The 54,255-nt window shown below is 40.3% G+C and overlaps 1 protein-coding gene across 1 annotated transcript; it reads right to left on the reverse strand.

Moving 5' to 3' along the window:
• Nucleotides 1-25,335: 25,335 nt before the first annotated feature.
• Nucleotides 25,336-40,941, reverse strand: LOC136333323 (zinc finger protein 699-like). Its single transcript, XM_066272320.1, is given in 9 exon segments — nt 25,336-28,111; nt 28,113-28,212; nt 28,214-29,329; nt 30,520-30,703; nt 31,763-31,897; nt 33,812-33,938; nt 35,498-35,550; nt 40,504-40,596; nt 40,675-40,941. Coding segments are annotated over 7 exon segments (1,836 nt in total). The 5' UTR covers nt 35,546-35,550; nt 40,504-40,596; nt 40,675-40,941; the 3' UTR covers nt 25,336-27,985.
• Nucleotides 40,942-54,255: the final 13,314 nt, after the last annotated feature.

Raw genomic sequence — 54,255 nt, forward strand, 5'->3', positions numbered from 1 at the left:
CTTTCCTCCATAATGGTTGTACTACTTTACAGTCCCACCAACAGTGAATGAGGGTTCCTTTTTCTCCACAGCCTCTCCAACATTTGCTATTACCCGTCTTGTTGATAATAGCTAATCTAACAGGAGTGAGGTGGTATCTCATTGTAGTTTTGATTTGCATTTCTCTAATAACTAATGAAGCTGAGCATCTTTTCATATATCTGTTGGCCATTTGTATCTCTTCCTGGGAGAAGTGTCTGTTCATGTCTTCTTCCCATTTTTTTATTGGATTGTTTGTTTGTTTGTTGTTGAGTTTTATGAGTTCTTTGTAAATTTTGGATATTAGGCCCTTATCTGAGCTGTCGTTTGAAAATATCAGTTCCCATATAGTTGGCTGTCTGTTTATTTTGATATCAGTTTCTCTTGCTGAGCAAAAACTTTTAATTCTGATGTAGTCCCATTCATTTATCTTTGCCTTCACTTCTCTTGCCATTGGAGTCAAGTTCATAAAATGTTCTTTAAAACCCAGGTCCATGATTTTAGTACCTATGTCTTCTTCTATGTACTTTATTGTTTCAGGTCTTATATTTAGGTCTTTGATCCATTTTGAATTAATTTTAGTACACGGGGACAGGCTGTAGTTGAGTTTCATTCTTTTGCATGTGGCTTTCCAGTTTTCCCAACACCATTTGTTGAAGAGGCTTTCTTTTCTCCATTGTGTGTTGTTGGCCCCTTTATCAAAGATTATTTGACCATATATATGTGGTTTTATTTCTGGGCTTTCTATTCTGTTCCATTGGTCTGAGTGTCTATTTTTCTGCCAATACCATGCTGTTTTGATTATCGTGGCCCTATAATATAGTTTAAAGTCAGGTATTGTAATGCCCCCAGCTTCATTCTTTTTCCTTAGGATTGTTTTGGCTATTCGGGGTTTTTTATAGTTCCATATAAATCTGATGATTTTTTGTTCCATTTCTTTAAAAAATCTCATAGGGATTTTGATGGGAATTGCATTAAATTTGTATATTGCTTTGGGTAATATGGCCATTTTGATTATATTTATTCTTCCTATCCAAGAACAAGGAATATTTTTCCATCTCATTGTATCTTTTTCGATTTCCCTTAACAATGCTTTGTAATTTTCATTATATAGGTCCTTTACGTTCTTTGGTATGTTTATTCCTAGGTATTTTATTTTTTTTGTTGTAATCGTGAAGGGGATTATTTTTTTGAGTTCATTTTCTAATATTTCATTGTTGGCATATAGAAAGGCTATGGACTTTTGTATGTTAATTTTGTATCCTGCGACCTTACTGTTTATTGTTTATTGTTTATTGTTTCTAATAATCTTTTTGTGGAGTCCTTCGGGTTTTCGATGTATAGGATCATATCATCAGCAAAAAGTGATAGCTTTACTTCTTCTTTTCCGATATGGATGCCTTTTATTTCTTTGTCTTGTCTGATTGCTCTGGCCAGAACTTCTAGCACCACGTTGAATAAGAGTGGAGAGAGTGGACAACCCTGTCTTGTTCCTGATTTAAGGTAGAAAGTCCTCAGTTTTATGCCGTTTAATAGGATGTTGGCTGATGGTTTATCATATATGGCCTTTATCATGTTGAGATATTTTCCTTCTATACCCATTTTGTTGAGAGTCTTAAACATAAAATTGTGTTGTATTTTATCAAAAGCCTTTTCTGCATCTATTGATAAGATCATGTGGTTTTTGTTCTTTGTTTTGTTGATATGGTGTATTACGTTAACCGTTTTGCGTATGTTGAACCATCCTTGAGATTCTGGGATGAATCCCACTTGATCATGATGTATTATTTTTTTAATATGTTGTTGTATTCGGTTTGCCAGTATTTTGTTTAGTATTTTAGCATCTGTATTCATTAGAGATATTGGTCTGTAGTTTTCTTTCTTTGTGCCATCCTTGCCAGGTTTTGGTATGAGGGTTATGTTGGCCTCATAAAATGTGTTTGGAAGTATTGCTTCTTCTTCAATTTTTTGGAAGACTTTGAGTAGAATAGGAACCAAGTCTTCTTTGAATGTTTGATAGAATTCACTAGTATAACCGTCTGGGCCTGGACTTTTATTTTTGGGGAGATTTTTAATAGTTTTTTCTATTTCCTCCCTGCTGATTGGTCTGTTTAGGCTTTCTGCTTCTTCATGACTCAGTCTAGGAAGGTTGTATTGTTCTAGGAATTTATCCATTTCTTCTAGATTGTTGTATTTGGTGGCATATAATTTTTCATAGTATTCTACAATAATTCTTTGTATTTCTATGATGTCTGTGGTGATCTCTCCTCTTTCATTTTGGATTTTATTTATTTGAGTCCTGTGTCTTTTTTCCTTGGTGGAGAACATATTTATAAATGATACATCTGATAATTTGTTGAGAGTCAAAATTTATAAACAACTCATACTACTCAGCACCAAAAAACTCCCAAACAATTTAATTAAAAATCAGAGGACTTGAATAGGCACATCTCCAAAAAGGACATACAGATGGTCAACAGACACAGGAAAATATTAAAACCAGTAATCAGCAGGAAAATGCAAATTCAAAGCACAGTGAATTATCACCTCACACCTATCAGAACAGCTGTCATCAATAAATCCACAAACAAGAAGTGCTGGCAAGCATGTTGAAAAAGGGACCCTCACACACTTTTGGCTGAAATGCAGATTGGTGCAGCTACTGTGAAAAACTATACAAAAAGTCCTCAAAAAATTAAAAATGAAAGTGTTTTATGACCCAGCAATTCCACATTTGTATATATATCTAAAGAATCCCTAAAGACTACAGAAATTGATAGAGAAAAATAAAGGACAATAAAAAAATAAACAAAATAAACACCTAAAAACTCAAATACCTCATTTTATTTTACAGTATCAACTGATTACCTTAATGGACTACCTTTTACACAATAAGTATATATTACATACACATAAGCACAGACACACACACAATATAATTCTTGCCATGAATATGAAATGGTTGTAACAACAGAAGCACTAACTACAGAATCAATATCCAGAATTCTTCAAAAAAAATATGCATAAATACTAAGTATGAATTAAAGAAAAGTAATACAATCTAAGGACAATATAAACAAAGAATACATTTAGCCTGACCAGGTAGTTGTGCAGTGGGTAGAGACTGGGACATGGAGGACCCAGGTTTGAGACTCCAAGGTCACCAGCTTTAGCACAGGCTCAGCTAATTTGATCACCAGATTGAGCCCAAGGTTGCTGGCTCAAGCAAGGAGTCACTCCATCTGCTAAAGCCACCCAGTCAAGGCACATATGAGAAAGCAATTTATGAACAACTAAGGTGCCACAATGAAGAATTGATGCTTCTCATCTCTCTCCCTTTCAATCTGTCTGTGCATATCTGTTCCTCTCTCTGACTCCCTCTGTCTCTGTCAAAAAAAAAAAGTATATTTAAATACTCAAATATTTTATTTTTATATCTTTAAATTTTGTATTAAATGTATTGGGGTAACATTGGTTAATAAGTTTATATAGGTTTTAGGTGTACATCTCTAATACATTATTTGTATATTGTATTATGTGCTCACCATTCCAAGTCAAGTCTCCTTTCATTGGCAGGGTAAATGGGGATACATAGTCAAATGTTTGAGTTAAAATTTATTAAACATAGCCCAGAATCTAAATCATTACTATAGTACACCTGTGCTGCCACACTGACTTTGTAAAAGGCCTCCCTTGACGACCTGAGGGAGGTTGTCTACAAAGCAGCCTGAGGAATCTTTAAGAACATAGATCTGCTATTTTACTCCACAGCTTAAAATGCTTCAGTCATTCCTCATTACACTTGAAATAATAGCAAACGAGTTACAGTCTATGTGAAAATCTAAATGAATTTGTCAGCTCCTAATTTTCTCCAACAGCATCTTCTTCTCAATTTGTAATATGTTGATTATTCCTCCTCTGTTGTTATTCTTACTATGTTTTATTTATAATATTTTAAGTGATTTGTCTTTCAGTTAACCCATCTCTTTTTTCTCTTTTTTTTCTTTTTTTTTTTTTCTTTTTCTGAAGCTGGAAACGGGGAGAGACAGTCAGACAGACTCCCGCATGCGCCTGACTGGGATCCACCAGGCACGCCCACCAGGGGCGATGCTCTGCTCACCAGGGGGCGATGCTCTGCCCCTCCGGGGCGTCGCTCTGCCGCGATCAGAGTCACTCTAGCGCCTGGGGCAGAGGCCAAGGAGCCATCTCCAGCGCCCGGGCCATCTTTGCTCCAGTGGGGCCTCAGCTGCGGGAGGGGAAGAGAGAGACAGAGAGGAAGGGGGGGGTGGAGAAGCAAATGGGTGCTTCTCCTATGTGCCCTGGCTGGGAATCAAACCCAGGTCCCCCGCATGCCAGGCCGACGCTCCACCGCTGAGCCAACCGGCCAGGGCCTCTTTTTTCTCTTTCTAATGTTCTGTTTGAGATATATTTTATTCAAAAATTTTGTGTTTTATAAAAAAAAATTTGTGTTTTATAAACTTAATTCCTTGTGAAATTATTCATCTCTTGTGTATTTTTATCTATTTCTTTGAACATATTAATGATAACTCTTTTCAAGTCCTTGTTTGATAATTTCAATGTCTAGGTTTCTTCTCAGTCCATTCCTATTACCTTTTAGTAATATATTTCTCTCATATGACATTCCTAGAAATTATTTTATTGAACATTATATGCTATTTTTAATATTTTATGTTTAGATTATCTTTCATCAAGGAAGTTTTACCCTTTCTCTTGCTAGGAAATTCCATTATTCTGAGCTAAATAAAACCTAAGTTAAACTTTCAATAAGGTTTCTTCCTATTTCTGTTTCTCCTTTGTTTCTGCAGTGTAGATAATCACATTCCTTTCTTTCTGTTGATCAAGTTATTATTTTACTAGTATAACTCAATTACTTTTATTTAATAAGCACAGTAGGTTCATGAGGAGAAAGACATTTCAGTATGCTCAATGTATGCCACTAAAATCTTTTTAATGTGTTCTACCCTGTGGGTTTTCTCCCAAGATGTATTAAGATATAATTAATATATAAGATTTTATAACTTTAAGGTATACAACATGATTGGATATGTGTCTATATTGTTAAATAATTACCATAATAAAGTAACTTCATTTATCATTTTATATAGTTAACAATTATTTATGTATGAATAGAATAAAAATCTGCTCTCTTAGCAAATTTAAAGTATATAATACAGTATTGTTAAATTTAGTCATCATATTGTTCATGAGATCCCAAACTTATTTATGCTATAACTAGAAATTTATACCCTTTAACCAACAGCATCCCATTTCTCCCACCTTCTGGCAACCATGTTGTACTCTTTCTTTTTTTCCCTCTTGATTTGAAAGAAAAGGAGAAAGAGAGAGAGAGAAAATGAGGGAAAAGCAAAGAAAGAGATACAGAAACACCAACTTGTTTCACTTTATTGTTTCATTTAGTTGTGTATTCATTGATTTCTTTTGCAATGTGCCCTTATTGAGGTCAAACTCACTTCTCTGTGCCAGCGCTTTATCTACTGAGCCACTTGGCCAGTGCCTGCCTACTCTTTCTTTTTTTAGACATGAAAATAAATTGTGTCTCTCAATCTATGAATGGATAAGAAAAGTGAGCATATATATGGAATATTATTCAGCCACAAGAAAGCACAATATCCTGCCATTTGTGATAACATGACTGAATTTTAAGGATATCATGCTAAGAGAGACAAGTCAGAGGAAAACAAATACTGTATTTTCTCACTTATATGTGAAATCTAAAGTAAAGTATAAACACACTCTTTGAATGATAAAATCCATATATTCAGTGGGAACTCCTCCTCTTGTGATTTTAAAACTATGTAGAATCTCTGGTTTGACCTGTGGTGGGCAGTGTATAAAGCATCAAACTGGAATGCTGAGGTTGCTAGTTCAAAACCCCAGGCTTCCCCAGAGACGGCACATATGGGAGTTGATGCTTCCTGCTTCTTTTCCCTCCTTTCTCTTTTTCTTCTTTTTTGCTTCTCTCTCCCTTTCCCCCTCCCTTCTCAAAAATGAATAAAAAAATAAAGTAAAGTAAACTAGAATCTCTGGGTCCTCAGCAGTAGAAGAATATTTTTTTGCATACATTCTTTTTGGATTTCTTCAGTTTATTCCAATACAACTTTATATTTAATAAATAAATTAAAAATAACATTTTCAATACATTTGAGTTCCTTCAACTCTTTAATATACTATTTACTCTAGTTCTGTCAGACCTGTTGGGATCTCTATTTTTCAACAGTGACCTTTATCTGGTCAAAGCTCAAGTTATTCACTTACAATATTGAGAGTATTGGTAACTTTCTGTAGAGAAAGAAGCTACAGTTCATCAACAAATCTCTGTGTGCTGCTTTTCTCTCCACAATCTTATCCTGTGTGTAATAGATCCATTTTAGGAATGTTAAATGTCTTCAACTGATACATATAAAATGTCCAATAAATGTTGACTTTTACTTTACTATGACTATTGTTACTATAATACTATCAATATGATTGTTCCCTCACTTGTTTAAACCACACTACTTTCCAGAACAGCCAGAAGAGTTAAAAGAGTATGCCAAGCATTATTTTAAATAGCTCACATTTCATATCAAATATATTATTATAAACAACTAAACACCTGACTTTTGGAGATTCACTCTATACTAACTGACATTTAGATAATAGGGTTCCTTATGCTGTAACTATTATGAGTTGTATCTTATAATAAATTAATAATATAATTTTATTTTACTTGTTTGAGTGTCATAAAAAGCTCTTTGCCTACTTCAATTTGATTATAAAAAAGAACACAATGACCTATTTAATGAAAAATTTCTGATCTAAAGAGTGCAGCCTCAGTAATACAATTTGGCTAGTTCTATATGACAATTTTCCAGACACATCACAGCCAATATATCAACATGCAGATTTTTTATGGTTATTATTAAATCCCCTTAACCTGATGCCTCCTGCTGTCCTTTGAATAAAAAGCTTCTTGGTTCTTAAACATTTGCTACACATGTGCAGTAAACCAGAATTACACTTGCAACTTAACAAGTCTGTCTTAATACAGAAAAATACTTTTTCCTCAAGTTCAATACACCTATTTATTATTCATCCTTCTCTCTTCCAGAGCTCAAAACATGCTAGTTTGTAGAAATATAATTTTTATTTTTTTTTTGCTTTTCCATACAAAATTTTAGTCATACTATAAAATATATATTATTTTCATAGAAAATTAATTGGAAGGATACAAACTTTGGGATAACTATAAAAACCTCGGGGTAACTAAACCTCACAACAAAGAAAAATTCTTACCTGTCCCAACTATTAGTTACTGCCCATGAGACACTCTGCTGTGTAAATAAGAAATGAATATAGCATGAGATGGTCTTATTTGTTTTGCTATTGCATTGAAAGGAGGCTGTTTCAAAAGGTTTTGATATCAGGAAAAAGAGAATTTATTTCTCAAGTTGTACTTATCACATCACCTAAACCTCTAAATATATGTTGAACACAATGTCTTAGATATCTAAAATATTGATTATTCATCAGTATATTTAATTGCATTGTTTTATTTTTAGCATTTATTTATGTATCTCAGAGTCATTAATATCTATTACTATAGATCATGGAATATGAAAAAATGACAAAATTAAAATCTAAACTCCAGATCTATCTCCAAATTCTAGCATTAATGGTGTAACATAGATTTATTTAAATTTAACACCTTAGATTCTCAGAGATATGGAAATGTTTATATTAAATTATATAAATAGCATCAGAAAAAGTATATTTTGGCATAAAGTACATAGACTTGGTCATAATTCCACTATCAACAATAGTTTACTTTTCACTGATTTCCACTGAATTGCAATATACAAAATGAATCACTGTTTTATTATAACTCTGGAACTCCACAGATTCTTTTCAATGACTTTTTAAGGACATTTAACAAGTTGACCAATAATAAGAGTGAATATTTTAAGGAAATGAGGTTATACATTTAAAACTAAGAGCAGTTTTTAACCATTACAGATGGTGACCAATAAAAATTGAAATGAGACATTCTCAAAGCTGTGTTCTACGGTATAAAAAGTTATAATGTAAAAAATAATAATTTTATTTGTCACAATACAAAGATGAAAAAAATAAAACATTCCCATTTGTACCAGCCACTCTACCAGGCATTTTCACATTTATTACCTCATTTAAAGACAAATAATATCTAAGCTATTATTATTATTATTTCTACTTGTAAAATGAGAACATGGTAGTTTAGAAAGTTATAGTAATTTGAAGAATAGATATTGTTAATTACATAGAAATGCAACCATCCTATATTTAAATTTGTAGCCAATACATTTTCAGAAAACAAAAGCTTCATTTTTTTAAACATTAAAAAATTATAGATACATATAAAAAGATATACTGTAACAAATTATACTAGATTAGAGCTGCAATCATTTCTCTTTGTTGTTTTATAAGAATACCAAGTACTGACCTGTAGTGGCGCAGTGGATAAAGCGTCGACCTGGAAATGCTGAGGTCGCCGGTTCGAAACCCTGGGCTAGCCTGGTCAAGGCACATATGGGAGTTGATGCTTCCAGCTCCTCCCCCCTTCTTTCTCTCTTGGTCTTTCTCTCCTCTCTCTCTCTCTCTCTCTCTCTCTCTCTGTGTCTCTCTCTCTCCTTTCTAAAATAAATTAAAAAAAAAAACCAAACAAATAAGAATACCAAGTAAACATTAAAATCATCAAAATGCAATAGTCTTAAAAAATTTTATTTTACATTCTGTTTTGTATTATTATTCAGATATAAAAATTGTAGTTTTTAATACTGTTATAAAATGTTGGTTCTTTGTTTAAAGACAGACATGATATATGCATATATGTATTTATGTATCTATGTATTTAAAATAATGGGAGTGTGTATGAGTGTGTGTGTGTATATGCAGAAAGTGATTCAAAAATTTTAGTGCAGTGTTAAATTTTAATTTCACAACAAAAATGTTTCTACTTTACGAAGTGTCATTGGGATATTTTATTATGTAAATTTATTTTAATCTTATTTAGTTTTGTGAATTTTTGTACAGTTAATAGTTATTTTTTACTCAAAACTGTCCATTTTTAATCAGAAACTGTATAAAAATTTACCTTTAAAATCTACATATAAGATAGAGTCTTTCCAGCATTGTTGGTTCCAAATTAACTTTTCAGTTATGAGTAAAAATAAACTTTGATGAAGTAATTAAGGAAATATTTTTGTTTTTAGTTTCTAGGCAAATGGTTTCTCAATACTAAATATACTCCATGGCAAAGGGTAACACCACTGGTGAGTCTCATGTTTATTCTGACTTTCTTCCTTGGGCTACTCTCTGGCCCACAGCTGAGTAGAGTGGAGTGCAAGCAGAATGTAGTGGATGCCTTCAGTTGAAGTGGTAGAGAATGGAGTTAGACACTGCCACTGAAGCAACTGAAGTTTGTTGCGGATATCAGGTAAATGCAAAGGCTGCCACAAGGAGTATGTGTGAATGTGCCAATAGGCATTTGACAGAGTTTCTCATTCACAAGAGTCTCAGCTTAGAAAATACCTGCCACTGAGAAGCTGAGAAGTGAATGGAGACAAACACTGCTGAGGCCAGGAGAATTTATTGATAATCTACCTAGAGAGTTAATTACCTTCTGAATTAATTACTTAAGAATTAAATGTAAATTTCAAAATGGCCACACCTAGTGAGTAAAGACCACCAACTAGAATAAAACCTGAGCTCTAGGACTAAGAAGCTAAGTAAAGCAAGTTAGCCCTAACAATAAGAGAAAGCATGACTTGAGAGTAGTAAACAAGGCAACAGTGATTCTGCACCTGAAACTACCAAAGCTCTACACCCTCCTAAGCCTCCTCCCTTCCCAAATCTTCTGTTTCACTTGCTTGGACTTGAAATATAATTTTTTTCAGTGTAAGATTGACTCCTGAAAGAGCTGGGAGTTGTTTGCTTTCCAATGGGAGGACCCAGCTACAGTGACAAAAATAAAGTACACCTGGACTAAGTTCCTGCAGAGGTTCAAGAACTCTCCCACCATTTTTTGGGAGGCCCTAGCTTGAGATCTTTAGTGGTGTCCTGCACAGACATCGAATGTGTCCTTCTTGAGTATGTGTATGATCTGTTGTTGGGTCACAATGCTCTCCAAGGCTGTGCTCAAGGAATGGATGAGCTTCTACATCATCCAGAGAAGAATGGATACAAGGTCTCAAAGAAGAAGGCCCAGACCTGCCAAAGGAAAGTAAAAGACTGGAGATTCATTCTCCAGCAGGGGGAGAGGAGGCAAGGAGTGGAACAGAAACAGGTTATTCAGAATGTCCAGTCCCCACCATGAGGAAACAAGTTAGAGAGTTCCTGGGTGCAGTTGAGTCTGTCATTTGTGAATCCACAACTTGGCTGTACTGGCCAAACCCCTCTATGAAGTTACAAAAGGGGGAGAAAAAGAGCCCATGGGGTAGGGTCCAGAATAGAACTGTGCTTTTCAGACTCTTAAAAAGTAATTACAACTTGTCCAAGCACTAGCTCTTCCTAACCTAGCAAAACATTTTGTACTGTATGTCTCAGAGAGAAGCAAGACAGCAGTAGGGTTATTAAAGCAAGATTCCAAACAACTAGACAGGTTGCAACAGGCTGGCCACCATTGAGAGCCCTAGCAGCCACAGCTATGCTGGTACAAGAGGCAGACAAATCAATTTTGGGACAAGACTTAAAGGTATGGTTGGCCCCTTGCTCTAATGACTCTAATGAACACCAAAGGACATCACTGGCTACCTAACGCCCACCTCACCAAGTACCAGAGCCTATTATGTAAAAACCCAAGACTAGTAATAGAGGTGTGTACCAGTTTAATGCACCAACCCTGCTCCCAGTAAAGGAGGAAAAGCCACAGTACAGTTGCTTAGAAGTGCTTGATTCAGTATACTCTATTCAGCCTGGACTTACTAGATCATCTAAGTAAGGGATCCTGACTAAGACCTGCAGCTCCATTAACTCAAGGAGAGAAAGACAGGCGAGATATGCTGTAGTGACTTTAACAGAGAGTATAGCAGTGTTAGTCAACCTGGTCCCTACCACCCACTAGTTGACGTTTCAGTTTTCATGGTGGGCAGTAGCGGAACAACCAAAGTATAAATAAAAAGATAGATTTAACTATAGTAAATTGTTTTATAAAGATTTATTCTGCCAAATTTAGTGAAAACCTGACATAAAGTACTTGGTAAGTAATTATTATTATATGACTTTACAGACACACTGTATATAAAATTTCCACTATATTTAATCTTTGGAAAAATGTAGTTTTGACAAGGAATCAACTAAGATGAAAATGTTGAGGTACAGACACACTAGAAATTGCCCATTATTGCAGAAGATTATATAGCAGACAAAATTAAACTAAATTTTTAGACTCTGCTGCTTATATGTTAAACTTTTTACTGTTTTCCACACCTCGGAAAAGTTTAACACAGAAGTTCAGAGGTCTTAACTAAAAGTACAGCTGAGATACATATTTTAACTGATTTTTGGTTTTTAAGAATGAAAACCAACACTAGTAATATGTCTCTTTTAGACTGAGAAGGGCTAAGATTCAGAAATGAAAAAGGAAAAAGACAATTCAAGCAAAATCTAGAAGTGGGGCAAGCAAAAAATCTGCCCTAAATTATAAACTGCTGATTTGTCTATGGTTCACACCATGAACTCAGCTAGCCTTTCTACAGTCAGTGCAGCAGGTGACCTATATCACTGTCCACTGAGGTCGCCTGGGATCCCTCAAATGGAGGAGGACAGTGAACAGGGGGTCTGCCTAGACTGACCTGGCAAGTAAAATGATGAGTTGGAATTTCAGGAAAGAATACTGGCCATGTGTCCTGTGTCTGGAGTCTGGATGCCTAGGTTCCATCTTGAATTCATTCCCACTTTCCCACAAGCCCTAGTTCAAATTATATTTGAATGCTGAGCTCCTGTATTCATGTGTAAAATGAAGAAATGTGAATTTCTTTTTCTTGGGAAGCAATAATGCAGATGAAATGAAACAAGGTGTAGAACACTCAGCTGAGGGCCTGGAACATAGGAGGTACTCGGTGACTGTTCATGACATCAGGATCATTGTCTTCATTTTCTACCTCCTCCTCCTCTTCTTCATCATCATCAGCACCTCTTGATTTTGGACTGTTTAGGAGACCATTTGAAGAGGCCTATTTTTGTTATCATGGGGGTAATTTCTATGGGAGCTAGAACTATTGTGAGAGAAAAGCAGAACTCTGAATGAAAGTTCTTGGACTCCCACCATAACCAAGAATATTAACTTCATAGTGCTTAAAATAGAAACTACAATATATTTGATGCCCTGTCACCTGCCTACCCCAAATGTCCTGCTTGTCCTGACAATAAAAACAATGCTCCCAGTCCTTCCTCCCTCAATGTCTTCCATGGCATTCACAGAACTGGGCTGTGACTTTGCTGGTCCATGACCAAAAAGAGCCAGTCTGCTGCCCGTCTTCTGCCTCCTGAGCATTGACTGCTGAGTCTCTGTCCCTGGTATTGGCAGATAGAGATTCAGGCCAGACCTCCTGACAGAGATGATTTTTGAGAGATGAGGCACAGGTGAGAAGCCAGCTGGACAGGGACCAGCACCCTAAAAGCCTGGAGACACACTGATCATTTATGGTTGTCTGGCCTTGAGCACTCAATGCACAGAGCTCACAATTAGCCAGATTGATCCGTGAACTCCATTCCCTGAAGACTTCACAATCTTATTTATGGGAGGAAAAAGTCAGTGTCCTTGGTCCTGATCAATTATTTCTGAGTCCCACCCCTTCTCAGGTGAAGGTCACTTGGCTGCCTTGAGTCATGTACCAAAACAAAGGCTCTCCTCATAATGATTAATTATTTCCAGTTAAAAATTCACTTAAAATTTGAATTTTCTGAAATGATATTGGTGATGAACTATGCACTATCATAAATTTGGCATCTTTGATTCAAACATTTCTCATGATAGATCATGAAGATATTTTTACATGTAGACATACTTATATCTGCAAGAAGACCTTCATGCTTTTCTTATCTTGGTTTGTTTGGGGTTTTGTTTTGTTTTTTGTCTGTTTGGTTTTTTTTACAGAGACAGAGATTCAGAGAGAGGGGCATATAGAGACAGACATAAAGGAAGGGAGAGAGAGATGAGAAGAATCAATTCTTTGTGCGGCACCTTAGTTGTTAAATGATTCCTCTTATATGTGCCTTCATAAGTGTACTACAGCAGTGCAAGTGACCCCTTGCTCAAGCCAGCAACCTTGGGCTCAAGCCAGTGACTATGGGTTCATGTCTATGATCCCATGCTCAAGCCAGTGACCTTGCACTCAATCTGATGAATATGCACACAAGCCTACAACTTCGGGGTTTTGACCCTGGGTCCTCTGGATCCCAGTTTGATACTCTATCCACTGCACCACCTTTTGTCAGGCCTTTGTGCTTTTCTTTTATTTATTTATTTTTATTTGTGACAGAGATAGAGACAGATAGTGGGACAGATAGGGACAAACAGACAGGAAGGGAGAGAGATCAGAAGCATCAATTTTTTGTTGCAGTACCTTAGTTGTTCATTGATTGCTTTCTCATTTGCGCTTTGACCAGGGAGCTACCACAGAGCAAGTTACCTCTTGCTCAGCCAGATGAGCCAGTGTTCAAGCTGGTGACCTTACAGTTTCAAAGCTGTGTCCTTTGCTTTCAGCCCGGTACTCTATCCACTGTACCACCGACTGGTCAGGCTGTGCTTTTCTTAATATGAGTTCTTCTCATTTTTTGCTACTTTTTTGTTACTAATTTAAGAGACATCATTAGTCTTATTTACTCTGAATTGATTCATATGGGCATATTACAATATAATTAAATTGTATATTTCCATTATCTAGAGCTCTTCTTTAGGTGTTTTTCTTGAGTAGAATATTATTATCTGAAAATTCACTTTTTTTTTTTTTTTTGTATTTTTCGGAAGCTGGAAGTGGGGAGAGACAGACAGACTCCCGCATGCGCCCGACTGGGATCCACCCGGCACGCCCACCAGGGGCGACGCTCTGCCCCTCTGGGGCGTCGCTCTGTTGCGACCAGAGCCACTCTAGTGCCTGGGGCAGAGGCCAAGGAGCCATCCCCAGTGCCCGGGCCATCTTTGCTCCAATGGAGCCTCAGCTGCAGGAGGGGAAGAGAGAGACAGAGAGGAAGGAGAGGGGGAAGGGTGGAGAAGCAAATGGGTGCTTCTCCTGTGTGCCCTGGCCAGGAATCGAACCCAGGACCTCTGCACGCCAGGCCGACGCTCTACCACTGAGCCAGCCGGCCAGGGCCTGAAAATTCACTTTTGTGGTATTTTGTGTGTGTCTGTGTGTCCTAATGCATAGGCTACATCTTCTAGAAACATAATGGTGATAAAATCAACTTCTATATTTGTTCACTATGATGAAAATGACTCCAAGGTCCCAGCATTAAACCTCATAGTAGTTCTAGTTAGTATACACATTTTATTTTTTATATACTTGTTCTGCTTAAATTTTAATCTAGAATGAGCTATAATTTACCAAATGCCTGTTTAACAAAACTAGAATATAGTCTATTCTTTCCCTTTGGCCTGTTATTGTGATAGCCAGAATGTCCGCTTATTGATGCTTTACTGTGTGCCAAACCCTCCTCACAGTAACCCATAAAGAAAATAATGTTATCAATACACCAGGAGCCTGACCAGGTGGTGGCGCAGTGGATAGAGCGTCGAACTGGGATGCGGAAGACCCAGGTTTGAGACCCTGAGGTCGCCAGCTTGAGCCCAAGGTCGCTGGCTCGAGCAACAGGTTACTCGGTCTGCTTAAGGCCCTCGGTCAAGGCACATATGAGAAAGCAATCAATGAACTACTAAGGTGCACAACAAGAAACTGATGATTGATGATTCTCATCTCTCTGCGTTCCTGTCTGTCTGTCCCTATTTATCCCTCTCTGTCTCTAAATAAATAAATAAATAACACCAGGAAAGGGTCAGGAAATCTTTCTGTAAAGGTCGTGGTAGTAAATATTTCAGGCTCTGTAGGCCATGTGGTCTTTCTTATAACTACTCAGCTCTGTCATCATAGCACAAAAGCAGCCATCAACAACACATATGTCAATGAGCAAGGCCATGTTTCAATAAAATTTTATTTATGAAAACTGGTGGCAAGTTAGATTTGGCCCAAAGATTGTAGTTTGTTAGAAGTCAAGTGAAATGCTCAACATCACAGCTTGACCCAGATCATAAAGATAGCAATATCAAATTAATTTTTAATTCTGAAATCTTGTATTAAATAGAAATATATGAAAGTTATAAAAATGGGTACCACATGTGATGTAAACTTGACATATAACTAATCGATTTTATCACATTATGTCTAATCTTCATAACGACCTTGGAGGAATTAACCAATTAAACTATAGAATACCCATTTAAAATAGAATTTTAGTTGAACACTTGAAACCTGTAGTTTGGCAAACCATATCAACCCATTAAATTAAAAGAAATTAATTAAATAAATAAATAATAGAATTTGAGGCTGACAATGAAAATTTGTTTGGTACAAGTGAGTCCCAATGCAGTGTTTGTCTGCAATTTCAATTTGGGCATAGTTTTTACTGCCCAATTTAGGTTGAAGAATGTCAGTATTCAATACTGTGCCAATCCTTCGTTTGAACAATGACATGTGCTGGTTATAAGGGTTGTGGGAAAATGGCCTGAGAATAGAATGTTGCCTTAAACAGATATCATTTGTGCAGACTTAGTAACGCTGGGTCCCTGATATGCTTATATGCAAAAATATCTTCTGTACTGTTTGCCATTTCCTATTTCTCCCGAGTAAGTGCTTAAGAGCAATCATGCCATGATGTACCAGAGGATGATTACCTCATGTACTGAAGCTTTATAATAAGCACATAAAGCAAACAAGTAAATACAATGAGGACTTGCATATCAGGGTTCTCAGTCCTTGAGGCTGGGAGACCCCTGGTCCCATCTTTGCTGCATCTTGTGTCTGTAATTTTCAAGTTTTGTGGCACATTCTACTCAGGATTGTCCTTAGCAGAGTCAGTCTCTGCAAAGGGTGATTTGTTTTAATTTTTTAATGAGACAGAGAGAGTCAAAGACAGGAAGGATGACACATGAGAAGCATAGACTTAAAATTCCAGCACTTTAGTAGTTCATTGATTGCTTCCAATACATGCCTAGATGGGGGGGGCACACCAGCCCAGCCAGTGCCTCTTCAAAAGACAGCTATCTGGTCTCAAGCTAGCATTCATGCGATCATGTCAATAATCCCATGCTCCAAGACAGGACCACATGCTCAAGCCCATGACCTCAGGGTTTTAAACCTGGGTCTCCACTTCTCAGGACAATGCTCTACCCATTACATAACCACTGGTCATCCAAAACTATGAATTCTAAAGCCAGGCAGACTTAACTTCTTACAAGCTATTTGACCCGGGGAAAGCTATTTCTCTGCCTTTTTCTTCATCTGTAAAATGTGGTCCAGACAGCACCTTTTTATTTATTTTTTACAGAGACAGAGAGTGAGTCAGAGAGAGAGATAGACAGGGACAGACAGGAATGGAGAGAGATGAGAAGCATCAATCATTAGTTTTTCATTGAGCGATGCAACACCTTAGTTGTTCATTGATTGCTTTCTCATATGTGCCTTGGCCGCGGGCCTTCAGCAAACCGAGTAACCCCTTGCTGGAGCCAGCGACCTTGGGTTCAAGCTGGTGGGCTCTGCTCAAACCAGATGAGCCCACGCTCAAGCTGGTGACCTTGGGGTCTCGAACCTGGGTCTTCCGCATCCCAGTCCAACACTCTATCCACTGCGCCACCGCCTGGTCAGGCTCAGAGATTTTTAAGAGTCAATTTATTATACTTATAAAGGACTCAAATGGTGCTTGACACAGAATAATCCCTAATAAAATGTAGGTATTTTGGTGAAACTATCAATTTATAAAATAACAATGGGTCTCTCATACTTGTTGACTCAATTATTTCCTTTCTTTTTAACACTCCTTCCATAACACTAGGAGCCATATGATGTGAATAATAGAAAAGATATCTGTTGCTTGTCTAATGGATGCCATTAACTATGAAAAACTTACAGCTATTATACTTAAAGGAGTATTATAGAACACTTTCTCCTAAGATCAGAAGCAAGAAAATGATGTTCATTGTCATCTTTTCCATTCAGTGCTGTAAAGCAATGAGGCAAAAAAGTGAAAGATGAAGTTTGGAATTTCTTTAATTGATACTGACAAGAGTGTATACACAAAATCCAAAATAAGCCATACATATTTGAATAAGTAATTGAATTTATAAAGGCAACTGGAAAAAAAAAACAATATACAAAAAAGATATTACAATTCTATGTACTAGCCTGAAAAATCAAAAAATAATATAAATAACTTTGGTGGTGAATACACAATAAAATATACAGATTATAGAATTGTACATATAGCCTGACCTGTGGTGGCGCAGTGGATAAAGCGTCGACCTGGAAATGCTGAGGTCGCCGGTTCGAAACCCTGGGCTTGCCTGGTCAAGGCACATATGGGAGTTGATGCTTCCAGCTCCTTCCCCCCCTTCTCTCTCTCTCTCTCCTCTCTCTCTCCTCTCTCTCTCTCTCTCCCTCCCTCCCCTCTCTAAAAATGAATAAAAACAAAAACTTAAAACCCTGTTTCCAATGCTTTACTTAAAAAAAAAAAAGAAAGAATTGTACATATAAAACCTATGTAATTTTATTAACCAATGTCAGCACAATAAATTTAATAAAAAGAATTTTTTAAAAATAAAAATATTTACAAAGAAAACACAATATATACTTAGTAATAAATTAAAGGTATTCAATACCTATACAATTGAAACTACAAAACACTGTTAAAAGAAATTTGATAACGTAGGAAAATAGACAATTAAATTGTGTTCAACACCTGGAAGATTTACTATTATAAAGATGTCAATTTCATTCAGGTTATTTTATAAAAATCAATGCAATTCGAGTATCGACTGAAAAGATGGCAGCAGAGTAGGCGGATGCACAGATGCCCAACTCTCACCACCAAACTGGAATACAAATCAATTTAGGAAAAATCAGCATGAAAAACCAACTCTGAACTACAAGAACATCTCTCAAAAACCAAGGAGCAAAGAAGAAGCCACAACAAACCTGGTGAAGAGCGCCTGAATCTCCCTTTCTTACAGGAATGGGGGGGGGGGGTGAGACTGAGAGCCCAGAGGGGATCTCACACAAGGGAAAAGTGCAGAAACTACTGCTCACAGCCACTTGCCTGAAGACCAGGCAGCGAGGTGTGTTGAAAAGACCAGCTTATATCCCAAGTAGAAAGGAAAGAGAGAGGGACAGACTGTGAGGGGCTAAGGAATGAAGGAGATGACCTAAAAAAACTGACTCATCCATGCTGGAGGCGGCCATAGCTGGGGGAGGGACTGAACCTTTCACAAAACAGAGCTGAACTGCTTCTGGATCAGAGATCTCCAGACATCTATCCAGCTCCAATCAGCGCAACAAGACACAGCTGAAAACAAGAAGTGGGGAGGAGGGGCAGTAACTCAGGTCTTCATGGAGATCTGAGATACACCTCCCCCTACTGAAGCTGAGAAAACATCCTGCACCCAGAGAGATTAGTTGGCTAAAGAGGCCTTCAGAGTCTCAGGTTACACCCATTGCAATCCTGGATACAGTTTCAAGGAAGCCCCCTGCTGAGATCAGTAAACAAGACTATCACCTGTTAGGAAAACAAACAAATCAAGACTTCAAAGCTGCCCAAATCCGAAAGTGGATTACAGATAACAACTGATACCAACCCAAGAAGACCTAGAAATAACACAACTGAAAACTGGAGGCAGACAACACCAAGCCTAGACTCAACCAACTCTACAAAGAAAACACTCAAAAACAGACAATGAGAAGACAAAGAAGTGCAATCCAAATGAAATCACAAGAGACACCTTCAAAACATGAACTGAGTGATATGGAAATAATCAAACTTCCAGATGTAGAGTTCAAAATAATGATTGTAAGGATGCTTAGGGATCTTAGAACAATAACGGATGGTCATTATAAACACCTAAATAAAGAAATAGCAAGTATAAAAAAGAATCAGTCGGAGATGACAAATACAATATCAGAAATAAAGACCACAATAGAAGGAATTAAAAACAGAATAGATAGAGCTGAGGATCGAATCAGCGAGTTGGAGGACAACTGGAATGAAGGCATGAAAGCAGAGAAGAAAAGAGAAAAGAGACTCAAAAAGTCAGAGGAATCTCTTAGAGAGCTCTGTGACAACATGAAGAGAAATAACATCCGCATCATAGGGGTTCCTGAAGAAGAAGAAAAAGAACAAGGGATAGAGACATTGTTCAAGCATATCATAGCTGAAAACTTCTCTAAATTAATGCAAGAGAAACTGTCACAAGTCCAAGAAGCACAGAGGACTCCATTAAAGAGAAACCTAAAAAAACCTACACCAAGACACATCATAATTAAAATACCAAAGCTAAGCGATAAAGAGAAAATATTAAAAGCTGTAAGAGAAAAAAAAGTTATCACCTACAAAGGAGCCCCCATAAGAATGACATCCCACTTCTCAACAGAAACACTTGAGGCCAGAAGGGAATGGCAAGAAATATTCAATGTAAGCAGAACAAGAACCTACAACCAAGACTACATTATCTAGCAAGGCTATTGTTTAAAATCAAAGGAGAAATAAAAAGCTTCCCAGACAAAAAACAACTCAAGGAATTCATTACAACCAAATCAATGCTGCAGGAAATGTTAAGGGGCCTGTTATAAACAGATCAAACTGGGAAAAGAATATAGCAAAAAAGGAATACACCTTTAAAGAAGAAAATGGCAATAAACAACTACATATCAATAATAACCTTAAATATAAATGGATTAAATGATCTGATCAAAAGACATAAGGTAGCTGCTTGGATAAGAAAACAGGACCCATACATATGCTGCCTACAAGAGACACACCGTAGAACAAAAGATACACATAGATTGAAGGTAAAAGTATGGAAAAAAAAACATTTCATGCAAATGGAAATGAAAAAAAAGCTGGGGTAGCAATACTTATATCAGACAAATTGGACTTTAAAACAAAGAATATAGAAAGAGATAAAGAAGGCCACTACATAATAATAAAGGGAGTAATCCAATAGGAAGATATAACTATTATAAATATCTATGCACCTAATATAGGAGCACCCAAATATATAAAGCAGACTTTGATGGATTTACAGGGAGAGATCAACAGCAATACTATAATAGTAGGGGATTTCAATATCCCACTAACATCACTAGATAGATCCTCAAGAAAGAAAATTAACAAAGAAACAGCAGACTTATTGGAAATACTAGATCAACTCGATTAATAGATATCTTCAGAACCTTTCACCCTAAAGCAGCAGAATATACATTCTTTTCAAGTGCTCATGGTACATTCTCTAGGATAGACCACATGTTAGGGCACAAAAGTGCTCTCAACAAATTTAAGAAGACTGAAGTCATATCAAGCACTTTCTCCGATCACAACGGCATGAAACTAGAAATCAACCACAACAGAAAAGCTAAAAAATTCTCAAACACATGGAAACTAAATAGCAGGTTGTTAAATAATGAATGGATTAAGAATGAGATCAAAGAAGAAATAAAAAAAAATTCCTAGAAATAAATGAAAATGAGCATAAAACAACTCAAAATTTATGGGACACAGCAAAAGCAGTGCTGAGAGGGAAGTTCATAGCACTACAGGCACACTTTCAGAAGCTAGAAAAAGCTCAAATAACAACTTAACCCTGTATCTAAAAAAATTAGAAAAATAACAGCAAGTAAAGACCAAATGTAGTAGAAGGAAGGAAATAATAACGGTCAGAGCAGAAATAAATGACATGGAGGCTAAAGAAACAATACAGAGGATCAATGAAACTAGGAGCTGGTTCTTTGAAAAGGTAAACAAGATTGATGAATCTTTAAGTAGACTCACCAAGAAAAAGAGAGAGAGGACTCAAATAAATAAAATTAGAAATGAGAGTGGAGAAATAACAACTGACACAACAGAAATACAAAGAATTTTAAGAAAATACTATGAAGAACTGTATGCCAAAAAACTAGACAACCTAGATGAAATGGACAAATTCCTTGAAACATACACTCTTCCAAAAATCAATATGGAAGAATCAGAAAACCTAAACAGACCGGATTACACCAAATGAGATCAAAACAGTTATCAAAAAACTCCCAACAAAGAAAAGTCCGGGGCCCGATGGCTTTACAACGGAATTCTACCAAATATTCAAAGAAGAACTAACTCCTATCCTTCTCAAACTATTTCAAAAAATTCAAGAGGAAGAAAGACTTCCCAGCTCCTTTTATGAGGGGAGCATAATTCTGATTCCAAAACCAGGCAAAGACAATGCAAAGAAAGAAAATTATAGGCCAATATCTCTGATGGATATAGAGATAAAATCCTCAACAAAATATTAACAAACCGGATTCAACAATATATAGAAAAAATCATACACCATGATCAAGTGGGATTTATTCTGGGGAGGCAAGGCTGGTACAATATTTGTAAATCAATCAATGTGATTCATCACATAAACAAAAAGGAGAAAAACCATATGACAATTTCAATAGATGCAGAAAAAGCATTTGATAAAATCCAGCACCCATTCATGATTAAAACTCTCAGCAAAGTGGGAATACAGGGAACATACCTCAACATGATAAAAGCCATCTATGAGAAACCCACAGCCAACATCATACTCAATGGGCAAAAATTAAAAGCAATACCCTTAAGATCAGGAACAAGGCAGGGGTGCCCCCTTTCACCATTCTTATTTAACATAGTCCTGGAAGTCCTAGCCACAGCAATCAGACAAGAAGAAGAAATAAAAGGCATTCAAGTTGGAAAAGAAGAAGTAAAACTATCATTATTTGCAGATGATATGATATTGTATATAGAAAACCCTAAAGTCTCAGTCAGAGAGCTACTGGACCTGATAAATGAATTCAGCAAAGTGGCAGGATATAAAATCAATACTCAGAAATCAGAGGCATTTTTATACACCAACAATGAACAGTCAGAAAGAGAAATTAAGGAAACAATCCCCTTCACAATTACAACCAAAAAAATAAAGTACCTAGGAGTAAACTTAACCAAGTAGACTAAAGACTTGTACTCGGAAAATTACAAAGTATTGATAAAAGAAATCAAGGAAGATACAAACAAGTGGAAGCATATACTATGCTCATGGTTACGAAGAATAAACATCATTAAAATGTCTATATTACCTAAAGCAATCTATAAATTCAATGCAATACCAATTAAAATACCAATGACATACTTCAAAGATATAGACCACATATTCCAAAATTTATATGGAACCAAAAGAGAACATGAATAGCATCAGCAATCTTAAAAAAGAATAATAAAGTGGGAGGTATCACACTTCCTGATATCAAGTTATACTACAAGGCCGTTGTACTCAAAACAGCCTGGTACTGGCATAAGAACAGGCATATAGATCAATGGAACAGAACAGAGAACCCAGAAATAAACCCACAGTTCTATGGGCAACTGATATTTGACAAAGGAGGTAAGGAAATACAATGGAGTAAAGACAGCCTCTTTAACTAATGGTGTTGGCAAAATTGGACAGCTACCTGCAAAAAAAATGAAACTAGATCACCAGCTTACACCACTCACAAAAATAAACTCAAAATGGATAATAGACTTAAATGTAGGCCGTGAAACCATAAGCATCTTAGAAGAAAACATAGGCAGTAAGTTCTCTGACATCTCTCGGAGCAATAAATTTGCTGATTTATCTCCACGGGGAAATGAAATAAAAGACAGGATAAACAAATGGGACTTTATCAAACTAAAAAGCTTTTGCACAGCTAAAGACAACAAGAACAGAATAAAAAGACAAACTACACAATGGAGAACATATTTGACAATATGTCTGATAAGGGGTTAATAACCAAAATTTATAAAGAACTTGTAAATCTCAATACCAGGAAGACAAAGAATCCAATCCAAAAATGGGCAAAAGAGATGAATAGACACTTCTCCAAAGAGGACATACAGATGGCCAATAGGCATATGAAAAAATGCTCAACATCACTAATCATTAGAGAAATGCAAATTAAAACCACATTGAGATATCACCTCACACCAGCCAGAATGGCGCTCATCAACAAAACAACACAGAATAAGTGCTGGTGAGGATGTGGAGAAAAGGGAACCCTCCTGCACTGCTGGTGGGAATGCAGACTGATGAAGCCACTGTGGAAAACAGTATGGAGATTCCTCAAAAAACTGAAAATCGAACTGCCTTTTGACCCAGCTATCCCACTTTTAGGAATATACCCCAAGTACACCACAGAATGGCTCCAAAAGGAGAAATGCGCCCCCATGTTTGTGGCAGCATTGTTCACAATAGCGAAAATCTGAAAACAGCCCAAGTGTCCGTCAGAGGACGAGTGGATTAAAAAGCTTTGGTACATATATACTATGGAATACTACTCAGCCATAAGAAATGATGACATCGGATCATTTACAATAACATGGATGGACCTTGATAACATTATACGGAGAGAAATAAGTAAATCAGAAAAAAACTAAGAACTATATGAATCCATACATAGAAGGGACATGAAAATGAGACTCAGAGACATGAACAAGAATGTGATGGCAACAGGGGTGAGGGTTGGGGGGAGGGGGGATGGCGCGAAGAAGGAGAGAGGGGTTGGGGGAGGGGAGGGGCACAAAGAAAACCAGATAGAAGGTGACAGAAGACAAGTTAACTTTGGGGAAGGCGTATACAGCACAATCAAATGTCAAAATAATCTAGAGATGTTTTCTCTCAACATATGTACCCTGATTTATCAATGTCATTGCATTAAATTTAATAAATAAATTTTAAAAAAATCAATGCAATTCTACGCATACTCCCAGATTTATTTATTATGTTCTTTTTACAGAGACAGAGAGAGAGTCAACAAGAGGTATAAATATGGGCACACATACAGAACGGAAAGAGGTGAGAAGCATCAGTGATTAATTTTTTGATGCAACACTTGTTTATTCATTGCTTTCTCATATGTGCATTGACGTTGGGCTACAGCAGACCAAGGAACCCCTTGCTCAAGCCAGCAATCTTGGGCCCAAGCTGGTGAGGTTTACTCAAATCAGATAAGCCCACGATCAAACTGGCAACCTTGGGGTCTCGAACCTGGATCCTTTGCATCCCAGTCTGACGCTCTATCCACTGCACCACTGTCTGGTCAGGCTGTCCCAGCTTTATTTTTGAAACTGATATGAAGATTCTATAATTAATACCGAAAGAAATGGTGAATAGAGGAGACACATATAGACTCTACTTTGGTTTGTGGATCAGCATGTCAGTACTAAGCAAATCAATCCTACATTCTGTGGATAACAATGGGCAAGTCAGGCAGTTAGATTCAATTGCAATAATCATATTGGTATTGTCTAAAAAGACCATCACTCTATTCTCCTTGAGAATTCAATCAGGAAAAAAAGCAGTGTGGATCTCCTGGAGCCACCACGAAGAGAGACAGCATGCCAAGAATAGCTAATGCAAGATGAACAGCCAAGACATTGAGACAGAATTCATCCAGATAATACATTTTCAGTCTGAGGATCCAGCCATGTCTGATGCCAGTTACACCCAAGGACTTTCCAGTAATCAAACCAATAAATTCCTGTTATAATTAACAAATATGGAAACAGTGACAGACAAGCCAGAGACTGGGAAAAGTTTTCTGCAATATACATATGTATGAAGCACACATTATTACATATATATAAATATATATCTCATACGTGGCATATGGAACTATTGAAATGCTCATACATAAAATAAAGTACAGGTAATAGAAGGAAACTCTTCAAAATGTAATAAAAATAGGTAAAATGCTTAAAAAGGTAACCTCATAAAAGATACTCAAATGGCCAAGAAGCACATAAAAAAAGTATTCACCCTGGTCGGGTTCTCAGTTGGTTAGTGTCATCCTGACATGCCATAACTGTCTGTTCAGTCTCCAGTCAGAGCACATGCAAGAATCAACCAATGAGCCCTGGCTGGTTGGCTCAGCGGTAGAGCGTCGGCCTAGCGTGCGGAGGACCCGGGTTCGATTCCCGGCCAGGGCACATAGGAGAAGCGCCCATTTGCTTCTCCACCCCTCCGCCGCGCTTTCCTCTCTGTCTCTCTCTTCCCCTCCCGCAGCCAAGGCTCCATTGGAGCCAAGATGGCCCGGGCGCTGGGCATGGCTCTGTGGCCTCTGCCTCAGGCGCTAGAGTGGCTCTGGTCGCAATATGGCGACGCCCAGGATGGGCAGAGCATCGCCCCCTGGGGGGCAGAGCACCGCCCCTGGTGGGCGTGCCGGGTGGATCCCGGTCGGGCGCATGCGGGAGTCTGTCTGACTGTCTCTCCCTGTTTCCAGCTTCAGAAAAATGAAAAAAAAAAAAAAAAAAAAAGAATCAACCAATGACTACATAAATAAGTGGGACAGTAAGTCTATGCTTCTCTCTTTCCTACTCTGTCCTCTCTATTCTTTTTTTCTCTAAAATCAGTAAATAAATTTTAAAACATTTAAGTACTCAACATCACTACACATCATGTAAATACAAATTAAAACCAAAGCAATATATTGCCACATTTTCTGAATGGCTAAAATCAGTGTGGGGCCCAAGTATCAGGACCAACTGTAAAGTTCATGCATTGCATTTAGGATTGTAGGTGCAATCGGCCTTTCTGACATAGTGAAATACCTACCGAAACTACACCTGAAACCTACCCTGATCCACTAACCATATTCCCACATACAGAGCATTTACCAAGAGAAATAAGTGTGTGTCTGCCAAAAGGACAATGGAAAGGCGACACACATTAAGTAAAAAAGCCAAACACATAACTGTACATGTTATATTTTAACATTCATATAAAGATCAAAGCTCTGGCCGGGTAGCTCAGTTTTTAGAGCATTATCCTGATACGCCAAATTTGTGAGTTTCATCCCCAGTCAGGGCACCTACAAGACTCAACCAAGAAATGCATAAATAAGTGGAACAAGTCAGTCTCTCCTCTCCTTTCCTTTCTCTCTACAATCAATAAAACAAAATTAAAATAAATCAGGAAGCAAACTAATAAATTATAATTAAAGTCAAAATCATGCTTTACTCTGTGGACCAATTACTGAGAAGACAGATGAATAATCTTTCAGAGTGATGGAAGTGTTCAGTTATCAGGTTGTAAACATTATGTGCAATTCCATCAAGCTGCACACTTAGGACTAGCACACTTCTGTACAGTAGTGTACAAATTAATCAATAAAACAATAGAAAACAATGACAGGAAGTGCTATAGGTATTCAGTGTGGCTCCATGTAATGACTGGGATACATTCTGAGAAAGGCATCATTAGACAATTTTGTCACTGTGCAAACATATTAGAATTCACAGGCAATAAGAATTTCAGCTCATTATACTCTTCCAGGACAACCATCATCCACTGCTAATTTATGTGGTGTATGCAACACAAGACTGTACTTTTAGAGATGAGGGAAAATATAATAGAAAGAAAAAGTGCAGCTAAACGTGCCTGAAGCACAAAGCAATAAAGCATCATCTTAGATAAAAAAAAAAGGTAAAATCTTCTGTTTGAAGATGTCAAATATAAATCTTCCTCCACTAAAATAGATGACACACTCTCTGTTGCTTATCTCAGTTATATCCAATTTTCCTCACTGTCCACAGCTCTTTTTATTTTGAGATCACAGTGAACTGACACAGATGTATCTTTCCACTTGAGTAATGATATCATGGGACTGGACTGTGGAGATGACAATTAAAGCTTTGAATAGTAAAAACTGTTAATTCAAATAGAATAAACAGAGTGAAAAATATTGAATATGCAAATTCCAGTGTCAGCCATACTAGGTCAAAATGAAATGACCAATTACAAAGTACAAAAGAAATTATAAATACTCAAGTGTTCATACAATGATCACTGCACACTTAGCAATGAGTTAATCAGAAAAAAACAAAAATAAAAGGACCATCCCTACCTGGATATGAAGAAACACACTGCCTCACTTAGTGATGGAAACAACATTTACATCTAAACCCAAATTAAAGCACCTCAGAATAGAGTGAAAATGTATTAGAGGGAAATTTATCACCTTAATAATTCATATCAGAAAATACAAACCAGAAACCATTGAGCCAACTTTCCACTTTAAAGGTGAAACACTGATATTTGCTTCTAGAGGAAATTTTCTTATACACTTATTTCTTAGCAATTTTATTTGTGTGTGAGACAGAGACAGAGAGAGGGACAGATAGGAACAAACAGAAAGGGAGAGATGAGAAGCATCAATTCTTTATGGTGGCACCTTAGTTTCCCATTGATGGTTTTCTCATATGTGCCTTAACTGGGAGGCTATAGCAGACTGAGTGACCCCTTGCTCAAGCCAGCGAACTAGTGCTCAAGCTGGTGAACCTTGCTCAAACCATATGAACTTGTGCTCAAGCCAGCAACCTCAGGGTATTGAACCTGAGACCTCCGCATCTCAGTCTGATGATCTATCTACTGCACCACCACATGGTCAAGCTCTTTGGAATTTTGACTTGTAATAAGCAATATTTTTTAAGATGTTACCACATGGTTTATGAATTCTGAATTGTGAGTTCTTAGGAGTCTTCAAAAAAATGAGGGAGAATTAACTACTTTATTAAAGTCACAGGCTGTCTCCACTGTATCAGATCTCACATGTTGCCTAAGATTTAAAAAGATCTGCAAATGTTCCCATACATTTGCATGTTTTCTCTAGGGTTAATTCTCACATGTATTAGAAAGTAGACAAGACAAAGGCTTTCCCACATATTCATAGGGCTTCTCCCCAGTGTGCATCCTCATGTGAATCCTAACAACTGAGGAACAGATAAAAGCCTTTCCCTCATTTCTTACATTCATGAGGTTTCTCTCCAGTGTGAGTCTGTCCATGCACTACAAGGTGGGAGGAACTAATAAAGGCTTTCTCACACTCCTTGCATTCATAGTTTCTCTCCAGTGTGGTTTCTTACATGTCTTCGAAAGGATGAGAGACAACTGAAGGCTTTCCCACACTGTATACAATCAAAAGGCTTCTCTCCAGTGTGTATTCGGGTGTGTACAGTTAGGTCTGAAGAGTGACGAAAAGCTTTCCCACATTCCTTACATTCATAGGGTTTCTCCCCCGTGTGTGTCCTCATGTGAGTCCTAAGAGATGAGGCATAAATAAAGGCTTTCCCACATTTCTTACATTCATAAGGTTTCTCCCCAGTGTGAGTCCGTCCATGCACTGTAAGGTGGGAGGAACTAATAAAGGCTTTCCCACATTCCTTACATTTATAGGGTTTCTCCCCAGTGTGGCTTCTTACATGTCTTCGAAAGGATGAGACACAACTAAAGGCTTTCCCACACTGTAGACAGTCAAAAGGCTTCTCTCCAGTGTGCATCCGGGTGTGCACAGTCAGGTCTGAAGAGTGACGAAAGGCTTTCCCACACTCCTTACATTCATAGGGTTTCTCCCCAGTATGAGACCGGCCATGCACTGTAAGGTGGGAGAAACGAGTAAAGGCTTTCCCACATTCCTTACATTTATAAGGATTCTCTCCACTGTGCAGTCTCAAGTGTGCAGTGAGAGATGAGGGACGACTGAAGGCCTTCCCACATTCCTTGCATTCGTAAGGCTTATCTCCACTGTGAATTCTCTTGTGCTCTGTGAGGGATGAAGAACAGCTGAGGGTTTTGCCACATTGCTCACATTCACAGTTTGTCTGTCCAGAGTGAAGCTTCATATGCACCCTGACGAATGAAGAACAGCTGAAGGCTCTGGTACACTGCTGACATTCGTAGGGTTTGTCTTCCAGGGGGGTTTTCATGTGCTTCCTGAAACAGGAGGGGGAATGAAAAGCCTTCCCACACTCCCTGCACTGGTAGGGTTTGCTTCCTGTGTGCGAACTGACGTAGGTCTTCAGGAAAACATGATCCATGAAGACCTTTTTACATTCACGGCATTCATAGGATTGTACCTCAGCAGTTCTCTGGAGTACATTAAGATTTGAAATTTGGCAGAAGTTTTTTCCACACTGGTTTTCTTGGTTACATTCATAGATGTTCTCATCCACATAATTTCTTTTAAAAAGAAAAAGTACAATATTAGTAATAAATACATTTTTACCATTAACAGTAACTGTGCCTGACCAGGTGGTGGCGCAGTGGAAAGAGCGTCGGACTGGGATGCAGAGGACCCAGGTTTGAGACCCCAAGGTCGCCAGCTTGAGCGCAGGCTCATCTGGTTTGAGTAAAAGCCCACCAGCTTGGACCCAAGGTCGCTGGCTCCAACAAGGGGTTACTCGGTCTGCTGAAGGCCCGCGGTCAAGGCACATATGAGAAAGCAATCAATGAACAATAAGGTGTTGCAACGCGCAATGAAAAACTAATGGTTGATGCTTCTCATCTCTTTCCGTTCCTGTCTGTCTGTCCCTGTCTATCCCTCTCTCTGACTCACTCTCTGTCTCTGTATAAAAATAAATAAATAAATAAAAAACAGTAACTGTACATGTTTTGCACTTTCTGTGGTTCTAAGCTGAAACTCCTCAGAGAGGGGCTATACAATAGCTGGTAGTTATCAGTTTGTTGGGTTTTTTAATTCTTTTGCAAGTAAGAGAATGGGAATAAACAGACTTCTGCATGCGCCCTGACTGGGATCCACCAGGCAACCCCCATCTGTGGCTGGTGCATTGCCAATCAGGAGCCATGTTCACAACTGAGCTACTTATAGAACCTGAGGCAGAGGCTGCAGAGTCACATCACATCCAGGGGTGATGCACTCAAACCAATGGAGCGATAGCTACAGCAGTCTGAGAGAGAGAGAGAGGGAAAGAAAAAGAGGAAGTGATGGGGATGCAGTTTGTTGCTTTTTCTGTGTGCCCTGACTGGGAATTAAACCTGGGACATCCATACATCAGGCCAATGCTCTACCACAACACCAACAGGCCAGGCATTTTTTATTTTTTTTAAAATTAAATCTAATGAGGTGACAACGATCAATAGACACATAGGTTTCACGGAACATTTTTATAGCATTTTAAGTGTTAACTGCATTATGTATCAGTGACTTTTTGACTTAAGGGATTTTTTTCATAACTGCTTACAACTGAAGTATATCAAAGATCACAGTCTCATTTGTAGAAGAAAATATCAGTAAAAATTCTTTATGAAATCCAACTTTTGACAAGTTTTATATATGTGTTCTTTATATTTTGTGACATTTTAAGATGCTCTTCTGGGGCACTTTTTACCTGTATATGAATGGAACTCACCTTAAATGTCTTTCATGGTTTATGTTCTTACAGTCAATACCATGGTTTTCCCACTTTTTATATAAAATAGATGACTGTGCAACATTCCTCTTGAATCTTACTATTTCCTGTTCAATAGATACTGTTTCTTCATAAATATCTTGTGAAGTGACAGATTTATTAGTCTTAGGTTGAGTGTCAAAATCTGAAATGAAAAGTAAAGTCACCTTTGAACAAAGGACTTTCACAGTGTGGCTCACTCAAGACTCTGCTTCAAGACTGACCAGGCGGTGGCGCAGTGGATAGAGCATCAAACTGGGATGCGGAAGACCCAGGTTCGAGACCCCAAGGTTGCCAGCTTGAGCATGGGCTTATCTGGTTTGAGCAAGAACTCACTAACTTGAGCCCAAGGTTGCTGGCTCGAGCAAGGGGTTACTCGGTCTGCTGACGGCCCGCGGAAAAGGCACATATGAGAAAGCAATCAATGAACAACTAAGGTGTTGCAACGCACAACAAAAAACTAATGATTGATGCTTCTCATCTCTCTGTTCCTGTCTGTCTGTCCCTGTCTATCCCTCTCTCTGACTCTGTCTTTGTAAAAAAAAAAAAGACTCTGCTTCTAAACACAAGGGTCAAATGATAATCAACTGAATGAGAAATAATTCCATGAAGATTGATGGATAATAAAAACAACAAGGTATTATTGGAAGAACAACACAAATAGGAACAGGCTCTCGCCAGCTGGCTCAGTGGTAGAGCGTCGGCCCGGAATGTGAAAGTCACAGGTTTGATTCCCAGCCAAGGCACAAAGGATAAGCACCCATCTACTTCTCTACCCTTCCCCTTTCTATCTCTCTCTTCTTCTCCCACAGCCAAGGCTCCATTGGAGCAAGTTGGCCCGGGAGCTGAGGATGACTCCATGGGCTCTGCCTCAGGCGCTAGAATGGCTCCGATTGCATTAAAGTAATGCTCCAGAGGGACTGAGCATAGCTCCCTGGTGGGCATGCCAAGTGGATTCCAGTCAGGGCCATGCGGAAGTCTGTCTGCCTGCCTCCGCGCTGCTTCTCACTTTGGAAAAATACAAAAAACAGGAACACAGTAAAATGTACATGACCAAATACCAACTTACAAAAAGAAACAAGGAAAGTCTTTTCAAAAACAAGAAAGACTGTTAATAAAATGTCAAATAGTGATCAATGGTGTATGGGGAAAATATCTGACAAAACAGCTGTTTGACTTTCACTTGATTTTTCCAAATGAATACCTTCCAACCTAGACAGTTTCTCCCAAGAACTCTTGCCTTCCTGGCACTCCCCTTGGACAGACACTCTCTTTGTCATCTCCAGGTCCTCCTCCTGCTTCCACTGGAAGATCAGCCAGGGTGTATGCAGTGCGTACCCTGTTAAAGGAGAAAGGCATGTCACATGCAGGAAAACAATGAGGAACCACAAATATATCCAGGAGACAAGGCTGAAACTTTGGTCTTCTGATTCTGCAAACTTAGCATCAAGTGTGACTTTAATTGCAACAAAATGTTTAACAGAAATATATTTATGAAAGAGAAGTAGCAATAAAGCCTCTGATGTCTAAAACTGATCTGAACCTTGGCCGGATAGCTCAGTTGGCTAGACCATAGTCCCAAAGCATAGAGGTTGCAAGTTCGATCCCCGGTCAGGGCACATATAGAAAGATATTGATGTTCCTGCCTCTTTCTTTCTCTCTCTATTCCACTCTCGCTAAAGTCAATAAGTAAAAATTAAAAACTGATCTGACATTCATATCTAATGTTTAGCATATAAGACTGGTCTAATTCTTACAGCCAGGACATTTTGTACTCCTGCTGAACATGAGTAATCTCACAGAATACCAATCTTACACAAGGTTACTCTGAGATCATGATAAAGGGGAAAACAAGGGAAAGGTCCACCCACATGGCCAGACAGTCATTCTCTTTAGAATTTATCCGAAGAAGTTGGAAACATGCCCACACAACACCTGCACACACATTTATAGCAGCTTTATTCAAAATTGCCAATACTTGCTGGCAGCAAAGATGTCTTTCTTTAGGTGAATGGATGAATAAAAATCTAGAAGATTGAGTAAAAGGCATGAAAAAACTTTAAATGTGTTACTAACTGAATAAAACCAATGTAAAAATGGTACATACTGTAAAACTTCAAATACATAACTTTCTCAAAAAGAGAAAACAGTTGACACAGTAAAAAGAGCAGTAGTGCCTGACGAGGAGGTGGCGCAGTGGATAGAGTGTTAGTCTGGGATGCGGAAGGACCCAGGTTCAAGACCCCGAGGTTGCCAGCTTGAACGCAGGTTCATTGGTTTAAGCAAAAGCTCACCAGCTTAAACCCAAGGTCGCTGGCTCAAGCAAGGGGTCACTCAGTCTGCTGAAGGCCCACGGTCAAGGCACGTATGAGAAAGCAATCAATAAACAACTAAGGTGTCGCAACAAAAAACTGATGCTTCTCATCTCTCTCCATTCCTGTCTGTCTGTGCCTATCCCTCTGACTCTCTCTCTCTCTCTCTCTCTCTCTCTCTCTCGGTAAAAAATAAAAAACAAAAAAACACCAAAAAACAGCAATAGTTGCCAGGGGATACAAGGGAAGGAGAGATGAGTCAGCCAGACAAAGAGGACTTTTAGGACAGTGAAACTATCTGCATGATATTACAGCAGTGGGTGTACGTCATCGCATATTTGTTCAAACAACAAAGGTACAACACCAAGAGTGAAGCCTAATGGAAGCTATGGACTCTAGGTGATGATCATGTGTCAGTGTAGGCTCATCAACTGTGACAAACGCAGGACTCTGGTGGTGTGTGCTGACAGTGGGGAGGCTGTGCATGGGGTGGTAAGGGGGATATGGTAAATCTCTGTATCTTCCATTCAGTTTGGCTGTGAACCTAAAACTGCTCTGAAAAGAAATAAACATATTTGTTAAAAGTTTTATGTCTACCTAGAATGTCAGAATGTCGCTTAATTTGAAAATAGGGTCATTGCAGATGTAATCAAGTTAAGATGAAGTTACACTCCCTGTGTCCCTCCCTGAAGTCATCTATGCCCACACTTTCAACGTTCAATAAGCCTTGAGGCTTTTAATTACAATAAAAAGGCAATTCAACACACAGATGTTTTTCATGGTCAAGCCACTACACTATATATTTCTTGGGGTTCCTGACTGTGTCTGTCATATTTACCAATGTATCTTATTCCTCAGCCCAAATCCTATAATAAAGAATAAGTTCAATCTGTCAGATTTCTTTTCGAAACAACTGAACCTAGGAATGCTGTCAATCTTACCTAGAGAGGCCAGGTTCTGGAAGGTTTCCAGCATCACATCTCTGTAGAGGCTCCTCTGAGTGATATCCAGCAAAGCCCACTCCTCCTGGCTGAAGTCTACAGCCACATCCTCAAAGACTACTGGGTCCTGAAACATCCCACATATTCTGTTCAGAAAGGTGCCAATCCCTTGTGTTCAGGAGGATGGAGGATGGTGACAATACGGGGCACAGAGAATCCATTCACAGGACATTTGAAGGCTGTGTGGTCTTCTAACATCAACCCTGGGACTCAGCCATCAGATAGATCTCTTTCTCTTTCCCCCACACATCCTCCTGACTAAAAAAGTCCTGTATCACTAGTATTACAACACTTATAAAACATTAAGTTTCTCTCCCTATTGTTTGATGAAAAAAAATTCCGGTCTTACTATGATCCAGAACAATTCAGACCATATAGCTAAAATGAGAGAAATGCTCTCAATAAAATACAGAAGTTCCTCAAATGACTTCCTTTTGTTATAATATTGATGAGATATGTGGGAACCTTATCCTTGTTTATATCAATCAGTCTATAGGGAAACTGGTTTTATTTATTGTTGTTTTCCATAAAAACACAGAAATTATTAACAATGTTAAGTGAGGACTTAGTGTTTGGTGGGGTTTTTTGTGACAGAGACAGAGAGAGGGACAGATAAGGACAGACAGGATGGAAGAGAGATGAGAAGCATCAACTCTTCATTGTGGCACCTTAGTTTTTCATTGATAACTTTGTCATATTTGACTTGACTGGGGTCTAAAGCAGATGGAGCGACCCCTTGCTCAAGCCAGTGACCTTGGGCTCAAGCTGGTGAGCCATGCTCAAACCAGATGAGCATGTGCTCAAGTAGGCAACTTTAAGATTTTGAACCTGGGTCCTCTGGGTCCCAGTTAGAAGCTCTATCTACTGCGCCACCACCTGGTCAGGGAAGTGATGACTTAGTTTTAATTTCAACCATGACACTACAATTCTCTGTTCCACAAACAGTTATCACCAGCTTCCTCCTTTCCCACTATAGTGATCAGTGCAACATGAAACACTGGGTCAAATCTGGATGAGGTTTTAATGAATAAAAACACAATGTGGGATGCACAAGAATGAATTCACAATGGAAGAACATTTAAATATTAGAATCAAAACACTCAAAATCCCAGAAGAAGACAGAGGCACTAAAATCTTAGACATTTCTTTTAGTAGTATTTTTTCTGAAAGATCTTCTTGAGGAAGGAGAAAATTTAAAAACTGGACCACATCAATTAAAAAGTTTTCCCCAGCATAGAAAACTATCAACAAAATAGAAAGGCAACTCACTGAATGGGAGAACATTCTCACAGATATATCTGTTAAGAAATTAATATCCAATATTTAAAGAACTTGTAAAATTCAACACCAAAAAAAAAAAGTACACATACAATCCAGCCCTGGCCAAGTGGCTCAGTGGAAAAAGCATCAATCTGGCATGCTAGAGGTCATAGGTTCAACCACAAGTCTGGGTACATATGGAAAGTAATAAATGAATACACAAGCAAATGGAACAGCTAAGTGACATACAGTACTTTTTATGTGGCCCAACACAGAAACAAGTTGCTGATCCCTGTTCCAAACAATCAACTAGACAAACTAGTGAAATGGAAATATTCTTTCTGGGAATTATTAGCTCTTACCGACCTGTGGCATGCTTTTCTGGAACTCGGCAGTGCTTCTTTCCTCACCCATGTTCCCTTCATGGAGAAGAACAGAATGTTGAGAAGTTACACTGAGGCAGGAGAGTCATGATCCTCTAGGTCTCCCCACAATTCACACAATCATGAGCCAGGATGCTGCAGCACACTATAAGGAACCATACCCCTCAAACTTCCCCACACATACACACACACACATGCAGACACACAATATTCTCATACATATATTCATAGGCCCGAGACACCAAAGCCAATACACACTGATAATGTAAGAAGTGGGTGTAATCTTACTTCATCTAGAACTAGAAAACTATTATTGGGTTCTTTTTTTTTTTTTTTTAATTTTTTTTTATTTATTTATTCATTTTTAGAGAGGAGAGAGAGAGAGAGAGAGAGAGAGAGAGATGGGGGAGGAGCTGGAAGCATCAACTCCCATATGTGCCTTGACCAGGCAAGCCCAGGGTTTTGAACCGGCGACCTCAGCATTTCCAGGTCGACGCTTTATCCACTGCGCCACCACAGGTCAGGCTATAATTGGGTTCTTGTTGAGTTTTTTTTTCTTTACTTTTTTTTATGTTTAAAAGTCTCATTTTGCAAGTAAGTTCACTGCTGCCTAAAAGTTTAGTTGGCAGTTTGCCTATAATAATTAAAAGCATAAAATGTATCAGGCAATACCTTCAAGCTTCAGAATATACTACTAAGAATATACACTGTCTCAAACCCAAGAAAGCACTGACTTAAATACCACTTTTGAGTGCTCCATTCCCAATATTACTCCTGCACCCCTTAGCAGGCTAACACACATTATTGCTCAGTCCCTGATCAAAGGGATCCCCCCATGGACTGCAGGGTCCCTGAAACATGGTTTTAAAAAAGAGCATCAACTGCCTATATTCCACACATGGGGGGAGGGGTAGAGAAGACTGCCATGCTGTAATCCAAACTTTTTACACAGGGGGCCAGTTCACTGTCCCTCAGACCTTTAGAGGGCCAGACTATAAAAAAAATCTATGAACAAATCCCTATAAACACTGCACATATCTTATTTTAAAGTAAAAAAAAAAAAAAAAAAGGGAACAAATACAATATTTAAAATAAAGAACAAGTAAATTTAAATCAACAAACTGACCAGTATTTCATTGGGAACTATGGCCTGCTTCTGGCTAATGAAACGGTCAATGTGCTCCTCTCATTGACCACCAATGAAAGAGGTGCCCCTTCTGGAAGTGTAGCGGGGACAGATAAATGGCCTCAGGGGCCACATGCAGCCCGCGGGCCATAGTTTGGGGACCCCTGGTTTAGTTGTACAGAAGTAGCAGCAGAAAAATACTTAAGTTAGCAGAGTGTAGCTCATCTCATAGCAATATTTACAGTACTGGTGCACAAATTCCAAATAATGAAAACACAACTTTTCCTTCCACTGCAGTGGATCAAGTATGTATTTTAAAGCCAATAAAAACTGTGATATTCTTTACTATATTAATAACATGTTCCATTTGAGCAACCATGATGTGAGAATTACTGTGAAGAGATGCCCATACCTTTGCAAAGAAATTACTTATTTTTCATAGGAACTCTGCAAATTATATTATTACTACTAATTAATACGTACTTCAGGAATCTTACAGTCAATTAACTACACACTCAATGTTACCCAATTAGAGAGCCACTCTGTCAGGTGTGTATGCAGGTCTATTTATCTTCAAAGCTGAAATGACCAGTGAGTATATTTCTGAACATACACTTATCATTTCAAAGTTAGTGAGGACATTATTCCCTAACATTACCAGGGTCTGGCCTAGAACTTTGTTGGGCACATTATGCAGAATAGACAAATGAAGTATTCTATTCAAATGTTTTATCTTTGAATACCTTCTCTTGACTAAACCTATGTCTTGAGCAAGGTAGTTTCCCTTAAGGCCCCTACCTGCTGCTCCTTCATTTCATATTCACTTACGTAGCATTTCCCCTGATCCTACTACATGCAGTCACAGGGGATACAGCACTAAACAAAACAGAAGAACCCTGAAACACATGTACTTTTTTTTTTTCAGGGAGGGCAGTAATTAACAAACTATCAGGTGTTGACAGATGTTATATTAAAATGAAGAACATTATAGGAATAAGGAGATGCACACATATTTCTCTGTGAGTCAGAATGACTCATATGGCAGAACAGAAGCAGAAAATTAAAATAACTGTTTCTTATAACACTGGAAATTCACAGCTGGTGTGGTGTGTATATATTTATAAACTTAGAAATATCCTCAAATCCCAGAGGGAAAAAAAATCAGTATCAATTAGCTAACCACTGAAGGTTGGGAAAAGAACACCATATAAGGTTAGGAAAAAAAGTGAAAACAAGGCCCAATTAATGACACTTTCAAAACAAATAAACAGAATCGGAAAAGCCAGCAATCCATCCTTTGAAAACTATTGAGGTCGAGAAACCCATAGCAATTTTCTTTAGCAACAGAGCCCTGACAAAAGGAGTTATGAATTAGTCATAATTACATTACAAAAAGACAACAATAAAAAAAATGATGGGAATATGGAAATGTACAAGTAATTAATTAATTTTAGTAGAGAGTACAACTTTCCAGCAATGATCTAAAATAAATACAACACTTGACTATATCCAGTCATTATAGAAAAAAACTCAGCAATTTAAAACACACCCACAAAGGAAACAGAAGTTTCAAATCGTTTAATCAGGTGGCTCACCAAATAAATAAAAATTTTAATATTCCATTAAAGGGGTGGAAATACTATTTTCTCAAGTATTTCCAAAAGCAGAAAATTGCAATTAACAAAAATCTCTTACACATTAGTGCAAATAATATAATATCAGTACAGTCAACAAATGAAGAATAAATATATTAATCACAAATGACATTCATTTTGTCCTAAGAATAAAATGTGGGTAAAAATGGAATCATTAGGCCCTGGCCCGTTGGCTCAGTGTAGAAGGTCGGCCCCATGTGTCGACTTCGGTCAGCATACAGGAGAAGCAACCACCTGCTTCTCCACCCCTTGCTCCCACCCCTCTCCTCACCTGCAGCCATGGCTCAATGGTTAGAGCAAGTTGGCCCCCACTGCTGAGGATGGCTTCATGGCCTCACCACAGGCACTAAAATAGCTCGGTTGTCCCATGGAGCTGTGGCCCCAGATGGGCAGAGCATCGCCCCTTACTAGTCTGGGGTTATGCAGGAGTCTGTTGGTCAGCCTCCCTATCTCTCACTTAGTAAAAAAAAAAAGAATTAAAATGTTATGAAAATGGAATCGATTTATATAATTCACCTTATTAACAGAAAAAGGTCACATGACTCATCCCCTTCGGTACAAAGTAGTGACTGTCTAGAATGTTCATTGGTTATAACAATTTAACCCACCAAAAGTAGAAGGGAACACGTTTTACTAGAAAAAGAGTATCTACAAACATACAATAAACATTGTATTTAATGGTGAAATGGTAGAATAATTCCCTCTGGGATCTGGAACAAGGCAAAGATATAAATTCTATGCTATTCAACATGAACTGGATGGAGGTCCTGGCAAGTGCACTAAAGAAATACAAGGTTCAAGGTAAAAAACAGCTAAAACTGGCAGATGATCAGTTTATGTGTGAAAGTCAAAAATGATCTACACACTGCCTGACCAGGCGGTGGCGCAGTGGATAGAGCATCGGACTGGGATGCGGAAGACCCAGGTTCAAGACCCCAACGTCACTGGCTCGAGCAAGGGGTTGCTCGATCTGCTGAAGGCCCACGGTCAAGGCACATATGAGAAAGCAACAATGAACAACTAAGGTGTTGCAACGAAAAACTGATGATTGATGCTTCTCATCTCTCTCCGTTCCTGTCTGTCTGTCCCTATCTATCCCTCTCTCTGACTCTTTCTCTCTGTCCCTGTAAAAAAAAAAAAAAAAAAAAATGATCTACACACTAATTGATTACAATGGATAGCTGCATTCTCTGACAATGGTTACAAATATACTTAATAATTAGTTCACTTGTATGCATCTGGATATGATGTAGCAAACAGGTGTCCACAGGCAGGGTAAAGTAAAGATTAAATTTTTTTTTTTTTTTTTACAGAGACAGAGAGAGATGAGAAGCATCAACCATCAGTTTTTTGTTGCAACACCTTAGTTGTTCATTGATTGCTTTCTCATATGTGCCTTGACAATGGGACTACAGCAGACCGAGTAACCCCTTGCTCCAGCCAGCAACCTTGGGTCCAAGCTGGTGAGCTTTGCTCAAACCAGATGAAACCGCGCTCAAGCTGGCGACCTCCGGGTCTCGAACCTGGGTCCTCTGAATTCAGTCCGATGCTCTAGCCACTGCAACACCGCCTGGTCAGGCAAGATTAAGTAATATCTTATATGGCCAGTAGTCGCCGCCGTCGTGGCCATGCAGGTGCAGGTTCTCATTGGAATCAGGCAGACAATAAAGAAACAGTGGAGCCAAAAATGGTGGGCCACTCCTTTACTCAAGTCACACGCCAGCCAATGAGCAACACACACAGGGAACACACTTTCCTTTCACTCAGGGCTCCCAAAGCCACTGACACATTATCCGGTTCCACCCAGGAGAAGCTTCTTCAGTTCCTCCTAGAATCAAAGGCCACACCAGTCTCTGTGGAGCTCACAAAAGCCCCTCAAGTCTGGTTCCCACCTACACACCTTCATTCTCTCTGTTCTCATTTTGCAAACATGGCTCATTCCTCTTCCTTTCCTTCTTTCTTCAAAACTTTCTGGCGCAAAAACCTCTCCTCCAGCAAACATTAGCAAAACAATGGCCCTTCCCAAGCAGGAAGGTATTCTGCAACATCACAGACCACATATACCTGTCGTTGCCCAGACCCCAATGCAAGCTATAAGCAAGCAAACATAAAATTCATATTTTAGAAACTTATTTGACCAACATATCTTCTGCACCAGAAGGGAAGAGGAGAGGGCGCAGTGGAGCCGATTGCCAGCCCCTTGCTCACCGGACACGCCGAAATCTGCAGATAGGCGCAGAGACGACCAGGTGAGGCTCTCGAGAGTCCCCAGGACGAGAAAAGCAGGGATGCTTTTCTTTTCTGGAAAGAGAGCAGAGGACGCGTCTAGAGGGGGAATTATAAATATAAGGGTTGTTCTCCACTTCCCTTTGCTCTCACCCGACTGGACCCAGCCTAGAGTGCCCGATTCAGGGAGTTGGGGACGAGCAGCAACAGCCACCAGCGGAGCGGGCCAGGGCTCTGAGGTAAAGTGGCGGTAATCCGAGGCCCCGGTGCGGGGGTCCCAGCGGCGGCCAACCTCAGATCTCTGGCTTCCCCAAGGCCGAGCTCTCCGCCGCCGGCACCGGACCTGAGGCAGGGCCGACCCAAGCCGGGAAAATTGCTGGCCCAGCTGAATACTGAGCTCAGACAAAAGTGAGGATGCAAGAAGACAGAGCCCACAGCGCGCGCACGCGCAAAAGCACACTTTTGCTTCCGGTTTTGGGGCGGTGCTTAGAAAAAGGGGCGGGGCTTCGGGAGCTGGGAAATGAAGGTACCAGGGGCGGGAGGGACAGGGAGGCGCGGAGAAACAGGGAGGGGCGGGGGAGTGGGGAAGCAGCCACTTCCAAGGTAGAGTGGAGACCTGTTAGTTTCCTCCCCCGGGTGAGGATTGATTGACCAATCCTATGGGTTACTTACTGAGATAGTCAGAGAGGCAAGGCTAGGTCAAGGGGTGGGCTTGGGGAGATTGGGGCTACAGGCAGGGTTAGATTTAGGGCCTCCTATTCAGGCTCTCAAGAGTCACAGACTTTGGACACAAAACTTAAGCCTGTACGAATCCATGAGATTGCCTTTCCATTCACTCAGTCCTCTCATTAGGCCTTTCATTGCTTTATTGATAACTGATCAGTGGTCCCCAACCCCCCTTTCTTTCTGCAGAGAAAGAATAACTAACTTACATTATTTTCGTTTTATTTATATTTAATTCTGAACGATGTTTTATTTACGCCAATCTCATAATTTTATTTTGTGCATTTATTCGGCCCACCCTGAAGGCCAGTATGTGAAAATATTTTCTGACATTAAACGGGTCCGTAGCCCAGAAAAGGTTGGGGACGACTGATGTAGAGGAAGGCTACTGATAATTATTTACGTAGTTTAGTTTAACAAGAATCCTTGCTGACCTCTAATGTCCATTCCTAAATTTGGACTTTAAATACAAATAAAATATTCTGTACATATTTTTTGTTCTAGTATTTGTTAGATTGAAACGAGGGGTGGCTGGTTCACTGGAGAAGGGGGAAGCCTCCTTTCAGCTTCTCTTGGAAACTGGCAGGTTGGTATAAACCCCCGAATGTGTCAGACCTCTGGACTGTCTTAACCAGTATGAGGTACTGACAGGCTAAACCCCTTCCCGGTTCTGTGGGTGGGCACTGTTGCAGGAAGGGAACCGAATGGAGGATAGACTCTCAGATAACTTTATTAGAGGAAAAGAGAATTTATTAAAAAGCCAGCGGAGCGTGCAGGGCTAGTAACTCCAAAGAGACGTGCTCCCCAAAGTTGATTTTCTTACAAGTTATATACCTTTTACAGAATACAGGTTTTCATGCAAGGGGCTTGTGATCCCTTTGTCTTGAGGTGTAAGGCACTGTCATGACTCCAGGTGGGAAGGGTGAGTTTAGGTGAGGTCAGAGAATAAGCTGTGACTCCAGGAGGGAAGGGTGAGTTTAGTTGAGGTCAGAGAATAAGAGAATTGGAAATTGCAAAGTAAGGTCTTAAAATCTTTTAAGAAAAGGAGAGAGAAAGGGGTTTTCAGATAAATTCTAACTTCCTTTCTCTATGTAGCAAGTTGCCCCTTGCACCTTTTCAGAGAACTATAGAAAGCAGTTAATCCCATGCAGGCTCCCTTCCCCCTGCATTCCTCCTTGCTTCGCCTCCTTCTTTCTCTCTTCAAAACTGTCTGGCTTGAAAACTTCTCCTCCAACAAACATTAGTAAAATAGTGGCCCTTCCCAAACAGGAAGGTAATTTGCAATTTCACTGACCACATTTACCTGACATTTCCCAGCCCCCATTGCAAACTATAAGCGAGCAAACATAAAAATCATATCTTACAAACTTATTTGGCCAATATTCACTCCTTTTGCTCACTTTTCAGTCCACACCACAGGCATTTCTGTGCAGAGAATGAGGTACATAATATAAACAAACTACCCGTAACAGTACAAGTCATACAGTTTCAACAATTACAAAGGTGTCCTTCACAATGTCTCTCTGAGCACTTTGCACAAAATGCAAAATGTCCTTGGAGCTTCTCTCCTACTGGAAGAAAAGCTTTCCGGTGCAGGAGGGCCTTTTCCGGAGAGCTGAACTCAAAACACAAATCTGGTGTATTCCAAAAGAAAAGTGTTGGTCAAATAAGTTTGTAAACATGATATATATGTTTGCTCGCTTGTGACTTATAATGGGTGTGGGGGACAGGCTATAAGCAGGCCAGGTTGTTGTAGCCTGAGGTTTGGTTTTGGGACTAAGCTTTTCCCCACACCCTTGACTGATTGTATGATCTGGGTGGTGCACTCTCATGAGAAATCCAATTATGCCTTGGATAAGTGACTTTGTATCGGAGACTTCCTTGTTTGTATATTGGATTAAGGGATTTTGGTTTTCTACACTATAAAGTGGGACAGACCAGGAGCTCAGACACACAGTTCCTGCTATCACAATTGCAGGGGCTCCCCTGATCCCTTGCCCTTCATGGAAGAGCTGGTTTTCTGCTTTTCCCTTGTCTTCTTTTGTGGTTTGCCTGTCTTGGTGAGACACCAATAAATAGGATGGCCCCCCATCCTCTGACTCCGCCATTTCTTTATCGCCTGCCCGAATCCAATGGGAACCTGCATGTGAATGGTCATGATGACGGCTCCTGGCCTTACAAAAAGTTTATTTTAAAAATGCCTGGATGCAAGTGTACAAGCAAGCTGAGACCAACAGTGTCAGTCCTGTTGGGCAGATAAAATGTATTATGCTCACTTTGTTAAAGATAACATGAGGAGGCCGTCACCCAGGTGATATTAATGTGTGTTGGGGTGGGCTAAAGGCAGGCAGAATCCTTGTAGCCTGGGGCTTGGTTTTGGGATTAAGCCTTTCCTACCCTTTTTGATGTGGGGTGGTACAATCCAATCATGCCTCAGAAAGTGACTTTGTATTAGAGACCTCCCTATTTTGTATATTGGATTAAGGGTTTGGATTTCTACACTATAATATGAGGATGGAGTGGGAGCTTGCTCTTGGTTCCTGGGATGATTAGCATGAGAGAGCAGTGGAAGGAGGCCACGTGGAGGAGGCCAGGAGAAGCAGCCAAGATGGCGGAGTGCTGAGTGAGATGCCAGTTTGTGCAGTTTGTATCTGGGATAAGGAAGGAGATGGGGAACTGAGGAGAATAAGGCTGGTGAGCTAGAAACCTTTGATTCTAGGAAACTCGGATAAATCAGTAGCTTTGTGAGCACTGAATGTGATTGGGTTTTGGAGCCCAGTGTGTGTTTTTACTTGCCCGCCGGGTGCAAGCTAGAATTAAAGACTATGGCCCACCAGTTTGTGGCTCCGTTGTTTCTTTACCGACTGTCCGAATCCAATGCGAACCTGCATGGGCCAGGCGGCTGCTTTGATAGTGACAGCCATGGCTCCTGGCTTTACAAGTCCCAAACTGTGGGAGGGGGTATTAGGTATAGGGAATTTGCTGGCATGGGGTTTCTATACCTGAGCAAGCTTAGATTAGCAATATCAGGTGCTGCAGACCTGCACGGCTAGTAATTATGGGTCCTGAGGGAAAACAGTGCGGAGTTAAGAAAATAGATTCACCAAGAAGAGAGGATGGGATCAGGAGGCCTCTTCAATGCTGATGGCAATATCAGAAAGAGCAAGCCCCCAGACTTTGCTTTATTATATAGCATAGACAATTAAAGCCTTTAATCCAATATATAAATAGGGAATCTCTGATACACAACCACTCATCTGAGGCATAAATTGGATTCTTCATAAGATCGCACCACCCTACATCATGCAAATGTCAAGGGTGTGGAGAAAAGGTTAGTGTTGACAAAATTTTAGGATTAAAAGGGTGGGGAAGGCTTAGTCTTTAAAACTAAGCCTTAGGCTATAACAAACCTGCCAGCCCACAGCCCCTTTCCCACAATCAGGGGTTTTGTGGCCTTGGTTACTGACTTAAAGAGGAGAATTCTGTTGCAGGGACACAAATTCTTTGATGTAGCACAGACTTAGTGTGCTTGGTAAATCCTGAATACAGCCAAGAGGTCCATCTCCCAGGAACAGCTGGGGCCTTAGTCTATGAGCCTGCTTTCACAAACATCTATTGTGAATTTTTTTGTGTGACAGAGACAGGGACAGACAGGAAGGGAGAGAAATGAGAAGCATCAATTATAAGTTGCGGTACCTTAGTTTTTCACTGATTGCTTTCTCATATGTGCCTTGCTGCGGAGGTGGTTCTACCAGAGTGAGTGACCCTATGCTAAAGTCATCAATCTTGGGCTCAAGTCAGAGACCATGGGTTGATGTCCATAATCCCACCCTGAAGCCAATACCCTTTGCTCAAACTGGTGAGCCAGTGCTCAAGCTGGTGACCTCAGGGTTTCAAACCTGGGTCCTTAGCATCTCCTGCTGATGCTCTTATCCATTGTACCACCACCTGGTCAGGCAACGCCTATTTTGATTTAAAGCTCCCTCAATTGTCAGGTTCCTCCCCAATACAAACCTTTTTAGACATTTTTGTGAAGGTAAGCTTTTGCTACATTTCAAAGTGAAGGCTAGGCAGCTGTTAGGAAAGAGAATAGCAAGAAAATTAACTCTATTTTTACAAAATGCCTGGGTAAGAAAAATATGAGTTTTAAAGGGGCTAATTTAACCCTAACAATATTAACTGGTTATTTTTCCTTGTTTGTTCAGTATCTCTTAAACTATGCTATTGTAAAGCCAGTAGCCGCAGCCACCATCACAGCCACCTGGCCCATGCAGGTTCGCATTCGATTCGGACAGACGATAATGAAACCATGAAGCCAAGAACTGGTGGGCCATTACCTTTAATCCTAGCTTTCACCCAGCGGGCAAAAATACACACAGTGGGAAAACACTTCCCCTTCCATTCAGGGCTCCCAAAGTCACTGATTCATTTGAGTTTTCCTAGAATCAAAGGTTTCTACCTCACCAGCCTTATTAACCTCTGTTCCCCATCTCCTTCTCTCTGCACAAACTGGCTTCTCCTTCAGCACTCTGCCATCTTGGCTACCTCTCCTTGCAATGCTAATTTCAGGAACCTAGCTCAAGCAAGCCCCAGTCTGCCTCATTTTATAGTGTTGAAATGCAAACCTTTAAGCCAATCTACAAATAAGGAAGTCTCTGATACAAAGTCACTTATCTGAGGCATAATGGGATTCCTCATAAGAGTACATACACCACCCCACATCATGCAACAGTCAAGGGTATGGGGACAAGCTTAGTTTTGAAAAGATCTTAGTCTTAAAAGGGTGGAAAAGGCTTAGTCTTAAAACTAAGCCTTAGGCTATAATGACTTTGCTGGCTTACAGCCTGTCCCCCACACCCAATGCAAACTATAAGTGAGCAAACAAATACATCATATTTACAAACTTATTTGACCCACAGCTATAAAGTCAGGAAGAAATAAAAATTCTTGTCTTGGTCAGTAATGATTATCAATCTATTTGCTAGAGGTTGTGGCCTTTATTAAGCTAATAAAGCCACTTTTAAATCTGGTTTATCTATACATCTTATCAAATGTTGTTTAATGTTTTTGCATCTATTGAATTGTAACATAATTTTGCTCCTTTAACTTACTTTGTGATATTATATCTTTATAAAATCTTTAATTTTAGCCTGACCAGGTGGTGGCACAGTGGGTGGAGCATCAGACTGGGATGCAGAAGGACCCAGGTTCGAGACCCTGAGGTCTCCAGCTTGAGCGCGGGCTCATCTGGCTTGAGCAAAAAGCTCGCCAGCTTGTGTTCAGGGTTGCTGGCTCGAGCAAGAGGTTACTCGGTCTGCTGTAGCCCCACAGTCAAGGCACATATGAGAAAGCAATCAATGAACAACTAAGGTGTCACAACAAGAAACTGATGATTGATGCTTCTCATCTCTCTCCGTTCCTGTCTGTCTGTCCCCATCTATCCTTCTCTCCGACTCTCTCTCTGTTCCTATAAAAATAAATTAATTAATTTAAAAAAAATTTTTAATCTTTAATTTTATATAGCCTGAATCTATAATTTTTGTGAGGTTGGTTGGTGATGGGAAAAGGTCACATGAGGAACCAGGTTCGAGGACTTTGGCTGAAACTACCCACACCCAGGACCACCAAAAGAAATGGCTCAGGAGCATTTTGTAAAAGAACAACTGTCTGTCAGCCAATGAAATTTTGCCACCCAAAACCATCCTATCAATCCTATAAATTATCCCTTGTGTGGGAGTAGCTGTGCTACTTCCCTGACCCCTGTCTTGCAGACCAGTGAACATTGCCCATGATGCGCTCTAAATAAAGCTGTTGCTTGTCCACACTTGGTGGCTACGTCCTTCTTTCTTCCTCAGCAGAAAATACCTTACATTTGGTGGCAAAACCCGGGAGGAGCTTGAAGCCCTCAAGGGCCACTTTTCTCCCCTTCCCTTCCAAGGAAGACCAGGGACCTCTGACCTCCCACCCATTTCAACACATGGTGTGGTAAGTCCCCAGCCTCCAGCCTCCCCTCAGTTTTTTTTGACTCTGAGACCCTCTGTCCATAATTGCAACTGCATTAGGGACCTTCTCCCATTGCCTAGTGCAGCTCTCAACCTTTCTAATGCCGTGACCCTGTAATACAGTTCCTGATGTTGCGGTGACCCCAAACCAAAAAATAATTTTGGTGGCTACTTCATAACTGTAATTTTGCTACAGCTATGATTCGGAATGTAAATACCTGATATTCATTATGTATTTTTCGATGGCTTTAGGCAACCCCACTGGGGTCACGACCCACAGGTTGAGAACCGCTGTCCTAGTGTGTGTGTGCCTGTGGGGATGTCCTGGACACTCCCACTCTGCATGACTGTCTGGTGGCCAGAGATTGAGTTGCACGACACCAGTTCTCATAGCTGATCACTCTGAGGCTGAGGGCTGCCATGGGGGCACAGGAATCTAAATTGGGCCCCAAAACACCCCTGGGGTGCCTTATCCAGAATCTCTCAAACATTGATTCCTCCCTAAAGAAGAAGAAACTGATTTTCTTCTTCACTGTGGCTAGGCCACAATTCCCACTGGATAAACAGACCAGGTGGCCTCCTGAAGGGACTTTCAACTTTAACCTCCTCATCAATTTACAGAACTATTGCCAGAGAACTGGGAAATGGTCAGAGATCCCTTACATTCAAGACTTCTGGTATTTGCACTTTCGTCTTAATCTCTGTGCCGTCTGTTTTACGGCACAAGTCCTTTTAGCCAGAGAAACCTCAGCTAAACCCTCCACTCCTGATCTTTCCTCCTTCGCCAACACCCTTGAGGAACTCTCTCCCCCTTCTGCACAACCCCCTCTGTCTTATCCTATCCGGGTCCTCCTCTCCCTTCACTGGATCCTGTTTCTTATTTGCCTGCATATAACAGTCCCACTTTCTCCTCCGCCGTCAGTGCTCACACCAGATCTTGCTCTGAGCTACAAGAGGGAGAAAACTTTCTCTGCCCTCTCTGCCAGGTGGCTGGAGTGGAAGGAGTTATTCAGGTTTGTGTTCCTTTTTCCCTCTCTGATCTGTCTGCAATCGAAAAGCGTTTAGGCTCCTACTCTTCTAATCCTACTGCCTCACTGACGCTAGAACCTTCATACTTGTTTAGACCCTACCTCCAATACCAGGGCCACTGTATTAGCCACCCACTTTATTTCCCAATTGGCCCTGGACATTCAGAAGAAACTTAAAAAGGCAGAAAAGGGCCTCCAAACCCCTATTTGAAACCTGATGAATATGGCATTTAAGGTTTTTAATATTCAAGAGGAAAAGGCTGAGGCTACTCGCCAGGCCCACATGCAGCAAAAGGTAACACTCCAAACCCAGGCTCTTGTGGCAGCCCAGAGCCGACAGTGCCCCTTCTTAAGGCCACCCACTAAGCCCTGTCCTGACTGCAAGCAGACCAGTCACTGGCAGAGCAATTGCCCCCTTTGGGTAACAAGCTCTTCCTTGGTGTCTTTACACAGAGCACAAGCCACCCACATGGGAGGCCAAGCCAGCCAGGCAGGCTCATCGCTCGAACTCCTTGGCCTCATGGACGACTGATGCGGCCCAGACTTGAAGACCCCCATCACCCTTGCCGAGCCCAGAGTAAAGCTGCAGGTAGCAGATAAGTCCATCTCATTTCTGGTGGACACAGGGGTTAACTTCTCTGTTTTACCATCACACTCTGAACCTCTAGTTCCCTCACAGGTCTCAGTTATGGGAATAGACAAGATCCCATATGGAGCAATGCTGTTACTAAATCAATGAGACTGGCCTGATGGAAGAAAACATCAATGTCCTCAACCATCTGCAAGAGAAACTGCACAAGATCCTCTCTTCCTACAACCTGCTTAACTCTTGGTGGCAGTCACCAATCCTCACCTGGGTTGCCTCTATCCTAGGTCCTCTTCTAATTATCAGCATATCACTCATGTTTGCTCCTCTTCTTCTTAGATTATTATTTTTTTTTTTTTTTCATTTTTCTGAAGCTGGAAACAGGGAGAGACAGTCAGACAGACTCCCACATGCGCCTGACCGGGATCCACCCGGCACGCCCACCAGGGGGTGACGCTCTGCCCACCAGGGGGCGATGCTCTGCCCATCCTAGGTGTCGCCATGTTGCGACCAGAGCCACTCTAGTGCCTGAGGCAGAGGCCACAGAGCCATCCCCAGCGCCCGGGCCATCTTTGCTCCAATGGAGCCTTGGCTGTGGGAGGGGAAGAGAGAGACAGAGAGGAAAGCGTGGCGGAGGGGTGGAGAAGCAAATGGGCGCTTCTCCTGTGTGCCCTGGCCGGAAATCGAACCCGGGTCCTCTGCACGCTAGGCCGACGCTCTACCGCTGAGCCAACCGGCCAGGGCTCTTCTTAGATTCTTACAGGGTCACATCTGCGAGGTTTCTCGAGTCACGGTCAACCAGATACTCCTACACCCATATACACGACTCCCCTTAGAGCCATCACATTCTGACCTTCCTTCCCCACGATGCCCCTAATCAGCAGGAAGAAGCCAGATGAATAGCAGTGTCCCGATCTAAAATAAAAGGTTGGAATGTGAGGTTACTTAGCAATGGGGAAGGTCACATGAGGAACCAGGTTTGGGGACTTTGGCCGGAACCATTCACACCCATGACCTCCAAAAAAAAAAACAAACGGCCACACTCATGCCTGCCAAAAGAAACAGCCCAGGATCATTTTGAAAAAGAACAACTGTCTATCAGCCAATGAAATTTCACCACCCACCACCACCCTACCAACCCTATAAATTACCCCCAGGTGGGAGACACTGCATGACTTTCCTGGCCCCTGTCTTGTGGACCAGTGAACCTCGCCCAGGATGTGCTCTAAATAAAGCTGTTGCTTGTCCACACTTGGTGGCACGTCCTTCTTTCTTCCTTGGCCAAAAATACCTTGCACGTTTATTTTTATTCATCTATTTTTTAAATCGGTTTTTTTGTTTTGTTTTGTTTTTTACAGAGACAGAGAGAGTCAGAGAGAGGGATAGATAGGGACAGACAGACAGGAACAAAGAGAGATGAGAAGCATCAATCATCAGTTTTTCATAGCGATACTTTAGTTGTTCATTGACCACTCTCTCATATGTGCCCTGACTGTGGGCCTTCAGCAGAAGGAGTAACCCCTTGCTCAAGCCAGCAACTTTGGGTCCAAGCTGGTGAGCTTTAGCTCAAACCAGATGAGCCCACACTCAAGTTGGCGACCTCGGGGTCTCGAACCTGGGTCCTCCACATCCCAGTCTGACACTCTATCCACTGTGCCACCGCCTGGTCAGGATATCTATTTTTTTTTTTGATAGAGACAGAGAAAGAGTCAGAGAGAGGGACAAATATGGACAGCCAGACAGGAATGGAGAGTGATGAGAAGCATTAATTTTTTTTTGTAGCAGCACCTTAGTTTTTCATTGATTGCTTTCTCATATTGCCTTGACTGGGGGGCTACAGCGGAGCGAGTGACCCCTTACTCAAGCCAGCAACCTTGGGCTCAAGCTAGTGACCATAGGTCACTAGGTCAAGCTAGGATCATGTATGTCTATGATCCCATATTCAAGCTGGTGAGCCTGTGCTCAAGCTGGATGAACCCATGCTCAAGCTGGCAACCTCTGGGTTTCGAACCTGGGTCCTCTGGATCTCAGTCCAATGCTTCATTCACTGTACCACCGCCTGATCAGATGAATCTATACTTTTAAAAAAATGGTTTCTGACTTCTGGTCAAGATGGCAGCATAGGTAAACACAGTACTAGCATCCTCCCACAACTATATCAAAATTACAATGAAATTACAGAACAATCATCATTCAGAACTGCTGGATATTTAGCTGAATAGAAATCCTACAAGGGGGGATTTAAAGAAGAAGGCTCATCAAGACTGGTAGGAGGGGTGGAGATGAAAATCGAGCTGGTCCCACACCCAAGTGTAGCAGATAAACATAGGGAGAGCTATGTCTGCTGCAAAGGCCCCCTCTGGGAAGCTAGTAGTCCAAGCTTCACAGCAGGCTTCCCAGTGCAAGGATCCACTGCCAAGAAGAAAAGTCCCCATAACTTCTGGCAGTAAAAACCATGAGGGATAAAAATAAATAAATAAATAAATAAATAAATAAATAAATAAAACCATGAGGGATAAAGGCTTGTGATATGGAGGGCTGCTAGAGTCCCAGGCAGTTTCTCTTAAAGGATCCACACACAGACTTAATCTTTCTGACTCAGTCTTTCTGAGCTTCAGGACTGAAATTGTAATTCAAAACGCAGTAGAAATATATGGGGAGAAAATGAAGTGGCTCGCAACAGCATGGGACCTAGGGTTGGCTTTCTCCCAGACAGAAGTGCTGGCAGGGCCCATTGTTCCTATCATGAGCCCTCCCCCCACAGAGGTGACAGGCAGGAGCCATATCTGAGTTTATACCAATCTGGCTGTTGCTGTTTATCCCACTCTGGTGATTTCAAGAGACCAAACTCCACCAAACTTGCAGGCCTGTCCAAGCTGTTTACAATGCCTTTTCCTTTTAAATGGCCTGTCTTGGTTCATGCTTCAGATTTTACTAAAATCTCTTAATCAAGCAATATCTGACTTCCATGTGCCCTATTTAAGATATTTTCTGCCAGGAAAGAAAGAAAGACATAGCCACTAAGTGTGGACAAGCAAAGCTTTATTTAGAGTGCATCTTGGGCGAGGTTCACTGGTGCGCAAGACAGGGGCCAGGGAAGTTACGCAGATTTCCCCGCGCGGGTTGGGGGGGTTAATTTATAGTGTCAGTAGGGTGGTGGCAAGTTGATATGTTGTGGCAAAATTTCATTGGCTGACAGATTTTTTTCAAAATTCTCTTGGGCCATTTCTTTTGGTGGTCATGGGTATGGGTGGTTTTGGCCTAAGTCCCCGGTCCTGGTTCCTCATGTGACCTTTCCACATTGCCAACCAACCTCACACCCTATACCTCTTGCTAAGTGGCCCCAGGCCTGGCACTAGCAGCTTCCAGTTGTGGTCACAGTGTGGTCTTTCCTGAAGCACTCCTAATTCCAGTACATCTAGCAGCCAGCTGTAGATCACTTTGTAGCTCAGGCCAGGTGGCCCTGGATAAAACACAGGTTGTTGCCAAACTTGGCAACAGCCTCCCAGGAGCCAGGAGAGCCAGCACACCTAGTGGACGGCTTCAGGCCACCCATCCACCTCTACAGTGACACAATCAAGGGGTGGGCTCAGAAGGCAGCAGAGCCCCACTGAAGTAAGTCATACTCTGTGGGGGGGACCCCTGCACAGCTGATCCTCCACAGTGGTCAGAGGTCTCAGCTAGTCCTTGCAAGAGATCAAGGGGGTAAATCCCTATCATTGATGTGCTAACAGCAATCAAGGCTCAACTACAACAGGAGGGTGTACACAGCCCACACAGGGTAGGGGGCACAACTGGAATGCCCAGATTGGGTGATTGGGGAAGCTAAGGCAAAAGACCCTATAGTACACCTACTACTACATTAGGCCATTCTACCAACCAGGAGACAGAGCAGCTCTACCTAATACATAGAAGCAAGCATAGGGGCGCTACCAAAATAAAGAGACAAAGAAGCACATCCCAAATGAAGGAACAGAACAAAATTCTAGGAAAAGAACTAAACAAAATGGAAACAAGCAATCTACTACAGTAGATAAAGAGTTCAAAACACTGTGTATAAGAATGCTCAATGAATTTAGGGGAAGAGTAGATGAACTTAGGGAGAACTTCAACAGCATGTAAAAAAACATGGAAAGCATTATAAATAACCAGTCAGAAATAAAGAATTCTCTAAGTGAAATAAAGAATAATTTACAGAACATCAGCATTAGAGTAGATAAAGCTGAGAATCAAGTAGGCAATTTGGAATGTAAGGAAGCAAAACACACCCAACCACAACATTAAAAAGCAAAAGGAATAATTAAAAAAAATGAAAATAGTATAAAAAGTCTCTGGGTCAACTTCAAGCATACCAACATTTGTATCATGGGAGTGCTGGAAGGAGAAGAGAAAGAGCAAGAAATTAAAAACCTATTTGAAGAAATAATCACAGAAAAGTTCCTTAAAATTGAGAGATTTTAGGAAAATCTGAAGCATGAACCAAGATAGGTCATTTATAAGGAAAAGGTACTGGAAACAGCTTGGATAGGCATGTAGGATTGGTGGGGCTTGTTCTCCTGGAATCACCAGAGTGGAGTAAACAGTAATAGTCAGGTTGGTGGAAACTCAGATAAGGCTCCTCTCTGTCATCTCTGTGAAAGAAGGGCTCGTTACAGGAACAGTGGGCTCTGCCAGCACTTCTGTCTGTGAGAAAGCCAAGCCTAGTTCCCACGCTGATGCCAGATACTTCATTTTCTCTCCATATATATCTAGGCTTTTGAATTGCTATTTCAACAACAGAGCTCAGAAAGAATGAGGCACACAGATTAAGTCTGCATTCTGGCCCTTCAAGAGAAACTGCATGGGACTCCAGCAGTCCTCCATCACACTCAGTCATTATCCAGGGTTTTTACTGCCAAAAGCTATAGGGACTTCTTTTCCTGTTACTGGAATCCTGGGCTGGGGAGCCTAGCGTGGGGCTGGGACTACTTGCTCCTCAGCAGGAACCTCTGCAGCGGATATATGAAATCCCATTTGAATCAGCCACACGTGTGTGTGGAACCAGCCCATTTCATATCTCTGCCCCTTCTACCAATATTTATTTATTTATTTATTTATTTATTTATTTATTTATTTATTTATTTCAGAGACAGAGAGAGTCAAAGAGAGGGACAGACAGACAGGAACAGAGAGAGATGAGAAGCATCAATCATCAGCCCCTCATTGCAACACCTTAGTTGTTCATTGATTGCTTTCTCATATGTGCCCTGACCGTAGGCCTCCAGCAGACAGAGCAACCCCTGCTCAAGCCAGCGACCCTGGGTCCAAGCTGGTGAGCTTTTGCTCAAACCAGATGAGTCCGCGCTCAAGCTGGCGACCTCGGGGTCTCGAACCTGGGTCCTCAACATCCCAGTCT

The sequence above is a fragment of the Saccopteryx bilineata genome, chromosome 1 (genome assembly GCF_036850765.1).
Source record: "Saccopteryx bilineata isolate mSacBil1 chromosome 1, mSacBil1_pri_phased_curated, whole genome shotgun sequence".
In the NCBI taxonomy this organism is placed as follows: domain Eukaryota; kingdom Metazoa; phylum Chordata; class Mammalia; order Chiroptera; family Emballonuridae; genus Saccopteryx; species Saccopteryx bilineata.